This window comes from Phyllostomus discolor, chromosome 2 (genome assembly GCF_004126475.2).
Source record: "Phyllostomus discolor isolate MPI-MPIP mPhyDis1 chromosome 2, mPhyDis1.pri.v3, whole genome shotgun sequence".
Taxonomy (NCBI): domain Eukaryota; kingdom Metazoa; phylum Chordata; class Mammalia; order Chiroptera; family Phyllostomidae; genus Phyllostomus; species Phyllostomus discolor.
Window position 1 is genome coordinate 92,353,700 of NC_040904.2, and position 65,957 is coordinate 92,419,656.

Below are 65,957 nucleotides of genomic sequence, written 5' to 3' on the forward strand. Positions count from 1 at the left end.
AGTTTATTTTTCTTTTCCAATCTGTTTGGAGCAATACCTTTGTAAAGTCCGTGAAAGTGAATTACTGGAAATATGATCAATTGCTTGGATGTTGTGGTAATGTCAAACTGCTGTAAAATTTTCTGCAAACTTACTTTCAATTTCTGTACCTACATTTGTGATAAATGCAAAATAAACGCCAACACCCCTGAGAAGCACTAAGAGGAATAGATACCAAAACAGATACTATGCCTGGTTCTGTCATCAGTGTTCTGTGTGACCACTCACAGCCTTTTACCTTCTCTGGGCTCATATTCTCTTGTCTGTAAAGTAAGGGAATTAAATGGGCCCTATAGCTTTAGATTATGTGATACTTAAATATCAGCTGCCACTGAAAGGGCCTTGGCTAAATTACCATTCTGCCCGTACTCACTGCCTTACCTAAGTGAAAACTGTTTTCTTCTCCTAATAGTTTTTTTCTTTTTGCCATTTCTAATATTTTGAGGTGTGTTGCTATGTTCTAAGGCTAGTAAGGGAAAAAAGCAGGCCTTCAGGAAGCCAGACTTTCTACAAAACTATTCTGAGTTAGTTTCTAATTATCTCTAATCACAGCACATAAAAACCACAGGAAATCTACAACAAAACATTAACTCTGCACCACAGACCCAGCTTACATAACAGGATCCATGACTCACCAGCTCACAATTCCAGACTACCCACACCTTACACAGAGTTGAATGTGTGCCTGGTTTTAGGTGACCAATGGCATTTGTCATATCCTGTTCATTTCATATGCCCTAGTGCCGAACATAATGCTAGCCATACAATAAATGCCCAAGATCCCTTTCTCAAATAAACAAATGAATGAAAAGGACATTTCTTCAAAGCCTTCTGCACCCCAATCTGACACAAAGTTTTTCTTTAGTCAGTGTCCTCCTAGTACTTATTCTGTGAAGAAATTGCCTGTTTCCTGTCATTTGCTACAGGAATTGTGATGTATATCTCTAGAAAATACCTGTTTGAACTGAACTGTGCACAACCCCCCCCAACTCCCCACCCCACCACAAATTCATTTGTTAAAGTCCTACCCCAAATATGATTGTATTTGGAGATAGGACCTATTAGGAGCCAATAAAGGTTAAGTGAAGTCATCAGGATGAAGTTTCAATCCAACAGGGCCTCTCTCCTTATAGGAAAAGGAGGAGGTTTCTCTCTTTTTTGCTCTCCTTGCACACCACAGAGGAAAGGCCATTTGAGGATAATATGAGAGGGCAGCTGTCTGCAAGCCAAGGAGAAAGTTGTCACCAGAAACAGAATTTGCCAGTATCTGGATCATGGACTCTGAGATAATTTCTCTTATTTAAATCACCCAGTCTGTGTTGTTAGGGCAACACAAGCAGATGAATACAATGCTCTCACCTCATTTCTCTCATGCATACCTCAGAAAAAAGTGACTGAGGGTCCCGCAAGTAGAAAGTCTCTAACTGCTAAGTGATCAATGGATTATACTTCAGGTCCCTGTATTTCATACCTCAGCCCCACCATGATCATCTTTAACAGCCATAGCCCACCTCTTAGGGACAAAGCTCTTTTCATACATTGTGAAGCAACCACCCATACTACTTCAACAGTTTTGAACAGTGCTGTAGTCACAGACTCTCAGAAAACTGGTGAGAACTTCCAGCCAAGATGGAGGCGTAGATAGACACACTGCGCCTCCTTGCACAGCCAAAGGACGGACCACAATTTAGAAACAAAATAATAAACAGAACTGATGGAAAATTGAACTATATGGAAGTCAGACAACCAAGGAGTTAAAATAAACACATTCATCCGGACCAGTAGGAAGGGCAGAGTCTGGCAGCTGGGTGGAGAGGGGTTGTGGCACAAAAAGTGGTGGCACCAAGTGCATAAGGCATCCTGGGCACTCAAGATTGCAGCGGACGGACCCTGGGCATGGGGTGGCAATGGGCAGACCCAGTGAGGCGGCGATTGTAAAGCGAGGCACTGCACACAAGGTGGCTGGCTGACCTGGTGGTCCCACATTAACATGCAGATAAACCAGGAAAAATTGGGGAGCGAGACAGACCATGCAACCCAGTGTCTCAGCTCTGGGAAATAGAGCCTTGGGGCACTGATTGAAAACACCTGTGGGAGTTGAGGTGCCAGGAAAGATTCCTAGCCTCACAGGAGAATGCATTGGGGTCCTAGAATGTGCATAAGCCCACCTACCTGGGAATTAGCACCAGAAAGGCCCAGGTTGCTTGGGGGAAGTGGGGAAAGGGACTGAAGTCCAACAGAGAGAGGAACAAATGCCATTGTTCCCTCTCAGACCCCTCCCCCACATACAACATCACAACCCAGTGACTGGGTTGCCCCGCTCTGGTGAACACCTAAGGCTCCACCCCCTCATATGTAACAGGCATAACAAGAAAAAAAAATGGCCCAAACAAAAGAACAGATCAAAGCTCCACAGCAAATACAACTAAGCGACCAACAGATAGCCAACCTATCAGATGCACAGTTCAAAGCACTGGTGATCAGGATGCTCACAGAATTGGTTGAGTTTGGTCACAAATTAGATGAAAAAATGAAGACTCTGATAAGTGAAATGAAGGAAAATGCACAGGGAACCAATAGTGATGGGAAGAAAACCGGGACTCAAATCAATGGAGTGGACCAGAAGGAAGAAAGGAACAACCAAACAGAAAAGAATGGAGAAATAAGAATTCAAAAAAATGAGGAGAGGCTTAGGAACCTCCAGGACATCTTTAAACATTCCAACATCCAAATTATAGGAGTACCAGAAGAAGAGGAAGAGCAACAAGTAGAAAAGTTATTTGAACAAATAATAAAGGACAACTTCCCCAATCTGGCAAAACAAACAGACTTCCAGGAAGTCCAGGAAGCTCAGAGAGTCCCAAAGAAGTTTGACTCAAGGAGGAACACCCCAAGGCACAACATAATTACATTAGCCAAGATAAAAATGGAGAGAATCCTAGAAGCAGCAAGAGATAAGGAGACATTACCTACAAAGGAGTTCCCATCAGACTGTCAGCTGATTTCTCAAGAGACATTTCAGGCAAGAAGGGGCTGGAAAGAAGTCTTCCAAGTCATGAAAGGCAAGGACCTACATCCAAGATTACTCTATCCAGCAAAGCTTTCATTTAGAATGGAAGGGCAGACAAAGTGCTTCTCAGATAAGGTCAAGTTAAAGGAGTTCATCATCACCAAGACCTTATTTTATGAAATGTCAAAGGGACTTATCTAAGAAAAAGAATATAAAAAACATGTATAGTAAAATGACAGCAAATTCATAGTTAGTAACAACCACACCTAAAACAAAAGCAAAAAGGAACTGGGTGGACAACTAGAACAGGAACAGAACCACAGAAATGGTGATCACATGGAGGGTTGGCAACAGGGGAGTAGGAGGAGGAGAGAGGGGGGAAAGGTACAGAAAATAAGTAGCATAGATGGTAGGTAGAAAATACACAGGGGGAGGGCAAGAATAGTATGGGAAATGTAGAAGCTAAAGAACTTACAACACATAGACATGAACTGGAGGTAGGGGGATGTGGGTGGGAGAGGGTGTGCAGGGTAGAGGGGAGTGAAGGGGGGGAATAGGACAATTGTAATAGCATAATCAGTAAAATATATTTTAAAAAATAAAATGAACTTAAGCCGAAACAAAGAAAAAAAGAAAAAAAAAACTGGTGACAGCTCCATAGCAGCACCAGCCAACGGAACTTCCTGAGATGATGGAAATGCCCACAATATGCATTATCCCATATGGTAGCTGCTAGCCTAAGTAGACTATTAACCTTTGAAATTTACTGAGGAACTGAATTTTAATTTGCTTAACTTTAATTAGTTTAAATAGTCATGTGTGGCTAGTGGCTACCATATGGTAACCATAGCTCTATGGTTTCTGGGCTACTAAAAATGCATAATGCCCTTACACTCAAAATTTTGCAAACCAGGGGTGGGAGAGGCAGTCAGGTAACAGCAATTAACAGAAATATGTACTTGGGATCAGGTGACCAACATTAAGAACAAATACCTGTGCAAGAATGGATTTTTTTTTTCAGTGCACAGTTGATGTGTGGTTGGTAATTAAAAGTACACAGTGCAGATAAACAGCCTAATTTTGTGTAATCTCAAAAATAGCCAACACTCACTGGGTTTTTAATATAAATATCCAGCCCAACCACTTTGGCTAACGAAAGATGGCTCTACACTCTTTTCCTATCCATCCCGACTCCTGTGTGGTGGAGGAGACAGAAGTGGGAATACAAAATCCCCAGCTTTCAGTGTTTAACAGATCTGAATTCAAATTTCAGTTCCTCCTGTTTTAATCAGAATTGTTCAGGCTTTCATACAATAATAAATAACTTCCAAATCTCAGTGGTTTAACAAGAGTTTATTCCTTCCTTTTCCAGTGTCTGCTTGAAGTCCGGGGAACTACAGGGCAACAGTCTCTCAGCAGTGACCCAACCTCGGGCCTTTCCTGCAGGCAGTCCCGGCATCTTGGCAGGAGGAGAGAGAGCGCCTGAGGCTGGTGCAGGGTCTGTTCACCGCTTCACCTCATACCTCATTGACTAGAACTATCTCACGGCTTCACTCAACTGTCAGGGAGATGGGAAGTAAGCTTTTCACATCCAGGAAGAAAAATCACCAAACGAAAAGTCGATGAACACAAAGCATCATCCCCGCCATGCTCTCTAATTTTGCACATCTGACAATTACCATTTTTTAGTTTCCTCATTTGGAAAAATGGGAGGGGGTTGCAGGACTGAGTGCTAAGGTGAAGAGATTGAGAAATACAAAATGGCAGTTGTAAATAATTACAGCATGTAAAGTACAGCACAGGGAATGTGGTCGATAATATTGTAATAACCATGACGGTGTTCGGAGGGGTCTAGATTTATCAGGGGGATCATTTCAAAGTGGTATAATTGTCTAACCACTATGTTGAAATCTAAAACTCATGTAATATTAAATGTCAACTGTAATTTAAAAATTAAAACAATTTTAATTTAAAAATGGAGGTAATTTTATCCACCTAATAGGGTTTCTTAAGGAATGAAAATGAACCTTCATGTGTAAAGTTCATTACTCAATGCTTTGCACATAATGAAGCTCAGTGATGGTGGATTTTTTTTCTTCCCTAGAAAAGGGATGCCCAGCAAACCGGCCATAATGCAGCAGACTCACTGAACAGCAGCAGGTCAAACCATGTCTCGAACTCCCATAGATATGATAAAAATTCCTCCTGCTTTGAACTATTTTCCCTCCCACTAATTAGGTCACCAGCAACCCCTTACCTTTATGCCAAATACCCTTACACTCAAAATTGTGTTATTTCTATTAGCAGATATGGATAATTAACTCTAAGTATCCCAACCATTAGGTCTAATAATTAGTGACTATATAAATGTTTATGTAAAATTATAATAAAATCAGAGTTCTAAGTATCAAACTCACTGACAAAAGGTAGTATTTTCCCTCTTTTCCCTCCTTTCCATATATAATACATAGTCTGAAGTGAATGACATATTTAGGTACTTGCAGTTGTTACTAACAACAGATCGGAAGAACACTACCAACCACTTCAACCTCAGTGATTTTATAGAAGAGTATATTGGAAACTGCAGAATATATCTTCCTTCCGTAACAAGTCTCAATCAATTTAAGATGACTGAAATCATACACAGTACTTGGACTACAATTGAATTAGAAGTCAATAAAATATTTAGAATACCCCCTAAGTTGGAAATTAAACAGACTTCTCAATAGCTTATAGGTCAAAAAAGAAAAAAATGAAATTAAAAACTATTTTGAATAGAATGATAATGAAATATAACATCAAAATTTGTGGATGCAGCTACACCAGTACACAGAGGGAAATTTATAGTTTTAAATGTTTGAGAAAAGAAGAGGTAAAAATTAATGGCCCAAGTTTACAGCTCAAAAACTAACAAAAGAAGAAGAGCAAAGTAAACCCAAAGTAGAAGAAAGAAAAAAACAGAACTACATGAAATAAAACAAGCAAACACCAGGGAAACTTAGCAAACACAAAAGTTAGTTCTTTAAAAAGATGAACAAAATTGATTACGTTCTCGCTAGAAAAAACATAAATTTCCATTGTAAGAAATGGAAGTTATCCCCACAGATCTCATATACATTCAAAAGATAATAAAGAAAATATAATGAATAACTTTATACAAACCAATTTGACATCTTAGGTGAACGAATTCCTTATAACACAAAATGCAACAACAAATTTGAATGGGCCTATATGTTAAAGAAGTTATATCTGTTATCAAAATCTTTCTAGAAAAGAGGTTACAGACACCGATGCTTGCACTAGTAGATACTATCTATCATACACTTAAGGAAACAAAAATAAGGCCAATCTTAACATAAAAAAAATTCAGAACATAGCAGAGAAAAGTAGTTTTCCAACTAATTTCATGAGTTTCTCTGTGTGGCAAAAATATCAAAACCGGACAAAAATATTATGAAACAGAAAAAAGAGAGAGAAAAAAGAGAAAAGTCAGACCCACCCCTCTTGGCAATAAGCTGCGCAGACTGGGGGGCAAGGTGACTGACACGGAATGTTTCCTGTGCTTCTCTGCACACCTGTGCCTGGCTGCTGGGTTCCACAAGGCTTCTGCAGCTACACATGGTGCTCTGGAGCTCCCCAGAGCTGTTTTCATCAGTATGCAATTGTTCAGTTTTTGTTGTTTTTTGTGGGGAAGACAAGCATTGGCTCCTCCTTCTCTGCCATCCTACTGACATGCAGTCTTTATGTATTTTGGGAATATACTTAGAGGGTAGGACTCTCCTCACAACAGAAGAATACATTCCTCTCAGTTGCACATGAAACACATTCCCCCAGGTGAGATCTCATGTTAGGTCACAAAACAAGTCAACAAATGTAATTAGATCAAAACCATTCCAAGTATCTTTTACAACCACATGGAAGGAAACTAGATCAGTAACAGCAGGAAAAGTGGAAAAATCACAGATACATGGGAATTGAACAACACACTCTTTAACAGCTTTTGGGTCACAGAAGAAATCAGAATAAAATTTAAAAATTACCTTGAGACAAACAGAAATGAAAACACAACATAACAAAACCGACAAGATGCAGAAAAAGCAGTAATAAAAGTTTAAATAAGAGATCTTAAATTTTCTCACCAAAAAAGGGGGCACTTTAAAAATGCGAGGTGAGGATATGTGAACTTGAGTTTAAGAACCCTTTCACAACGTGTTCGCCTATGAAATCATCATGTGGTACACTATAAATGCATTATAATTTGATTAATAAAGCAATGAAAAAAATTAGTCCATCCTCTCGTTTTAGAAAAGTCAGTATGAAGGACAGATACGATGTTAGAAGGCTGAAACTGCAAATAACTACAAGCAAACACTGACTGGGTAAACGGGATGCATCACTGTCCTTCAGTAAGTGGAAGAATGAGAATCTCAAATATTATACGAAGGAGGTTTCCCAGGATCATCTGTCTTCTTTCTCCATTGAAATAAAAGTAGCAGGAGAAAGGAGATGTAATTTTTGCTAAATGGCATCTCCAGCCTGCTGAAGTACTCAAATCTCATGCCATTCCACTGCCCTCTGCTGGATGTATGTGATAATTGCGACCTCAAAGCTAGTTCAAAGTGGTAGCACAGTATAGCCACTGTCTTCCCCGTTTTAGCAGCAGCATAAAAGTCAGACTCTGTGCTGAGTGCTCTTTGTGCAAGCCTCCTATCAACTCTAGGGCTAGAAAATGCCATCCTCACTTTGTAGGTGAGGAACCTGGAGGTTCAGAGGCAAGTAAACCAACCAAGATCACACAGCCTAAGTAAGGGACCTGGGAATTAAATATTGGCTCTAGAGCCTGCTCTTTAGCTATCCCATTTGATTTCATGCTATAAGCTGTACTGGAGATAAATCTGGAAAGTTATTACGATTTGAGACCCACCAATGCCCTATTAACAATGGTATCACAAAAATGACTTTTATTCTGAAAAGCCCAAAATAAATATCTTCCTCTAATTTTTTCCCCTTGAAAAGTCCCAAAACTTTTCAGAAAGATAAGTTTACTCCTCAACCAAGAGCAGGAGAGTTTCTTAGTGTTTCTCAAAATATGATAGATGAAATCTCCTGTATCAGAATCACCTGAGTCACTGGTTCAGTACACAGAATCCCAGGCATCAGGATGTATCATGGAGGACAGGACTTGTTGCTGAGAAAGAGAATGTATTTGGGGGTTAGGGTGGAGAGAATGAGGAATTAAAGATGGCTCCTAGGGTCTGGGCCTCAACTGGGTGTGCAGTAGTGACGTTAAATGAGATGGGGAAGATCGGAAGAATGCGTTTTTATTGTTAGCAGTTTGGTTATGGTAGTTGCTAGGTGGCTGTAGTCATAAGTTGGGAGTTTTGGTTTAGACATGTTATTTTTCTGATGTCAAACAGATAACCAAATAAAAACAGAAAATGAAGGAAACAAAAAAGGGAATAGCTTCTTTTTAAAGATTTTATTTTTTTATATTTAGAGAGGGGAAGGGAGGAAGAGAGAGAGAAACATCAGTGTGTGGTTGCCTCTCATGCACCCTCTGTGGAGGACCTGGCCACCCAGGCATGTGCCCTGACTGGGAATCAAACCGGTGGTGACCCTCTGGTTCACAGGCCAGCACTCAGTCCACTGAGCCACATCAGCCAGGGCTGAGACTTTTTGGTTCAGAACTATGTTAAAGATCTATCCATGTTTCGTGTGTCTTGTTTCTAACTACTGTATAGTACCTTGTAACCAATGATAAATGCATCCTCCAGCATGTCCCCAGTGAAATTGTGATAAATACATGTACTGGTCCGTGGCCCTGGTTCCTGACACAAGGCTCCTAAAACCCTTTGTAAATTACTAAGTGATAAGAGCAGTACGAGTATCTCTTGTACTCCTGAGGCAACTCAGTGGGCTCTTGGATGGAGGCTGGTGATTAGAAAAATCAAGCTATGACTAGAACTTTAAATTGTGTCCCACCACTCATCCTCAGGAGAGGGAAGAGGGGCTAGAAACAAAGTTAATTGATCATGACTATGTGAGGAAATCTCCATAAAATCCAAACAGTAGGGGCTCAAGCAACTTCTGGGCTGGTGAATGCATCCACATCAGGAAGGTGAACGCACCCCAACTCCAATGCAGACAGACGCTCCTGTGCTCCAGATGCCCCCTGCCCCCGGCCCCTGAACTGTATGTATCTCTTCTTCTGGCTGTTTATCCACATACTTCATTTTATCCTTTAATAAACTGGTGAACACATGTTCCTGAGTTCTGTGACCTCCAATTTGAGGAGGCAGGTCATGGGAACCTCTCATCTCCAGACAAATTGGACAGAAGTTGTGGGTAACGTGGGGACATAACATGGGGACCTGCTCCCTGCTGGTGATTAGCATCTGAACTAGGGTGGGAGTGGTAATGACTGTGCAAATCTGTACCCCACCAGCAGTGCAGAGTTCCTCTGTTTTCACATCTCTTTGAATACTTATCATCCAACTAAAAGTTTGCCACCTAAATGGGTGTAAAGAAGCATCTTGTTGTTTTAAGTAACACGTCCCTGGTAGCCTTTTGCATTTCTTCTAAAAATTGCTCATTCATGTCATCTTCTTTAAAAAATCAGGATTCTGGGCTGTGGTAGTGAGCCTACGAGATGGCCGACACTGATCCTTGCCTCCTGGCATTCACACTTTTCTGTAGTTCCCTCCTGCATGGGGCAGGACTGATCTGTGAAAAAATTAGTGTACAAATTCTGAGATGATGTCATAAGATACCTTGGCTTCTGCCTTACTCTTACATGACCTGCTCTTAGAGAAGGGCATGTCTCGAAGACACTCAAGGAGCCTTATCAGGAGATCCACAAGGAGAAACAGCCACCAGCAGCACCAATTAGCCATCTGGCAAGTGCAGGCTTGGATCCTCCAGCTCCAGTCAAGCCTTCCAATACTCTGCAATCACAGCCAGTATGCCGACTGCGACATCATGATGCCATGACACAGGAGCACACAGCTAAGCCACCCCAAATTCCTCACCTATAGAAACTGAGAGAGATAAGGAGTGTTTATTATTGTTTTAAGCCACTACATTTTGAGGTGATTTGTTATGCAGCAACAGATCAACTAATACCCTGATGTTCTTTGTTGCTGATTTATAGAACCTCTTGTATAGTCAAAAAAGATGAGTTCTGTTGGTTTTAGACTTTACAAGTATCCACTTCTGAACTACTATTTGTCTATTAAATTTGATTATAGGGTATTTTTGAAAATAAATTCATAATTTGGTATAACAAAATTAAATTTTTTCTGCATTATGATCTATGCTGGGTGGAGATTATATTTTAAAAGCCCTTCTATATCCTAGATGACAAAATATTTTCCTACATTTTCTCCTAGAAAGTTTATAATTGTATCATTTGCAAGAATTTTTGGTTTACTTCTATATGCTAATCAAAGCAGATTTACCTCATTGCAGGCATGTATCATTTTTCATTACAAGAATATGCGCGCCTTTAAAGATGTGGAAGTAGAAAAAGTAAAAGGTATACATACAAAGTAGTCTCCATTCTGTAGCTTAACAAGTAATACGCTTTACCTATGAATTAGCTTATGAGAGCTCATGTGCTTTTTACAGAATTCCTTCTACTAGCCTGCTACTCTTACCTAACATTTTTAAGAGAATCTATCGAATAGATTCTCAATGAGATACCACCTCACACTGGTCAGAATGGCCATCATAAACAAATCAACAAACAACAAGTGCTGGTGAGGTTGTGGAGAAAAGGGAACCCTAGTGCTCTGTTGGTAGAAATGCAGACTGATGCAGCCACTGTGGAAAACAGTATGGGATTTCCTCAAGAAACTAAAAATGGATCTGCCTTTTCAGCCAGCAATCCCACTGTTGGGATTGTACCCTAAGAATCCTGAAACACCAATCCAAAAGAACTTATGCACCCCCATGTTCATAGCAGCACAATTCACAATAGCCAAGTGCTGGGAGCAACCTAAGTGCCCACCAGTGAATGAGTGGATCAAAAAACTGTGGTACATTTATACAATGGAATACTACGCAGCAGAAAGAAAGAAGGAGCTCCTACCCTTTGCAACAGCATGGATGGAACTGGAAAGCATTATGCTAAGTGAAACAATCCAGGCGATCAAAGAGAAATACCATATGATCTCACCTCTAAGTGGAACCTCATCAACAAAACAAACAAGCAAGCAAAATACAACCAGAGACATTGCAATAAAGAACAATCTGACAGTAAGCAGAAAGGAGCAGGGAGAGGGATAATAAGGGGTGCCATCAAGGAACATGTATGAAGGACACATGGACAAAGCCAAAGGGAGTGAGTTTGAGGGTGGGAGGTGGGGATGAGTCAGGCGGGGGGGACATGATAGGGTGAAAATGGAGACAGTTGTACTTGAACAACAATAAAAAAAGAAAATAAATAGAACATATCATCAACTGAAAAAATAAATACTAACTACTAGCAGATAGGAGTCTTGGGGAGAGCGTAAGACAGGAGGAACAAAGAGGAAGAAAAAGAAGGGAAGATAAGGCTAGCATGCAGTATTTTCTAGGCCTTGTTCCCGCATTATCACACATTTAAATACCTTCTTCATAAATGTGAACCAAAAATATTTTTATCATCCTTCTGTATGAGATTTCTTCACTTAAAGAGTTGATAGTTAAGAGAAATACTGTATCACTTTTTGATAAGAAGCCAGAAAAATGATCTCTTTATACTCATTTTTATTAAACAAATAAGGCTGGTAGTGGAACTTTTTTTATTTAATGCATAAACATATAAGTCCCTTTATTAGAGAAATTGTACATATTGGTGAATATGGTCAATGGTCACATCTATGGATTAATTCTTTACGAATCAGAACCAGTAATTAGGATAGATTGCTCTCCTCGTTACATCGTGAAGTGTCTTGTGTAGTCATATTCTATTGTTGGAATGACAGCTTGTACAAATTTCAAGAAAATTAGAAGATACCTAAAGGGCTTTGGCTAAGGAAAATAGGTTGGTAAATAGCTCTATGGTTTAAGCTAGCGTTGGAATTATTTATTTTATTAAGCAATAATTTCTCAGAAGAAACACTTAAGGTAAAATCTTAAATCAAGTATGTTTTAAAATTTCACTCATGCAAGTTTGTGTCTATTCCACATGAGGCTCTCTCTGATTTCCCATTCCCATTTAATACTTGAATGTAAAAATTCCTGACAAGAGTTCACACAAGCCCAATTATTTTGATATAAAAATAAAGACAAGGTGTCCATGTTTAAATGACTAGATAATGGCTCTTTTACTGCCTATAAATTTGCTTGAGTATGTAAGAAAATGAGACAGGGTAAAGAATATAAAAGCACTGACGCAGAAAAGAAAAAAAAACAATTAAGTGGAAACTCTCCCTAAGAACTGATTCTAGATTAGTGTATTTGTACTTACATAGAATCTGCTTAATGAGACTATGTTTAATAAAATACTGAAATTTTTCCTATGTTCCATTATTACTTGGAAACATTTAGAGCTTAATTTTTACTGGGGGAACTCATGGCTCAAGTTTAAATTATATGAGAGTCTTCAAAGTTGCTACCTAGCCTCTAACATAGAGATGAATGCTCACATTATGCACACTAATATTTCAGGAATAAATCTGGTTGGGACAAAAAACTCTTGGTTTGTTTCAATATCAAATCAGTTCAATGTACCTCTGAGGGACACACTGTATTTGCAATGTTTAGGTGATCTGTAATTCCAAGACAGGAAGGAACACTTAGTCGACATCTAATGCTGAGGGGCATGAACCAGCACATCTAATATCAATCTAGCACCAAACTAATTCAAGCTATTTTGCATCTAGATCATTGACTTTGGTTAATTTTGATGAATCCAGGCTATGGATACACACATTTCAGGACTCAGCAGTTTAACTGATTCATCTTGATAACTCCAGAGAACTGAGTTAACCCCAAAAGACAAACATAATAAGATACAGGGAGGTTGCTCTTCCTATAGAAAAATGAAAATGGGGGGAAAATGGAAATACTGTATTTTAAGAATATCTAAAATATGTTAAGAATATCTAGTATCAAACAAATATGTGCTTTACTTTTTAACCTATTTAAGTTGAATTCTTTGCTTCAGGAAGACCTCAGATTACCACAACTCTACTTTTACCTGAAGGGAAAGCACATTTTTGGTAACATGTTAAATTGGAAATATACTTAGTGAAAAAGACACTTTGTTATCCTCTAAATTAAGATTACTCATTTTTCATCAATAAATTAAGCCCACTGGGTTTCTTTTTCATCAAGAGCAATGGTTTTACATTCACATATGCTTGGCCATTGTCTCTTTAATGAACAAAAGCATTTGACAAACTTGTTTCAGTTCCTGTAACAAGGCACAGAGCTCACTAATACACACAGGGACTGTGCTAATCAACTGAACAAAGCAGAACGAACACAATGTATTCCAAATAATTAAAGAGTCCTACTAAGACTTCCTGATATGAGAGGCTAAAACAAATTATAGGTACTGTGCCATTAAGGTTACACTAACTGCCCCTCCACCCCCCAAAGTAGCAGCCAATTTGCTGCTAATCACATAACAGGTAAGGATACATATGAACACCAAGTTCTCCTCCTCCTTCTGCAACAGTCTCAATGATTTTCTTCATCACCTCAGCATGCCTAAAAGCGAAAGTACAAATCTTATTAATACAGATTAATCAGAACACCAAGTAAGAGACATTTTTATAAAGAAATCTACCTTATTGTCAGTGAATTAGTTTTAATATATAATAGTTGCGTTGTAAGATATTTTCTCTACCTCCAAACAAGTCAGACTATTGAGTCATGCAGACAGATTTCTTGGAGAAGGGGATAATTTTAAAAGGCTCTGGTGGTTACAAACACACACAATGGCACCAATTAGCTTTACTCTAATGGAAGTGGAAAAGTTGGGGGTGGAAAGTGGGGCCTTGGGGAGGGCAGGGGTAAGAAACCCAGAGAAAGGGAAATCATGCCAGGGAAGAATTGCAAAACAAGGGGCTGTCTGCTGAAAAACAAAAAAGAATCAGACCAGGCAAATTCAAAAAAGCTATATGGTAACAGTTAAGAAAAAAAAAGAAAAGGAAGATATTTATAATGCTGTCATTTTGACTACTTAAATATTTAGGTGAGAATAAGTCAGCCAAACTGAATTAATGAAAAGCTGATTGATCAGTCAAGAAGTTTAATTTTTTATTTGTCTTCATTTGCACTATAAAATTTATCTGACTCTATTACAAATATTTCTGGATTTATATAGAGAATGATATTTATCTAACATTTTTGTCCTATCCACAAATTTTTCATAGTCAACTGGTGTTTCTTCTGTGCTATACAAAAGAATGATATCAAAATAATTGTCTGGGCACATAAACTGAGAAAAGGGCAATGCACAAAAGTAATGAATGATCTTTTATATAAAAGATCATACACCCTGGCATAAAAAAATGCTGCTTCAATTTTTATGATTATAACCTTCATGACAGAGGCACTCAACTTAGAAGACAAGAGTATAAATGTATTTATTAACCCTGGGGCTATGAAGGCATAATCTGAGGTGACCAATGGCAAGGCCTAAACTGTTCATAAAGCCTCATTTTACAGGACCCCAGCTTTTCTTATTTTTGCCACACTTGCATTGTAATCCATAATATAGTCATTTATTAAAATGTTTAACATTAATTTCCAGTTTAATTGCTTACTTCTTTTACCAACTGAGTAAAATTTACACCTCAGAAAAATACACATCTGAGTTTAATAAGCACCATCCTAAAGCCTCAAACCAAAAGAGGAATCAACTAAATAAAACTCAAAAATGAAAACCTTTTAGATAATTCAAAATTAAAACTAATGACTCTTAAATTACTTTTCACAGCCATATTAACACTTCTTGACATCCATTAGAAAAATGAACTAGACTTTCTATGGGATAAAGTTTGAGAATAAAGAGGTTGTAAAAAATAAGAAGAAAATATTAAACAATTTTTGAAAACTAGAATGTTGCATCAAATTAGTCGATGGAATGAATACCAGAGTTTTCATCTGAAAAAATATTGTTACAAGAATTTCTCAATGATTTTGTGAAAGTTACCAATTTGAAACAACTAACAAAGAAAATTAGCATGTAACACTTTTTTTCTTTTTAAAGAAACTTTTGAACCAATCACATGCATAGGTTCAGCTTCACTTATTTGGCCCTGTAAAAACACACTTATACAAATTATAAAATGTACTTAATTTGGTAGGGCTGAAAACTTCTTAACTGAAGAACAGTGTGGTGACTGTGGGTGTGGGTGAGGGGACAGGGGTGGGTGAAGGTGGAAGAGTATGGGGGAGGATAAATGGTAATGGAAAACATACAATAAAAAAAGAAAAAAATTAATTTTAAAAAGGAGTAAAGAAGAATAGAAACTCTACATATACAGTTTCCTTCTACTTATACAGGAGGTAAATGAGATCACCTAAAAAAAGCACCAGTTTAACTGTTTACTCCATATTAACAGAAAGATACACCACAGTTCAGCAAACCATGTCTAAATGAGTATTTTTTAATATAAAAACGATCATCCAACTATTCTTGGCGCTAAAAACAGGAGTAAAATCACAAAGATCTAAACCATAACTAAACATATATGAAGAACAAAGAAAAAAATTTTTTTGATCCTCACCTGAGGACATTTTTTCTTTGCTTTTAGAGAGACGGGAAGGGGGAGAGAAAAACATTGATGTAAAGGAAAGGCATCTATGGGTTGCCTCCCATATGTGCCCCAACTGGGGATGGAACCTGCAACCTAGGTCTGTGCCCTGATTGGGAATTGAACCCAAAACCTTTCTGTGTATGGGATGACACTCCAACCAACTGAGCCACACTGGCCAGGGCCAAAAAAATATTCTTAATGAATTAAACTTAAAATAAACTTAAAATTTGTAAAGTTTTTCCTTTTTTCTTATATAGTAAACTAAGCATAAGAACATTTCTAAGGAAAACTAAGGAAATTTATTTGCTTATTTAGTAAAATTTTTTTGTTAGGGTACTACATTTATAAACTCCCCAAGTAATAAATCCATGAAGTACACACACAAACATACACACACATATATATGTATATATATATGTATATATATATACACAGACCTGCATGGGTGAACTGAACACATAGGAGGTGGTGGGAGATGAGGGTGATTTTCAATGGTCACTGTTTTCTTCACATGATCTTGACTGATATCTTCATACATGTGCTCAACTGTTAAAGGCTGCCGTTGCTGAAACCATAAAAAATGCTTTGAAATTACTGTTTAAAAACTTCTAGGCCTAAACTTCAATGTTTATATTTGTCCCCACCTCACACATCACATGCAATTCAGAATTCTAGACTATTGAGAATTACCAGATTATCTGGGGCAAAGCTTATACCAAGGAAGGAAGGGGGAATATGTCTGTCCATCAGGCTATGTGACATCAACCACCACCTAATGTAGTAAAGATCCTACATAAAGGTAGTTCATAGTCATCCAAATATTTTATGACTATAACTCATCTTTTAGGCCTATTTTGATTTTCTTGTTTCCCACTTATAGTCACTGTAATGACAGATTAAACAAGTTAATTTTATTTATCTTTCGATTCAATTAAGTGGATGGCCTCAAAAAAACTTTTCTGTCTTAAGGAAAAAAAAAAAACACACACACATGTGACATGATCGTTCTGTAAAAGTCTGGCTGTCCAATATGTGTAATCCCAAACAAATTTAATCAACAAACCAGGTTCAATATCCCTGACACTTTGAAGAATAAGCTCAGAGACCAAGCAATAAATATGTAACAGATTATTTAGGTTTAATTCTTAGTAGTGATGTCGTATTTAATAATTCATAGTTTCTTCAAAATAAGAATCAAGTGCAGTATGAACCATAAAATTGTAAAATGAAAGATTTCCAAAATTTAAGAGGCCACAATATATATCTATAGACCTAATATAGAAACTAAACTTCACAATTTAAAATTTGTACATTAAAATTAAGTTTTTCTTTATTTTTTACCTCATCATAGCCAAACAACCATAGCCGTGGAGTCTGGTAGTATTTATCGTAAGTGATGTAAAGGTCGTAAGTTCTGGTTTGCAAAATAACATCTTCACCTCCAGCATCAGTTTTAGTTTTACAGGCTTCCACTATTTTCCTTGTGTCTAAGGTGGCCTTGCAATAAGGGAGAAAAATTTACAATCATTAGAATCAGTATGAATGTGACATTTTAGAAAATTTACTTTTCCTACCCTATGTATTTCTTTCTCAAAAGCAGATATAACTTAAAACTCAAAATGTTATATGCTATAACCAATGTATACATATAGATAAAAACTTATTTGATAGATCAAGATATTAATGAAAACACTAATCCCCAAGTTTATTCACTAAAAATTAACTAAAGAAAACACAATTTACAAACCTCATCTGTTTCCAACAATCCACTCTCTTCATATTCTGTTATAAAAAGCAACAAAAGGTTAATCAAATTCAAAATAATTTCCTAAACTAAATTATATATTACTTCAGAGCAGCAATGAAAAACTGGGTTTTTGTTTTTGTTTCTAACCAAAGATAATGAATAAATATAAGTGAGCTAATTCTATACACATTTCTAAAGCAGCAGATATTTTACCTGACAGAGAGCCAGATCAGAGAAAGTTAGCATATATAGGCTTGGTCAGTGCTACAGTCTATTATTAATACCACTGGCATAATAAAACAATGAAGTCCTCCAAGACTCTATAGCACAGCAAGGTGATTTATATAATTGTATAAAACATGCTCATTAAAGTCATCAGTCACTTCTACTCTGCTGAATCCAGTGCTAAAGTCCCAGTTTTCCTCCTAATTGACCTCCCTCAGCTTTTAAGATCCTAATTGTTTAATTCATGGCTCCAGTTGTTTAATTCATGGCTCCAATGACTGACTAAGGGCATCACAAATATCTTATGTCCAAAACCAAGCTCCCAACTTCCCTCCACAGCTACTCAGGACCTAAAAGTTTCCTTAGTGAATGACATTGTTCCAGATAGGTCAAAACCCTTGAGTCACACTTGATTATTCTCTCTCTCACACCACATCCATTCCAGCAGCAAATTCTTTTGCCCCTACCCTCAAATATGTCCAAAATTCTGTTTCTCGTCATTTCCAATGTTACCACTTGAGTCCAAGCTACCATCATATTTTGCCTAGTTATCAAAACAGCCTCCTAACTAACTGCTACCCTATTCCCCTTCAGTCTATTCTTAACACTGCAGTCACTGTGGTTCTGTTAAAATGTTAAATCTCATGCTAAGTCACTCCTCTGCTTAGAAAAGCCCTCCAATGGCTTCTCATCTCACTTATGACTTAAAGCCATGAGTAGGGCCCTACCTGATCTGCCCCAAGGTTAACTCTCTGACTGTATGGCTTACTACTCTCCCCTCACTCCTCTCTGAACACAGGATTCTCCTCACAGTATTTTATAAGCCACACACGCTCCCACTTCAGAGCCTCTGCACTCCTCAGATATCCAAATAGCTTGTCTACTCACTTCCTACCAGGCTTTACTGAAATGGCATTTCCTCAATGAGGTTTTTCTTGACAAATCTATTTAAAAACTACAACACTCATCCCACCTGGAAGCTCCTTTTATCCTCCCTTTTCTCCCTAAAATTTATGACCATGTAGTACAGTGTTTTGTCTGTATTTTTTGTTTACCACTGCTCCTAAGGATCTGATACAGAGATACAGCACTACTCAATAAATATTTGTTGAATAACAAATGAAATTAACTTATATGAGATACCATCAGCACTTTTAAGCAAAAGTTCCATACATGGAAATTATTTCCATACATGGAAATTATTTCTTTACCTTTACTTCATGGTAAGTGTAACAAACATACTAAAAGGCTATAAGATATTTGAGGCAGTCCCACAGCTTATACTCTAAAAACAGTGCTTTACTCATAGGGTCCTTCCTACACCCCACCACAGCTTGGACAACTGTATGCCATTCAGAGACAGATGGAATCCTGAAGAATATTTGTGCAAGAAGGTGGTTCTGACAATCATGAGTCATCCAGGTGGAAATGGAACTAAACAAGAAGATACAAAGTTCAGGAGATCTGGGCTAGAGGTTCAGATATGAAAGTCATGAGCACAGAGATGGTATCTGAGGTTGCTGCGAGCAATTCTGGTTACAAGTAATTCATTTATATTTCTTCAAAGAATGGGAGTTAACCATGGAAACAAGAACAAGACTGACTAGAATTTAGGAAAAGATATATGGCTAGGTTTCATGTGACCCAAAGTAATTTAGAAAATAACACTGAAAGGCTGCTCTGTGGCTTAGGCTATGCTGTCACCTCATCATCAAACACCACTTGCCATGCCTGTGCTTCAACTCTACTTGGCACCATCTTCGACTTGTGCATGCTCCAAAACATCTCTTCCTCACAATAAATTCTATGTATTTTTGGATCCAGCCACCTTACAGTATCCAAGATGCCTGCCCTCTGTATTTTTTCACATTCTCTTCCTTTTTCTAACTGCTAACTCTCTCTCTATATATATACATAGATTAACATTTAAACTCTCACAGAAAATCTAATGTCATTTATATACCACTTTCCCTGTTGCACAAATTTCCATGCCAGACCTTGTTATGCTATTACAAAAGCCTAAAAAGTAGATAAAAATTGATCTGTGAGTGTAGGAAAAAGAAAAAAAAAGAACCCCCCCCCCAATAACATTTAATAGCTAGGTAGAAGTCAAAGAACCCCAGAACACCTAGAAGAAATAAATAGTCAACAGTCAAGGAAGGAGGAAAACCTAGTATCATAAAAAACAAGGGGGACTTCCAGACAAGATGGAGATGTAGGTAGAGATATACACTGTGTTTCCTCCCACAATCAAAAGGAGGACAATAAATTTTAAAACAAAAAACAACCATAACTGACAGAAAATCAAACTATACATAACTCCAAAGAGTTAAACAATAAACATTCATTCATATGAGTAGGAGAGGCAGAGATGGGCAGCAGGGGTGGAGAGGACTCGAGGCAAGGTGGCAGCTGGAGGTTCAGGGTGGGTGGCAGCTGGCAGAGCAGGTGTCCCACATTTCCGAGCAGAAAAACAGGGAGGAACACCTGGGGAGCGAGACAGACCATGCAACCAAGGGCTCCCATGCAGGGAAACAAAGCCTTAAAGACTCTGACTGAAAAAAAACCTGTAGGGGTTGAGGTGGCAGTGGTAGAAACTCCCACAAACCCACTTACCTGGGAATCAGCACCAGAAGGGCCCAATTTGCTTGTGGGTAGTGGGGGAAGTAACTGAAAGCTGGCTGAGAGCTAAGCAAGCAGCACTGTTCCCTCTCTGACCCCTCCCCTACACACAAGGCCACATGTTGCCCCACCCTGGCAATACCTAAGGCTCTGCCCGTTACTACATGTAAAAGGCACACTGAGACAAAAAATGGCCCAAATGAAAGAACAGATCAAAGCTCCAGAAAAAAATACAACTAAGCGATAAAGAGATAGCCAATCTATCAGATGCAGAGTTCACAGCACTGGTAATCAGGATGCTCACAGAGATGGTTCACTACAGTTGCAAAATAGAGGAAAAAGTGAAATAAAGGAAAATGCACAGGGAACCAAAAGTGACAAGAAGGAAACTGGATACAAATCAACAGTTTCGACCAGAAGGAAGAAAGAAACATTCAACCAGAGCACAATGAAGAAACAAAAATTCAAAACAATGAGAGGCTTAGGAACCTCTGAGACAACTTTAAATGTTCCAACATCCAAATCATAGGGGTGATGGAAGGAGAAGTGGAAGACCAAGAAACTGAAGACTTATTTGAACAAATAATGAAGAACTTCCCCAATCTGCCAAAGGAAATAGACTTCCAAGAAGCTCTGAGAATCTCAAATAAATTGGACCCAAAGAAACACACACCAAGGCATATCATAATTAAATTAGTGAAAATTAAAGAGAAGGAGAGAATCTTAAAAGCAGCAAGAAAAAAGGAAACTGTTACCTACAAAGGAGTTCCCATAAGACTATCAGCTGATTTCTCAAAAGAAACCTTGCAGACAAGAAGGGGCTGGAAAGAAGTATTTGAAGTCATGAAAGGCAAGGACCTGCATCCGAGATTACTCTATCCAGCAAAGCTTTCATTTAGAATGGAAGGGCAGATAAAGTGCTTCCCAGATAAGGTCAAGTTAAAGGAGTTCATCATCACCAAACCCTTATATGAAATGTTAAAGGGAGTTAGAAAAAGATGATCAAAATATGAACAGTGAAATGACAACAAACTCACAACTATCCAAACCTAAAAAAAAAGAAAAAAAAAAAAAAAAAACTAAGCAAACTAGAACAGGAACAGAATCACAGAAATGGAGATCATGTGGAGGATTATCAGTGGAGAGGCGGAAGGGAAAGAATGGGGGAAAAGGTACAGGAAATAAGAAGTATAAATGGTGGGTACAAAATAGACGGGGGGGGGGGGGTTAAGAATAGTATAGGAAATGTTGAAGTCAAAGAACTTATGTACGACCCATGGACATGAACTAAGGTGGGGGAATGCTGGTGGGGGTGGTGCAGGGTGGAGGGGAAAAGTGCCAAAAAATAGGACAACTGTAATAGTATAATCAATAAAATATATTTACAAGAAAAAAATAAAAACCATTTTCCTATAAAAAAAAACAAGGGAGAAAATGGCTAAATAAAATAAAATAATACAGGGGAAAATGTATAACAAAGACAGATTGAATTTAACAGAGAGGTTGCTCTGGTGACAGCAATTTTTCATCTATTTTTAAATATCTAAGGTTTCACATGTATTAAAGATTATCATGCTAACGGAATATGAAACTTAGAATAGCTATGTATTTTTAGACCTCTATTACTCTATTCTATTAGTACAGAGGGTTTCGATCTCTTGTAACGATGATTCATGAATGCAGTGATTCTTAGTTGGAAACCCTTGGAAGGCATTTCAGAATATCAGGGAATATTGAGGGAATTCGGTGTAGTTCAAAAGGCCCCCTTAAAAGTCACTATTGTAAGGTTTTCACAGTACAATGTTATCAAACAAGAAGAAGAAAATACAAAGGCATAACCAAATGTTGTTTGGCTCTGAAAGAGTTTTAAAAGTTAGCTTTAAGAATCTGTACCTTACAGCAATACCCAGTAATTAAAGACTTATGACTAATATTTATCCCAGTAGAAATAATGCTGTCAAGGCTATGCTCCACGTAAAGTAGAAGAGTCCAAGATCAAAGTAAGTTCTGCACTGATTAAAGTTAAACTAAACAAAATCTTCTCTGGGCTATTAAATGTTAAAATTTAACATGAATTATAAATATTCCCAAATCAATATTCTAGTGTGATTAAAGCAAATCTGGAACACAGATACCTTCCATATCTGCAGCTTCTCCTTCCTCTTCCTCTTCCTCCTCCTCACATAATGCTGAACGATCTTGGAGTTTTATACTGTCCTTTGAAATCAATATTTAAAGTAACTTAAATATGTTCGTTATTTCAAATACTGAACATCCACATGCCAGCAAAGTTCTAACCAGTTAAAAAAAGAGTGCTAAGACAACCCTTATGCTCAAGAAACCCCTACTCCAGTGAAATGACAAACCCCAGAAACAATCATTAAAAATGCTGTGACTGAAAAATATAAAAAGTTGCCCTGGTGAGGTAGTTCAGTTGGTTAGAGCATGGCCCGAAAATGTCAAGGTTGCAGGTTCAATCCCATCGGGCACATATAAGAAGCAATCAATGAATGCATAAATAAGTGGGACAACAAATCAAATCCATGTTGTTCTTTTTCTTTCTCTCTCTCTCCTCCCCCTTCCCTTCCCTCCCTCCTTCTCTACCTCCTTCCCTCCCTAACCCTTCCTGCCGCTCTAAAATTAATCAATAAAAAAAGAGAAATATAAAAAGCAGTATAGAAACACCAATAGTCATCTAAGCTAACCATTTAAAAATAGTAACCAATAAAACAATATTTTTAGTTAACCAATTCATTGGTATTAAAAAATTAGTTAAAAGTTATATTAACTTGAACACATAATTTAGGACAAAAAGGCATATATTTATAAATCACAATATACTTACATGTTAAATGTATCATTATAAACCAAACAACATATACAAATTTATGAAAATACTGGCTGAATTAAGGAATTACAATTCTTACAACACATGAGATTTCAGTTCAATTTCTTAACTATATTAGCACTAGAATGAAAGAATAATGCTAACCAAAGATAAGCCTAATATATTAATATATTTATCATTTTCACAGAGGTCAATATAATAAGTCAAAAATTGGATACCTAGTTTCATCTAATTTACAATTGACAATTTTAATTAGGGATAATATTACTTATCACTAGAAACTTAAATCATATGTGCCACTATTACACCCAAAATATAAAGCAATAGAAGAAAGTATCTGGGTAATTGTTCAATAAGCCAATATCTGACAAACTGATCATTAAGGGAAATTCTAATCACACTGGATATTCATACTTGATATAATAAGATACAGTGGAAATCAACTACAAAGATTAATACTTGAGGTCTGGATGACAAGTATTCTAAGTACTAAGTGATAAAAAATAATGTAAATTTTATATTAAATAGGAAATGACAGGAAAGATACATTCCAGTTGCAAATTATTCTAAGTATTCATCCTTTAGCAGAACATAACGATGTTAAGTGGAAGACCAAGCACCATATTAATCACTATCGCATTTATTAAAAATTCTTGAAAGAATTCCCCTAAACCTATCAAAACAATGTTATCTAAACTACTCTACCATTTATCATCCCCAAAACCTGAAGCATATATACTAAAGGCTAAACAAATCTTTTGAAGCAGCAAGGCCATTTAATTTCTCCTTAGTCATTCAAATTCTCCAAAAAGTATAATTTCAAAAGGATAAATACTCAGACTGATGAACTGCATTTAGGCAAACATAAATTTCTAACAAGCATAAAATTGTACACTGGAAAAATACACTTGTTTTAGTTTCTAACATTGTCTGTTAAGCCCAGTTACAAATCCCAAAAGATTCAAAAAACAAAAACAAAGAATATCTTAAACTAGTAATTGTTGTGGCTGAATGTTTCATAAGGAAAAAAGAAACACAATTATTCTGTCTAAATACTCTGTTCTCTAAGAGACTTGACTGTTAACAAAATAAGAAAAGATGTGTAAAGACATTTTATATTATTTTTTCACATAATTTCAAAAAATATGTAAAAATATAAAGACAAGTACAATCATTCTCTTTAGAAATGAAAAGCTGATATAGTCTGAATTAACTGAAAACTTTCAAGTAGGAAAATTCCACCCAATTATATATTTTACCTTCCCCCCAAATCATACAATACAACCTAACTTATTTAGCTTTCACTCATGATTCAAAGTGTCATGATTCTGAATGATGCTGAAATTTACCTTTAAGTTTTCAAAAAAAAAAACACAACTTCATAATAGCAGTAAATTAAGAAATAAGACATAATGAGTAAATTGCTTAAGAAAATGTTTAAACTACAAAATTTTAACTATATCATTACCATCTACTACTCAGCAAGTAGGCAGAGCTACTTCAAAAGTCTCCACTTACAGAACATTTGGTACTTAAAAATAAAAAGCTATTTCTGTTACGTCAGACTAGAAGCCCTCTCGATTAATAAAAATTAGAAGATTTTATCAGTTACAATCTCAAAAAATGTTTTTCTTAACCTATGACAGATGAAGGAAAAGAAGAGAAGCAGTGGAAAACAGAAGTGTTTTGATATGTTGATATACAAAAATGAGAGGAGAAAAAGCTAGAATATAAAAATGCTTGATAACAGATAATCAGTTTGAGTAAAAATAATATGAGTAATCTTAAAATATATATATGGAAATAACTTTGGAAACATATCCAATAAACCAGTACCTTGCTTTCCAGTGTGATCTCCTTAGCTGCTTCGGTTATTCCTGTAACACCTGTTTAAAATTGTGCAAAACAGATTAACCTGAAGTTGTAAACATTCTTCTGATTCAAGCAATATAAAAACACTTAAATTTATCTAAATTCTCACAACTGCTCAGAAATGAGGAGGCAATACTAGCAGCATTTTTACAAATGAACTCTAATAGGATAAATAATCCCAAAGGTATTGCTCAAATTAAAAAAATACCAATTCAATATTTTACCATGAATTATACTATTCTATCATTCATCATTTACTTTCCTTGTGAGCCTCTATCAAAATACATATTTATTTTCATAAATAAACAGATTAAGAGACTATAGGAGTCATATTTACATTATATTTAAATTTTCATCAAAATATTCTCAACAAGGTATTAGTTATATTAATATGCCATTTGCTTCAGAAATCTAGGACACCCAGAGGTACTAATATCGTATCAATTTATGTGGAGCTACTTTACTGTTTCCACATCTTATTTAATCCTTACAAACAGTATCTATGAAGCAGTTAAGTAATAATTTCTCCCTATAGAAAAATAAAATCCCCTGAGAAGTAAAATATCTTGAGAGTCATAGCCAGTCTAGTGAGATACTGGGATTCAAATCCACGTGTTCTGACTATTGTTGGTTCAATGTTCTAACCACTACCTAAGCAACTACCTGAGGACTTACTTTTCTCGATGAAGGTGGCATTATGCATACAGCAGCACAACAAATCAGCTAGACAGTATTTCTAATCCAAAATATATGTCAGTGATGGGATGAAAATACTACAGAAAACAACCCTACACACAAAATATGCTTTGCTCCCTTGTTAATCTTCTAAAATCTTGATAGATTTTAAAATGAAAATGCCACAATTCACAACTCTAGCACAAAGCTTTTACTTCACAGTAATTTTTCTAAAAATTACTCTGTGATAGGTATGATTACTTCATAACACTAAAGGCCAAATCTTAACATACTGTATTGGTATTATAAAACAATTCTCTGAATCCACTATATAGAAACAAAGAAAATAAACCTCTTCGATTTGTTTAAATATGCATTAAACCAGACTCTTCTAAAAGCAGTACACACTGGCAAAAAAGGAAGGAAGGAAGGAAGGGAGGGAGGGAGGGAGGGAGGGAGGGAGGGGAAAAGTTTAAATGACTCTAATGAGGATAATACTTTCAAGGGCTATGATGGTTCATTTTACATCAACTTGGGTAGGTTACTGTTTCCAGATATTTGGTCAAACACTAGTCTAGATGGAGCTGTGCAGGTATTTTTTAGATGTTATTAACATTTACATCAGTATACTTTGAATAAAACAGACTACTGTCCATCATGTGGGTGGGTCTCACCCAATGAAGTGTTGGGGACCGCTCTGCCTGGTCTCAGGAAGCTGTAACCCCCCCGTGATTTAGGCTGAGTGAGAGACCTCTGGACCAGGAGCCACTAAGGAGACAAAACTTATTTCCCTGGCACGAACGCTGCCTGTTCTGTGCCTGGCCTCCTAGGCTTGATCAATTAGCCAATGACGGGTAAGATTTCCTACAGAAGGAATCGCCTAAGACACGCATGATCATGTGGAGGCCTCAGGAAAGAGACTCGGGGCTGTGGAAATGAAGGGGAGATGGACATCAACCCCTGCCCCCTCAGCTTTGTCAAAGCCTGAGTCCTTGTTCTTAGATGTGAGAAATCCAAGTCTCCTGGCTGCCTTTGTCTCCTCTGTTGACTCAGGCCTGCGGAAATAACAGGGGCAGTGCAGCCCAGACCAGAGACAGCAGATCCCCGGGGTAATCAGGCCTGGGACATAGAATATGCAAGATCCTGTGAGATCTGTTTGCTAGATGTTATTAATTTAGAATTTGAAGGCACAGACAGGAAACCAAAACTATCCCTTTGAGCCCTGTTAGTCCTTTCAAATGTTAAAACTCCAATCACTGCCCAGAATCACAGCGGGGATTCTGTCTGCATCTTTGAAAGTCACCTACTTCTTTTGATCTTTTCTGCCAGACTGTGAATCCACAAACTAAGTCTGTATTCTTAATAAAAACCTGCTTGGGAATGGAAACAGGGCACTCCCCACTAGAGAGAGTGGCCGTTCCATCCCTACTTCCCCACAGGACCTGGTTGTCTCTGTGTGTTTTTCTCATGTTTCAATGAGCCATCATCGAATGAGCACGTTCCACTCTCACTGCAGGTGGGTGAGCACGTGTCAATGAAGGCCTTAAGAGAAAAAGACTTGAGGTCCTCAGAAGGAAGGAATTCTGCCTTTAGAAGACAGCTGCAGCAATCAACCCTTACCTGGGTCTTCAGCCTGCTGGCAAGCCTGCCCTATAAACCAGACTTCCCAAGATTCCGCAATCACACAAGCCAATTCCTCAAAATCAATCTATACCTGTATCTATATCTGCAATCTATTATCACTATATCCTCATTCTGTTAATTATATATCTCTGGAGAACCATGACTAATATAAGGGCTAAAAGAAATCAAAGGAATCTGAAAGGAGTAAAGCAGAGATGAAGCAAAAAAACCCCAAAAACCTGAGGTGACAAGGAACCAGGCATGTGACCTTGTGAGTCAGCAGAAGCATTGTTTTAATCAAATCATGATATAATTTAAACCTGAAATTCTAAGGTTGTCTCTCATAAACATTCGTTACAACTTATTATGTATATCAAATTAACTGCAGTAGAATACTAAGTTGTTTTCCACATATGAAAATGTTACTTGTCCCCATTAGCAGGGCAACCATTTGTTTCAGTTGTCAATGTTCTGTAATAGACCTCTGTCAATACTATCATACTGACACCTACTTATCTGTGTAATGAATGCTTTTATAAATATGCACCTGAATTCTGGGATAGTACGTAATTATAGAATAAAATACAACTAGACAACAGAGTAACTCATTAACTTTACATCAGAAACCTAGCATAATCAATGGCTCTAGTCATTCAATAACTTCCTACAGATGTGGTGGCCAAACTTCTAGTCATGGGAAAACTAAAGCAGAATAGTTAAAATACTTTTAGAAATGATGGAAAATAAAAAAAGTCAGAGAAAAGAGGATGATTTTTTAAATTAGTTTAAAAAGTTATTCAATCTGCTATATTCTTTAGGCCTTGACATAACATTGACCTCATTAAGAATAACAAGTGAGTTTCCCATCAAGGAAACCAAGCCCTGAACTTGTACCTCTTATCACTATAAACAAACAGATGGCAGCCAGTGTCCCTTACCCAGAGAAGGGAAACTGACATAACAAGGTACTTCTTCCTGAGCCAATTACTTAACCTGTATGTATTGTAGTAGGTCTCAATTAAGGGCAGAGATTTTTGCCCCTCTTGGAATATCTGGCAATGCCTGAAGGTATTTTTGGTTGTCACAACTGGCAGAATGTACTAACATCCAATGGGTAGAGTTCAGAGACACTGCTAAATATTCTGTATTGTACAGAAAATACTGTATCAAAGAACTAACCAGCCCAAAATGTTAATAGTGCTAAAGTTGAGAAACCTGTTTCTACCACTACTTTTGATATACCTCCTACTTTCTAGGGCTTAGAGGGAGAAAACTTATTTTCAGTATCTTACATTTAAACTCAAACATACTTATTCATTAAAATTAAGTAATAAATTATGGTTAATTATAGCAGCACATAATAATATGCATTTACATAGTTAATATAAAAGACAGTAGGAAAATAGGTTTTTAGAGCTTGGAATTTTAAAAAATCATATTCAGAGATCCAACTAACTTATGCAAATATACCCTTATGAATGGCTTAAGTTTAGGTAAATCCTTTAACAAAAATTTGTTTAACAACTTCTGTATTAGATACTATGTAGATACTGAGGATTCAACAATGAACCTATACTTTTATAATCCTTACAAACCTCTTAGTAGTCATTCAAGAAATAGTTATTACATAATTTTAAATGCCAGGTCTTTGAGTAAAGTGAATGAAAGTAGAGTATGGTTTCTGTCCTAAAGCTCATCATCCAACAATTGAATGTCATAAGAATAAGGGATTCAAAGCAAAGTAGTATACACATTCAGTTATTTCTAATTGACTTTCTTCCTTTCCTTAGACATAAAGAAAATGACATGCATATTTTCAAACTGCTACTGAAGTAGCAGTACTGTAGAAATAGGGTATACTCCAAGAGCATTTCTTTCCAATTTGTCCTCCTGCTTCTTTTCCGGTAAGTCCTCTGTGCCTTATGTACGCTCTTTTTGTTTTGTTTTAAATCAAAGCTATTATAAAAGATTATAAAATAGTTTAAAACAATTTAAACCAAATATATGCCATTCTATTCTCCTCTTACCGGTGTTATGATAAGTATCTACCCATCCTCCATCGCCATCATCTTCTTCAATGATAGCTTCCAACTCATCAGAATATTCCATCTGCTTGCACCGCTTGTAGCACGGAACTATAAAAAATAGCAAATACAGTTAGCAACAAATAATCTGCTTCCTATAAATCCATTTTTAAGAACAGAAAGTTTATATCATAAAATATATTTTTATCACCAAAATATTAGTGATTATTACAGTTCACTTCTAATAAAAGTGATTAAAGAGCTACATGCAGCCCACAGACACAATTATTTGACATTTATCTTTCCCTAAATAGCTTATTTGTATTTATTTATTTAAATTGTATTTTTAAAAAGATTTTATTTATTTATTTTAGACAAAGGAGAAGGGAGAAAGAGAGGGAGAGAAATATCAGTGTGTGGTCACTTTAAGTGCACCCCCTACTGGGGACCTGACCTGGCCCGCTACCCAGGCATGTGCCCTGACTGGGAATAGAACTAGCGACCCTTTGGTTTGCAGGCCAGAGCTCAATCCACTAAGCCACATCAGCCAGGGCTAAATAGTTTATTTTTAGAAGATAAGCAGAAAAGCTCTATTGGGAGTGTTCTATAAATTCTTTACCCTGATGGTCTGCGAAAACTGCAAGCTGAAGCAAGAGATGACATTGTTCAACTTCAGGCTAATGAATAATACTTTATTCTACTAGCATTACTCTCAGAACATGGAGGCACCACCTGTTATTCTCAGAGGTGGTAGAGGTGACCTCGAGCTATTCATAATGGACAAACCAGTGTAAATTCCACTGCTAAATTTTATTCTATTACATGATATTGGTATTAGGTTTTTCATATAGCAGATGTGTCAATTAACAGGTATTATTATTCACATGAGCCTAAAATTGAACAATTATAGTGAAAAAACATGATATATGGTCAACAAATTGCTAATAATACCCTAATTTTTAAAAAACAAACAAGATATTAATGATTTATATTAACAAAAAAACACACATATTATTTTGTATATATGTTCCTTTCCCTATAATAGGTAAATTAGAACAGAAATCAGCATATTGTTACATGATTTGATAGGGACTATAACTTTTTTGTGTTTTCAAATTAACTTCATAAATAAATGTTCTGTTTCAGAAACATTTTTTAAACCTATAGACAATTTTTCAATGACATATAGATAATAAAATCTTTAGCTTTGAGCTTTTAGATGTCAAAGGTAGTGTCAATTTCATTTGCCATGAAAAATTTAAATCTCAAGATGAAAATCAAATAGCTAAAAAGATTATTAAGTCAACTTAAAAATAATCCTACTAGAAGTCCAACTCTGCTTAGGGGCCCTTTCCCAAAATATCTTAAAACTAGACATTTCTGGCAAAAAGAAATAACAAAAAGGAGATGAATGTCAAGTAAGAAAATAAAACACCTTAGCAATAGAAAACCCAGAGCTTTATTAAATTTTCAAATTTGTCTGAAAGCAGCTATAAGTACAGCTTTAAGCACTAATTAAGATCAGTAAGTGCAGCCCTGGCTGGCATAGCTCAGTGGATTGAGCGCAGGCTGTGAACCAAAGTGTCACAGGTTTGATTCCCAGTCAGGGTACATGCCTGGGTTGCAGGCCATGACCCCCAGCAACCGCACACTGATGTTTCTCTCTCTCTCTCCATCTCCCTCCCTTCCCTCTCTAAAAATAAATAAATAAAATCTTTAAAAAAAAAAAAAGATCAGCAAGTGCTAAGGATTTTTTTTTAAGAAAATATGTAATTCTTCGTGCAAAACTGAATAATATATGCAACATAATTCTTACCATTTTTGGTGACCAAAAATTGTTTGCCTGTTGGAAGGTATGCCTTCACTTTCAATTCTTCCCCTGTAGCCCTTTAAAAGAGTGAAAAGCACCAAAATACAAAAAAAAAATTTTTTGTTTAAGGCAAAGACAAAACACATTTAAATCTCCAAACTGCACAATCTACAACCCTAAGTAAACTGTTTTAGGACTGGTTTGGGAAGGATGCCATTAAGTGATAATTTCAGGGAATCAAAGAACAAAGCAAAGCAATATTGTAAGTGAGATGTACTAAGAGATGCAGACAGACCTAAGAGGATTTGGGTTAATATTAGACAAAAAATATAGAATAATAAAGAGTGATTATTATATTTGGCTCTAAACAAAAAGGAAATGCTGTTCTCTAGTGAGTATAATCTCATTTAGATTTTTAATCCTACCTCTTCATCTTGAGACCAAGAGGAGGCTGAAAAATAGCCACATGACATTACATAACAAAGTAGGTGTTAGCAAGATCTCTGTTCCTACCACTCTTAAATTGGAACTAAAATATAAAAAAAGATGCTTTGAAACACAAGATGGTAATGTTGAGAATAAATGAAAACAAACAAAAAATAGTGAGTGCTTTTTAAGTATAGGATTTAGATCTCTAACATGCATTATTTTTATTTAATCTTTAGAACCCTAAGAGGTGGATTACTTTATTATCCCCCTTTTTATAGGTAAATAAATGAGATTAAAGAAGATTGCCCACAGTCAGAAAGCCAGAAGGTAGAAGACCCAGAATTATGCCAAGTGAGTCCAGGGCTCCTGCTTTTAAACACAACTCCCTCTGGTTTTTCAGTACTACTCTGGAACAACTTATTAATAATTTGTTTGAAGACTCTTCTGTGGGTCACCTACTGGCACTGGCCAGAGCTGGTGTAGAATATGATGTCTGTCTCAAACACATGAACATTTGGAATCCTACGGCCTTTTCAAGGTTCAGTATAAAGTTCAAATCCTCTATTTGAGCACAAAATAAAGCCAGGTAGCCTTCTAGATGTCCTTGGACCTTTCCCAAATGTCAAATTCAACAATGTCATGGCAATGCCTGAAGTTCTGAGGGGAGAAGATACAATAAGGTCCTGGTGGCATATACAGATATGAAAGTATAGCATGGAAATATTCTGTGTCAAGCATTGATTTAAAATGAATTGTTCTTTTGGTCTCAGGGATTCAGCCAGAAGTGTGGACACTGGAGTGAGGTATAATTGAGTTCTGAGTTACAATGAAATTATTTCAACCATCACAATTCATAAAGTAGAACCATTAACTACCGCCTGCTAAAAGATCCAGTCCATATGTATAATCCCTATAACAATACTATATATTGTATACATAAATTAGACAATTAAAGATTATGAAAAATAAATCTGAAAGAGAATATGTATCATATTGAAGAAAAACCTAAATTAGTTGTTTACAAAATATTATGTTAAATTTTATATACATATTTGACTTAAAATATGTGTGAAATATAGAGCAGACCTACCTAAATATAGTTTTAACTTAATGCAGGATGGAAAAAAAAAGTCAACCATTCTTACTAAATCAGATAGTTTCTATAACATTAACTAAGTTTTAAAATATGGAACAAAAATACATGTAGGAAAGACAAGGACATAAAAATAAATCTGACATTTTGGCCTTGATACATAAGAAATAACGCTCTGAAAGATAAAGAGCAATTGATAATTAGCAGTAACAACTATTTTGGATATTTGTTAAATGTAAAAATTAAGGAGAAAAGGCCACAGATGAAAGAGAGTTCCAACTCTGGTTTAAAATATTTTGATTCTTTAAGCTCTTTAGATATTAAGGAAAACATCAATTAGAGCCTGGGTTAATTCTAGAAACCCTCATCCCAAATCAAAATCGTGCCTTTCAACTATAATTAAAAAACTGTTCTTGAGGGAAACAAGGGACATAATAAGTTGAACAACTTATATCCAAACAAGATGATAATTCCAAAAAATTCTAGAACAATTAAAATAGTTCTGCCAGTATTGAGATCACTTTTTCAGCAAATGTCTGGTGGTTTTACCATAAGTACTTAGAAGTAATGAAACTGCACTTTTTCATAACATTCTATTATTATTCAGAATATTTAAAACATATAATGAGATCAGCTAAGTTGCTTAAATTACTTTTATAATTAAAAGAAAAATAAAGAAAATAAAACATTCTTTTAAATCTATTACTGGCAGATTTCCCACGAAGACCTTAAGACAAAAAAGTTATCATGAAACTTTTCAACTTTAAACTTTTGAGCATATTCCTAAAAAGGGAGCACACTTTTGAATTTTAATAAAAGGTTTTACAAAGAACATAAGACTCTATAAAATCTCCGCATTAATTAACATTATAAAAATATTCACTAAATACTTGTTAATTTGAAAGAATGAACTGATCAAATTTATAATCTCTTGAATGCTATTTTTAAAAGACAATATAAAGAAAAAGAATACTAGTAAAGAAAGTGAAGGCATTTATCTCAAAATATGCCCATCTTTTGTATCAACAGGGCAAAAAACAAAACAGGTATAACACCCAATTTTTCTTCCTTTATTTTTATACTTTGAATATCACTGGGTAACTGCTTAATAGAAATATCACTGGGGAACTCAAGAGGATTAGATTGATCATTCTCATTTGTATGCCCTAACCTATTTTTCAAACTGCCATAATTATGAAGTCATACCTTTTATTAATTTTCTATTCTTCACCCAAGATTACTTACCATTGCCATGTTGGACAGTGGTGAACTAAGTGATCTCCAGCTGCCACAAACTATTAAGGATTTAGAAGGAATACGAAAAGGTAGAAAGAAAAATTGAACATTACTGAATGTAAGGTGGCAAAATACCAAAAGTGATCATCTTTTGTTTACCGATATTCGATAACCAGTTTAAATGCAAATGGCACTAAATCTTCTCTACCAGCCTGAAGATTGTTGATTACTATTAAAACTGCAAAGTTTTTAACATCCATAGAAGTTTAAATTAATTTTAGAAGAAAAAACATTAAGTGCTATTTTTAATTCAATTTTTATCATTGGATTAAATGTCAAAAGTGTACATACACATCATGAAATGTATAAAGTTGACATTACAGGATTTAAGATGTCAAAAATCATTTTATAGATAAAATGTAGAGCAATTCTTGCTAGTGGCTGAAAACTCAAGAACTTCGGAAAAAATTACTAAATAGATACATGGCTGATGTAAGAATAGTTCATCACATTACATTTCTTCCTTTTTAAAAAAAATTTAAAAATTGGTAACAGCCAATTTGAAAGTTTTTTCACACTCTTAAAGAAATATTAACAAGAGTGAGAAATGTAGGGCCAAACAATGGAAAAAAGGTTAGAAGTTTTTGGATTGACTTGGATGACAGCAAGACAAAAAAGAAACTGAATGCTCCAACCCCCTGGCCGGGTGGCTGCGGAGGTTGGAGCATCTTCATGCACTCCAAAAGGCTGTGGGTTTGATTCCCAGTCAGGGCATCTATAAGAGGCAACCAATCAATGTTTCTCTCTCTCCCTCCCCCCTACCCTCCTCTCCCTTCCTCTCTCTCTAGTATCAATTAACATATCCTCCAATAAGGATTTTTTTTAAAAACTGCACCTTCTAACAAACCTTGAACTTTGTAAACAGATTGAACATTATACAAATTTTTGTTTATTGGGTTTTTCCCCCCAAAATAAATAACAGACTCAGGAAGAAATAGTTCAACTTTTTGAGAATTTCCATTATACATGAACATGAACTGATCTTACTGCAAGACAGAAATCCTGCTTATTCTTGAGAGCAGAAAAATGAAAGTCTGTTAGGCATAACTGCACTGTCCCGACTCAAGCAATATGCACACATACTTTCCCAATTACTATTCCACAACAGCTCTAACTTAAAATCATGTGTTGTTCATGGGTTTATTACACAGCAAAAAGTTACAATATGTTTAATTATCTAATGTCTTTCTGTGAAAAGCCCACCTACATGTAAAATCCTATTTTACATTGAGAGAGTAATGCTATAAGATTCTGAGAGTAACTTTCCAAAAAAACATTAAACAAGATTTAGCATTGTATTCCCAACAGCAAGTGTTTCTGTTCTCTTATTTCAAGAATCTTTTTTTACCATTCAAAGTGGGCACGTAAAGACAAAAACCCAAATTAAAACAATATTCTCACCCCCAGGTCTTAAGCATTTTGGCTCATTGTGACCAGATGCTGCCATTAACTGTGGTTACCAGGAGCTAATTTACCACCAAAGAGTATTCATTTAACAAAATGAAAGAAAAACAATTAAAAATTTAAGAAACTATTTTAACGTTAGTGCCTTGATGTCACAAGACACTAATATTTTAGTCCATGGTACCTCTTGTGGCATCTATTAAAAAAATAAAAACACTAGAAGGTAAAGAAAACTATAAAAGAACATAAAATTGTACTGATAGTTAATACATATGTACATTTGCTCTCACTAGCAATGGCCATTATAACATGCTTCATAATGTCCAAGTAAAATAAAATGTAAAACAAAAACTTAAAATTCTAAATTTTTAGTTTTTGCAGTAGCTTTCTCTTAGCAATTAACTATTATATAATAATGAATAACTTCAACAAGACAGATTCAATATTAACATTTTGGTAAGCAATTTCTGAAGCTACCCTCTATTTCTAGTATTCAATCAAGCCATACACATATTGTACATTTAGTCAGCAATCTCAGTCAGGTAATACCATATTGGATAATGCCTGACACCCTTTTTAAACACAAGACTTTCACACCACTCAATGAACACAAAAAAGATATCTGAAGGCTGATAGCCAGAAGCCTAGAAACAGTAAAACAAAAAAAATTCAGTACAGCATTTATCTAAAGCAAATTATGTCTTCTCATTTTCCTCCTCTAGACTGATTCTAATCTAACGTAATCCTGCCATTGCACTCTATTACCAGCTGTACCCAAACTGTTTGGTGCCAGGGACTGATTTTGTGGAAGACAAGCTTTCCATGGATGAGGGGTGGAGGAGTGAGTGAGTCTTTATAGCCTGCTAACAGATGCAGTTTAATTATCACTTGTCACTCATTGATAGGGTTTTGATAAAAATCTGCAAGCAATTGACTTATTATGGTTTCTGTGCAGTCACACCTCTCTGCTAATGATAATCTGTAGTTGCAGCCACTCCCCAGCACTAGCATCACTGCCTCAGCTCCACCTCAGATCATCAGACACTAGATTCTCGTAAGGCACAGGTGGCAAACACAATGCCCTTGGGCTGAATCCAGCCCTACACCTCGTTTTATCTGGCCTGACACCTTGTTTCTACCCAGGAGCGGTGCCGAGCTCTTGATTAACTGTTAAGGGTAGTTATATTTACAAAGTCCTAAAATTACATTCGGCCCTTGACAGGCAACCACGAGGCTGATGTGGCCCCCAGTGAAAATGAGTTTGACACTCATCATAAGGAGTGTGCAACCTCGATCCCTCGCGTGCACAGTTCTTGGTAGAGCTCGTGCTCCTATGAGAGTCTAATGCCACCATTGATGACAGGAGGCAGGGCTCAGGTGGTAATGGGAGTGATGGGAAGCACCTGAAAATACAGATGAAACTTTCCCTGCTCTCTGATTGCTCACCTCCTGCTGTCCTGCCTGGTTCCTAACCCCTCTCTCTACCAGTCCAGCATTATGTGGTTGGTATCCAGCTAAGCTAGTTATTATGCCTTGCATTTTTTTAAGGGGGGAAAATTTATTACCTATTTCATGATGCAATTAACAATATTCAATTTAGAATCAGTTACTTTTAACACAGCTTAGTTCTATCCAATGACTACAGATATGGATCTTTAACTCCATCTATTTACTAGTCATCTTCAAGCAGAGGAGATAAAAACCAAAGAGCCCAAGGAGAACAGCCTACTTTCATCTCTGCTCTCGACTTCAGATACTTAAGTTTCAAGAGCCATGTCTACATTATACCTTGTTCAACAAGATCATTAAGATTCTCAAGATCAAAACTTAGTTTTATTTGGCATTCAAGGTATTAAACTACGATGCCTAAGGTAGAATGGGTCCTTCAGAGAATGTCTAGTCAACACTCCTCATTTTACAAATGAGGAAGCATGACGCCTGTGCCTAGTTAGCTTAATTAATTTGCCTGAGTCAGAATAGGAGAAATTAGAGAAATGGGTCTAGCAGGGAGATTTCCTACATTCTTTCCATACAACAATGTGTCTTTGCTAAAAATCAAGACAATTTTATTTTTTTAAAGATTTATTTATGTATTTTTAGAAAAGGGGGAAGGGAGGTAGAAAAAGAGGAAGAGAAACATTAATGTATAAAATAAACATCGATTGGCTGCCTCTCACATGCACCCCGACCAGGGACCGAACCCGCAACCCAGGCATGTGCCCTGCCTGGGAATAGAAATGGTGACTTTTCACTTTGCAGGATGATGCCCAACCAACAGAACCACACTAGTCAGGGCATAAAAACAATTTTACATAAAAGATCAGTTCAGCACATCATTGTTAGAATTCACAAGGATTTAGCATTGAAGTGATTCCATCACAATTGAAAACTGAAAGGTCAGTTAATTCTCTGGCATGAGGTCTTGGAATTTACAGCAATAGCCGGATTATACAAGGTTCATTTCAAAAAGTTTCTGTCAAAACCATGAGTAAAGTTCTATTGCCAATGGGTGGTACTTCTAAAAAAGACTTAAAGGTAAGGCTTAAATTCTTTGCCATTAATACTAAAAAGTAAGCCTGATGCAACCATAACTGTTCATAAAACTGGAGTCTAAAGTAACTTTTAGACCAGTATTCATGACAAAATAACTACCTAAAGGAAGGAGAATGCTTTTATTATATAGATTTAGTGGGCAAGTAAAATGACTCCTTAAAACATTATTCTACATGAAAAGTTCAATAAAACTCAACAGGCCTATAAACAGCCATTAGTTTCAGCATTAAGCACATGCAACACTGCTTTGTTGGGAGGAAAAAGTGAAAAACTCATGAGAAAAAAATCCATGTTAAATATGTAGAAATAAAATATTTAAGCTAAATACTTAGAAAAACTTAATATCCAAGCAGTGAACCAAAGTTTCCAAATGGAAAGCCAAGAAAACTTATGTTTGGTTAAGACAACAAAGACTGCAGAGTCCACTGCTCAATATAACACAAATATGATTGAAGGATAAGTGACCATAGGAATCTTTTCCGTTCCTTCTCCCACCCTCTCTTCTACATAAAGAGGAACTACAGAAAAATACGAGAAGTGGCAAATCAAGAGGGAAGTTACATGCTCTATTCTATGGGAAGTAGAAATCCCTATAAAGTTGTTAATATGGTTAACAGAATCTACTTTTACCCAACTCTACAGTTAAAATTTTTTTTACACAGCAAAAAAGCCACCCAGTTTAATACAATTGTAAAATATAATAGCTTCAGAATATCTTCAACACTCACCTCTTCTGGGGTGATAACACCTGTTTCCTTAAATTTTGATTCCTAAAGAGATAAAAAAATAACATTATTATACTACTTTCACTTTCAATTTTTCTAGGCAACTATTTGCTTGACACCCTCCTAGGCAATGGAGACCATACCAAAAAAAAGAGTATATCACTGGTATCTAACCAAGACACATACATATCTAATGGAGAAAATTGACATGAAAATAATTACAATACAATGATTTTGTAAAATGACAAATATCTTTATTTTACAGAACAGTAAAAACATCTTAAAGATGTTTAGACATCTCACAATTCAGATAACCCCTTTAAATGGAATAATATTTGAAACCAAATCTAGAAGTCCTAAGTCATTTATTACTTTCCCATTATTCTCATCTTGACCAAGATACTAACGCAATATTCTCTTCTCTAAAGCAATAATGTTATTTACCAAATTTTTCTCAGTTTTTCAGTTACATGTAAGATTTTGTGGTACAGTCTGAAGAAATGCAAAGATTCATTTATGAACATTATTCATTCAACAAATATTGACCACATAACTATGTGCCAGGCACTATTTGAGTTAATGGGGATAAAGGAGTAAACAAAATAGAGTAAACTCATCTTTGTCCTCATAAGAACTTTAAACTCTAGTGAAGGGAGAAAAGCCAAATGGTAATGAATACCATGAAGAAAAATGAGACAAAGAGGAAACTGGTCTGGTCAGGGGAAGAGGGAGAGAGATGGCTACATAAAATAGGATCATGAGCAAACAAAGACTTCACTGACAGATGACTACTGAGCAGAGCTTAGGAAAGGAACCAGCCCCAAGTCTGTCTGGGCAAAGAGCATTTCAGGCAGGGGAATGGGCAAATACAAGAACCAGAGGCAAGAGAGTGGTTGATGCAGTAACAGATAGGTCAGGCTGGCTTAAGCAAAAGTGAGCAAGGGATAGAGTAGTGTATGATAGTAGATGGGGGGCCTCCACCAATAGACTAGAGACTCTAAGATCACTGTAAAGACATTGGCTTTTACTGTACCTACGTCTCCCAAACCATGATTTTTCTTAATTTGTGCTTGCTGGGAGAAGTCATTCTTTCTTTCCCAGGTATTTAGTTTTTTCTTCCTTGCCTTTCCATGTCTGGAAAGAAACTATAAGTGTTCTCTCTGTAAACCAACAGTTTGCACAGGGAGGGGCAAGGAGACAACCATTAATTCTGCTTTCCTTATTACTAAAAATACATACTGACAAGTACATACTGACAAGCTAACACTTCGTCAGTTGGTGAACAAGTAAAATGATTTCCTAAAACACAATTTTTTTTATGTTATAAGTTCAATAAAGTACAACTGGCCAAAATAGCAGTTTTATATTTGGGAGGTCTTTTATTCTAGCTCCTCTTCCCTGAAACTAAAAAGTTGTAACAATCACGTATTATTTTTATGCCATATACCTATGTAGACAGTTTTCTGAAAAGATAACATAATATGCAAAAGAATCATTTGATTCAACTGTCAAAATGATTTTCAATTTCAAGTTGAATGAATAATCTTAATTTAGGTTTCACAGTAAACAAATAGAAGCATAGCAAGAATTTAAATTCTCATTTATAAACTTTCCTGACTTTTTTTAAAAACTTGGTCTAAAAAGGTATCATTTTAAAATCAGTCTCATATAAAATCAGTACAGAATGAACACTTCCCTTTGTCATGGAAAAGTAAAATTGTCCACTATTCTTCTTAACATACCAGAATAGCTTCTTGAACGAAGAGAACCAATCATTTCCAAGGATATTCATCCCCACACTAAGATTTCTAAAATTTTAGTTGAAAGCTTAAAGCAAACACTAAAAAAGAACTAGTTATTCATTTACCATCATTGCTTGCTCTTCAGAAAGGAAAAATAAAGTTGCAACAACAAAAAAACCTTACTCTAAAAGAATTACTTAAAAACTTAAATATGCTTCTAGAAATTTATCTTTGAAAGTAAGAATACCATCAGTCACTCCTGTAATAGCTAATGTACCACAATTTTTACTTTAAAAATGCTGTATTGCCAAATGTGTAAAAAGTTACATATCTAAGAGGGTTAAGGCACATTAACAACTAATTTCAGCTATTTTAAAAAGGGGAAGGGGAGGTTTTGCCTGTTAGCTGGGTTCATTGGTACTGATAATGTAAATTTCAACTGAAATCTAACAAGTTGGGAACTCAATTAAACTTACTGTTTCAAACTCCTAACTATAAAAGGCTTACGAAATTTTAAAGAAAAAAATGGCATGTCATTTTAGTATCAAACATTGATTTCATTTTTTTAAAGATAAGCAAAATCTTTGTTAAAAAAGTTCAAAAGACTACTGATGTTAGGATTTAACGTTCTCATATCTACTTAGCTGGGGACCACCTTCCAACCCGAGGTACCCAGACGCGCTGAGTTCTGACGGATGAAGGGGGGGATGAAGGGCGACACGAGAACGCAAAGAGCATCGCTCCAAGTTTACCCAAAGAACCCGGAAAGACCCAGAAAACAGCTGGGCAAGATCACGTCTGGGGGCTGCACCTTTTACTGTTTCCCACCTTCCTACACCTTTCCAGGCGGGAGAACACGGTGACTTCCCCAGAGCCCGGTCGGTCCCTGCAGAGTTGAGCGTGCGTCTGACAGCCCTTGGCAAGCCCAGGCCGGCTTACCTTGAGGATCGGGGTCAGGTACTCAGCCACTTCCAGTGCCTTTCCCTTCACTGTGTTTATCACATTCTGCATCCTGGGGCCGGAACAGCGGCCGGCCCCGCGACGGGGTGGGAAGGACGGCTGGGACACGCGACCAGGAGTCAGAAAATGTCTCCGCTACCGCCGACGTGCACCGGCACCCAGGCGACGGCACCCGACGGGACGGACGGGACGAGGGGGAGGGGCGGCTGGCGCCGTGCGCGAGGATAGGGCACGCGCTCCTCGAGCCCCTGGCAGCGAGCGGAGGACCGGGCCCAGCTGTCAACTGGCCGCGAGAGAGAGTGGCAGGCTCAAGGGATAGGTTTGGGGTGGGGGACAGCGGGCGCACGCGCACCCCTGGCCTTCGGGAACTGTATTCACCCCTTGGCTTCACTCGCGCCCCTTCCGGCTTCCCCTTCCTTCTCTCACTCTCTCGCCGTAGCACCACCGCCACTCGGGCCTCACGTGACTTAAGACTCTGGACACGTGACTCAAGAAAGGCCGCGTTGGGGCGGGGATCAGGCCGCTTCTCCCCGCCCTCCGGAAGCGCAACACCGAGCACGCCTGCGCAATGGGTGCCAGGTCCACTCTTTGCGACTGGGACCTTAGTGTGCTATTTGTTTCGGAATAGGAGGCTCGGTAGCAGAGGATTTCTCGCCTTTCCTTCCCTCCCATAGCTTCCCTACGTATGGATGCTAAAAGCTGCTGCTGCTGCTACTGAGCTAGTCAGATACTGATTCACCTTTAAGATGTGAGTTCTTCCACTAGACGCTCTTCATAGGAACGGAGGTAACCGCGCCCCTCGGCCCAAAGAGTGCGCTTGCGTGTGAGGGGTGGGCGCGCCGGAGGAGATCCGGATTGCGCAGGTGTGGCCAGACGGCTTTCCCAGGCGTTGGAGGGAAATCTCTCTTACAGGAGAAGTGCCTCTTAGGCCTCTACGTTGCGCCCAGTAGAGTTGTCGCTGTTGGCATTTCAAACCCATCTGTTCACCAATCCCCCAGGCCCTGTGCACATCCTCACACTGGGAGGCTTTGTGCAAATACCTTACACTGCCTAGAAATTAGTGTTCTCAGCATATCAGAAGAGGGCCTTAAGAGTCACTGATTTCAAAGTTCTTTTCTACTCAACATTAGTTGAGTATTAGTTAACAGCAGTGCAACGAAATTTTTCCAAACAAGCTTTTCCCTCCTAGGGAAGAGGAGCAACGGAGGAGAGAAATAACACATGTGAAATTCTCGTCTGTTAGAGCAAAGTTGTTAATAAGAGTGAAATTAAAGAATTGCTTTTGTGAAGAATTCTGCAGTCCCAAAATGTTAGTTACCCACTTGGCTACCTCTGGCAGCACTTCTAATCTGGTTCTCGCCTATTCTGTCTCTAGAGTTCCTCCACCTATCAAATGTTGACACTGCTCATTTACTTCTCCACAGTTTTCTCTTATGCTCCTCAATTTTCTTCTCAGTTTTAATAATAGCCATAGCACAAATCAATGGCATTTGCATTACCCTTAATCTGCCAACAGGGTTGCTCATGAACTTATTCTTCTCTTTAAGGCAATTAGAAAACAGTGGAATGGAAAGCAAGTGCTGTGGTCATCCCATGTTATGCTCCTTGTCAACAATGTATACATTCTTGCTAGGGGCCATATTCATTGCTTTAAGCTCAAGTCGCATCCTATTGGTAAAATATTCAGCCAACGAAGGTAAGTTAGGACTTGGAATATGTATGGAGCACTTCTTTCTAATCACACATTCTTTCTCCTGACTTGGGTTTTCTTGTGTATAATATGGAGATAATACCTTTTCAAGTACTCTGCATCATGTGAATGATGAAGAATGTGTAAATTTTATTTTTTAACCTTTCATTCCTCAGCAAGAGAAATTTTTGATGTTTTGTGAAATTTGGATCAGTCAAGAACAGGTTCCAACCCTTATAGGACAGATCATAACATCTGACTATTGCTTGAATCAGCCGGTCTTTCTGAGCCTGTAGCAATATGTATAATTATAACTAATTTTAAGATAGACAAGAGGATATATTTTTGGTCACTTGGCATTTTTGATGTACTGTCTTAATTACTGTATCACTGGGACAATGCAGATCATTAGCTTTGGTAAATACATCTCAAGCGATCTTTTATGTAAGAATTTGTATTTAAACAGTTTAATTCCATAAAACTGTATTGAGAACTTTTTATGAGCTATTGAGGACACATAAAATTATGACACTGTAACATTTAATGGTCTGCTTGGAAAGTCAGATGTCTATATTTCTCTACTTCGATTTATCTGCCAGGCCCTAGAATAAGTATAAGCAGGTTCAAAGTGCATATGACATAGACCTAGTTCTCAAGAACTCTGTTTATTAGGAAAGACATCATGTAAATATATTGTGAATATGTAACATAATAAATGCAGTTCTATATCAAAGATGAAATAGTTTAGAGTAGAAAGTGATATATTCTGTCTGGGAGAGGATGATGTGGAGTGCAGAGGGATAAGGGAACACTTCCTTGATAAGGTGACAGTTGATCTATAAGAATACAAAGTGATCAGGGGCATTCAAAACAGGCAACAGACTATAAAAATGAACAGATGCATAAAAGCAGGATGGATGTGAGAACATGTAGTTCAGAATTACGGAGCAAAAAGTTTTAAGAACTCAGATGAGAGGGGAAAGGCAGGCTCGGCCAGAGAGAGAAGTGATGATTAGATAGTTAAGGACTTCATTTACTATGCTAAGATCCTGGGACTTTGTTCTCTAGACTTTACAGCCTGGGAAGTAAGGAGTACCTGAAGGATTGTAAACAGAAGGGAAAAATGAAAAAGACTATTATGGTAGGTGGATTCAGGATGGACAAAAGGGGAAGGGACTAGAAGTGAGTAGCCAGTTAGGGGATTATTGCAAATTCAAGCCTCAAATGATGGAGACTAACCAAGGCTTTGGAAGTAGGAACAGAAAAGAGAAGATAGGGTAAAGAAATATTCTAAACATAGAAAAGACAGAACCTGGAGAATATATTGAACATGGAGGTTAAAGGAGATAGAATACTGGATAGTTCAGAGTTTTGTTGGGAGTGGTAAGTGGGTCGGTCATTGATGTTCTCAGCTGAGATGAAGACTATTAAGAGAAAGAAGAGATTGGAAAGAGTTCAGAGAGAATACAGAGTTTTAGCTCTACCTTTCATGAGGCCAGTAGCTGTGTACTTGTTTGTTGCAATAATGAATAAATACAAGGTAGTTATTCATATGCATGTGTTAGTAAGCATTAAAAGTTCCAGAATACAGATTTGGAGACATTAATGTTAAATTGACATTTGAAATTCTAGAGGCAGAGGGCTCATTCAGAGTAAGCATGCAAAACGGGAAAACAGCCAAAGACAGAACTCCGAAGAATGCCAACATTTAACAGGCATGCCGACACTCAGAAGGATGTTAAGAAGGAATTTTTAGCGAGAACTAAATGCACATGACTCAGAAGGAAAAGAAAAAGTTTGAAGACAGAGGGAATTGCAACATCATAAGATAAGGATTAAAACATGCCCTTTGGAATTAGTGATTAGAAGATACTCAGTAATCTCAGGAGAAGGTAGGTTGAATATAGTGGTAGGATGAGAAACAAGATTGCTGGGGACAAGACCTAAATGGAAAGTGGGCAAAATGGAGATAATGAATGTTGACAGTGTTTTAGGGAGAGAAGGAGAAAGTATAGTAGTTGGAGGGGTAGGATATTATATAGTGTTTTCATTTTGGATGAGTGGGTTTTAAGCATATTTATAGGCCAAGGGGAGTAAATCAATTAATAGAAAGGTAAAAGGGATACTGAAGCCAGAGGAATTACTTATTGGAGCAAAGTCCCTGATTGGGAAGATTTTAAAGGGGAGAATGGATGCATAGTGGGACCGTGGCCCCTTTTGGAAGGACTAAAGGGAAACCAGTAAGGATGGATGTAATGTAGATAAGGTGTGTGAGTGTGGCAGAAGGTAAGTGGAGGGAATTGCCAGCATGATGCTGAGACATAGTTTGGAATCAACCATGAAAGAAATACAGGGGGGGGGGGGGGAGAATAAAAACGAGTAAGTTAAAGAGCAGTGACCAGATTTTGAGTTGTATTCTGAAGCCTCCACTCCCACCCTATTCTTGTGTGTGCATGTTTGCTCATGTGTATCATAATAGAGATCCATGAAAAGTATTACTGGAGGAAAATAGAGTGTGATTTCAGTCTAGCTTTGAGCTCAGAAGAGGAAGGGGGAGGACTTTTAACAAAGCTTTGAATGATGTGAAAAAAATTTGAATAGGCAAATAACTAAATTCAGGTTAACATTTATCAAGTGCCTACTAAGTGCAAGGCAACATTAACTCCCAGGTATGTGAAGATGGCTAACATAGTCCCTTTCTGATAAGGGGCTTGCATTCTAAAGGTAAGACACACACATAAAAAAAATAATAACTATAATACAATGTGATGACAGAAGCTTGTAGGAGGAGCTGCGGGATCAGAGATGAATAAAGAATTATGCTTAGGTTGTGAAGGTCAAGGGAAACCGCAGAAAAGAGGAAGAAAGCATGTTCTGGGAAGAAAGAATGTTGAATTGGTGTTTTTCCTCTATACTTGGCCAGTTTAGGTTTTTAATATGATGACCAAGGGAAACAAGCAAATGTTTTCAAAAAGGGGAAAAGTGCATTTTTAAAAATAGTACCTAATAATGCTTGTGTTTGTTTTTGGCAAAATTATATAGCAAGTTGTTTGTAAGCATTTGGAAATGACAGAGTTAACAGCGAAGACCAAAGCATATTAACCAAACCTCATTTCCTAATTAGATTGACTTGTACATTAGGATGGCTTCCCATCATGGGCTTTTGGGGGTGTCAGAGTATTTTCTCTCAGCCCTAGAGTAGCCAGAGTTCTGGACCAGTTGCCTCTTGCCAGATAGCTTCCTTTTCTCCCAATGTATCATTTGTCCCAGAATGCCAAACAAATGTTATCTGTGTGTGCCGTGATACTGAAACAGAGAGGAAAGCTCTTAGTTAAGGGAATATCACGGAGTGTACCTTGAGCTGGTACAAGGCTCACAGAGTCACGCAACAGCTACCATGAGTTGAGCAGTAATTCAGCCAGGTCAGTTCCTAGCTGCTAGAAGAGTCAGGCCCTGAGTTTGTATTAATGGTGAATTTAGAAGGTAGTCTCTAAGGCCATGCCACAAAGCTGTTATTGCCTGTAGCCCCGTCCTCCTCAACATATTTAGCCACAACTTAGGTGAAAACATGAGAGGCGTATTTATCAAATTTCAAGGATAATAAAATGCTGAATGGGGTAGAGATAGATCAAATATTAGGTGAATTAATTTAAAAATCCAAAAGAGCAAAGCCAACTGGATGAATGTTAATATAACTAGTATTAAAATCCAGCTTTTAAGTTTAAAAACGACTCTATTAACTGTATATAAACGTTGTATGGAACAAAATTTATAGTTAAACATTTTTGTTACATTTCAGAGAACAAATATGATTATCTTCCAACTACTGTGAATGTGTGCTCAGAATTAGTGAAGCTGGTTTTCTGTGTGCTTGTGTCAATCTGGGTTATAAAGAAAGGTGAGTCTTTAAACAATACTTACGTACGTGTTAAAAATCAAAATACAGAATCGAAAAGTATTAGAAGTTACAGGAACATTTTATGTTATTTAGCCTATTAATTTTACACATGAGGACATTAAAACACAAACATAAGTATGATTATCCATATTTTGCAAGTGGAGAAACGGGCTCAAAGAGAAAGCCTTCTGCAGTTCTGGGTATCAGGGGGCAAAGCCAGAACACCAAGCCAGATTTTCTAGTGTCCTGTCCATTGCTCTAGTTTGTAGCTTGTTTCTGTAATGGTTCACACCGTGAGTGAGTTCATGTTCAAATTCAGGATTTTTTAAGTTACTGCTGTCTGGCTTACTATGAAGCACATCACAAAGCAGCCCCATTTCCTGCAAGGGAGGCAGCATAGTGCATTGGGGTCAGGGAGGCTGTATTATTTTAACTTTTCTGAGCTCTAGTTTCATCAACTATCAAGGATATTAATCTTTTCTCATATGTAAAGTATCTAGTGTTTTGTGGCACTGAAAACATATTAATTCTTCATGCATGTTTCCCAATTATTATTGAGCCTTTGCTCTCTCTACTATGATCTGTCTTCCATAGGAGGTAAACAGAATTTATTAAAGGGCTTATCCAAGGAAGATGTCTTGTCATACTCGAGAGTTTCAATCTGTGCAAGGTTTCCAGTTAGTGAAATACATTTCTTGATCTCATGAAATTCATGCACTATTTTCAGGGCTTAAATTTAAATTTTCCGTCTTTTCATTTTATTTTACATTCTCTCTTACAGTACCTTCCTGAGTTTTTGAAGATCTGGAAATGGTACAATAACTCAATACTAGGATTAGTAAAATTTAATTTTCTCTACTTCTCCAGATAGAAATTTTCACTTAGCATCTCCCTTTCCTGATCCCCACCCCTTTCCCCACCCACACGCACCACAGAGAGGGGGATGTGGAATACCAGCAGGAACTCTTTGAGTTTTTTTCTACTTATTTTAATTTGTTGATTTTTTTCTTGATCTTATACCCTCGGAACACTAAGAGAAACCATAGTGTATCCGGAGTTGCCTTAAGTGATACTTCTATCTCAGGTTAACAGGAATAATGAGAATCAGTAATCCTCAAGTGCTACCGATTGTCAGTGATGATGCACAGTGGTAGGGTGCAGAAGGATAATAATGTAATAAGGAAATTCTCTATTGTCTGATTTCTTAAGGCTAATAGTCACTTATGGAAGCAAGTTCATAAAGTCTCTTTTAAGGAATTATGCCAAAAATCAAATACAATTTATTGCCTATAAAAATATGGGCATTCTCATCAAGATCATTTATTTATTTCTGTGTTTCTTTCTTTAGATCATAAAAGTAGAAACTTGAGATGTGCTTCCTGGAGGGAATTCTTCAATTTCATGAAGTGGTCCATTCCAGCCTTTCTTTATTTCCTGGATAATTTGATTGTCTTCTATGTCCTTTCCTATCTTCAACCTGTAAGTAAATATGACAAAATAGCTGGGAAAACACAGATAAATGAATTTCAGGGCTAATCCTTTTTTTTTTTTAATAATTTTTCTGGGCATTGTTAGTTTCCTTCCCTGGCCTTTCTGAGGTTTGACCAGAATCATCTGAGTACTGATTTACCAATATGCTTGCCAGATTCTCTCACTGGTAAAGTTTGCCGTATAAAACTTTCTGTTTTGTGGGAGTTGCTACCTGGCCAGGGAATCCGGACCCATGTCTCTTTGTGTAACCTTAATCAATCTGCCTATTTTCTGAGCCATCCTATCTATGATTACCAGCCTCTAATACTAATCTCAATATTTAGGTGCTCCAAGGAGACTTAACTCAGAAAATTATACACTCAGTGCACTGCTCTTTCTTACACCTGCTTGATATAGTTTATATGTATTCTTTCTGTATAATTTTCTTTTTGTTAGTCCTGTCATTTAACTAACAAGTACTTCAAGGGTAGAGATTGTATCCTTCCAACTGTAAATGCTTTTTATATAACTGATACTACTGGAATATTTTGATCTCTTTTTGTATTATTCATGCTGATTTAGAGAACCATTGGTAATCAGAATTAAAATCGGTCTTCTGTTCTTACCTCTTACTCAGTTTGGGTCATGTGTTTATTTTTTCTTAATGTTTTAAAAAATGAGCATTCTTGTTCCCATTGTTGCCAAAATGTGTTACAAGTTCCTTTTAAGCATAAATTCAGGCATCTATTACAAATAAGATTTTTATTCATTCTAGTCCTCTATGTGAAACCTCTTAAATATAGCCAAATTATTTTGTGAGTGGGATGAAAAGGAGGGATTCATAGAGAACTGTAGTTGAAAACAGGAGTTTGATTCTTTTGCACAATTTAGAAGCCATGTAACTAGGCAAGCCCCAAGTGCTCTAAGAGTCAGTTGGTTTGTAAAAGGAAATAATGTTACCATACCCACTCAAAGGCAGGGACGTGGGCCAGGTGATCACCTGACATTCCTTTCAGCTCTGTGATCCATGTTATTGTTAATAAGTGTCCATTCACCTAAAATATGTCCTCTCCTAAATTCTTGCTTCTGCTGTATTTTTCAGATCTGAGAATTCCTGTACCTGGTGACACAATTATTCATATTCACTAAGTATATATTTGTTATATTTTATTTATATCCAGCAGATTACCGATAGCTCTGCATTTATGTCTTTCCTACATTGCCCAATACCAAAGCAAGATTACAGTTTCCTGTTTTTCTTTCAACCTGTTGCTTTGCGCTTCCTTCCTGATAATATACAACCACAAATATTACAAAATAAATCACATGGCTATGTACTGCTGGAAGGAATTAAATAGACATACATGGAAGTTTTAGGGCAAAGAGCTCTAGTGTGTTGTTTATTCTGTACTATTGCATGGAAAGAGTTTTCAGAAGTCACCAGGCCAGCCAGGATGCTTCGTGAGTACACTTGCACTGCCATGGTTGTGATGATCAGGGCCACCACTTCCCCACTTTCTTATATCCTCTTCACTCTTCTAACTAGCAACTCACAGACATTCATGTACAGGGACAGACACTGAGGAAATCTTAAAATAGCGGTACCCATAAAAATTCAGTAGAAAAACAACAATGTTTTTAGTCTTGGAATTTTTGTTAATTATTATTGGATTTACTGTTGCTTCTTTAGTTCAGCTGCATATTGGCCATATGTGCTGGTTATATAAGATCGTTGATACTCTTTGGAGTTTGGTCATCTTAAAGTGACAGCAAGGAGGAAGGCAGGGTGAACTAAATCCAGTTTATTTAAAAGTATTTATATTGTTAGATCCAATTATGAGGAACAATGATAAAATTTCATACTTTCTAGGCCAAAATGTATGTGTGTGTTTTCAGATTAATAGTCTCATATGTAAAATATGACTGAATTTAGAAAAAGACCTTTATAAAATTTGACTAATGCATTTCTGAGTTTTTAGAACAATGTGAATAAATCCTAAGGACTGTCAAATATGAGTTTGGTAGTGAATCACTGATAGTTCAGCCAGGAAAATTGATTCAGTTCCTACAATAGTAAGGATGCTTAAAAACCTGTATCTCTATTACCTTAATGTATAAATGGGCCTAACAGAACCTACCTTCTCTCTAGCCATAGAAACAGTATTAAAAGACTATTAAAGCACTTTGAGAGCTCAGAGCAGTATTCTTTGGAAGCATGGTAACTGTTACTTCAGACATAAACCTTTAACGTTTGTATTTCCAGATCTGCACATACAGATTATTTACCCAGGCATTTGCTGAATTTCAGCACATTTTGAAAGCCTGTACAATAATTTGATCATATCTGCATAAATTTAACAAGCAATGAAAATGGAATTTAATCTTCTAGTGAAATAGCTGCCCTAATAACCCCTCTGGTTTTTGACCAAAAAAGCTTTTCTTGTCAGGTGAACCACGAAGCTGGGAGATTTCTGAGGTCAGTACTTTATTTGGATTGTAACTCTATCTTCTCTTTCTTTCTAGGCCATGGCTGTTATCTTCTCAAATTTTAGCATTATAACAACAGCTCTTCTATTCAGGATAGTGCTGAAGTAAGTAACTTGTTGGGAAAGCACATGTGGTACTTTGAAATGGTGCAGCCTTGTTTCAGATGATATACCCAGAGCACTGAACCCTCCGAATCCCAAGGCCAGGATTTTATTCCTAATTGGCTTTGTGTCTTGGCAAGGTGCTTAACGAATCTGGAAAGCAGCTCCACGGCTAGCCTGCCTAAATCCTCTGGGATTCCATGTTCCAAATGTTTTTTCTTAGCATCTCCCCCTGCCCCCCAAAAAAGATAGTTGACTGTGTTATGAGTTTAATTTTCAGTGTCAGATTTTTAACAAAGAATTCACGAAGTGGGTTGCTTTTTTTTCCAGAATCTCTATTACAGTAGTAGGGAACCAAGAAGTTCCTATGATTAATACATATTTGTTATTTGGAGTTTAGAGATGATAAAGAGTGGCAAATTCTTTGTAAAACTACTTGAGATGAGTACGTGATTTAAGTTCTAACTGGCTGAGGATTTGCATGAGCAATCAAGTCACATTAATATTAATAAAAATGGTAGATTTTTAAATGTCAAAATTCTATCACCAGTCGTTCCTATCTCCAGGAAGACCTTTGAATAAAATACACTATTTTCAACTAAACAGACTTTGCTGCAAAAGCAAAGGCCAGAATGTTCTAAGGTAGAGCGGGATCTGGACACTCAACTCCAGTTTGATCTGTTATTTAGTGATGATGATGATAAAAAATAAAGTTAACTTCTTGTTATATTTGTTGTGATTGTTTTTCTTTAATTTCGCATTCACTTTCTGTTTTTAATTTCTTGTTTCTCAATGTGCTGTGTCACAACATGCTTTCATTTATGTGTACAGAACAATGCATGGCTCAGTACATAGACACTCAGAAAATAAGTGTTGAAGCCATAATACCTTCAATACATAAATTTTATGGAATTCTTAAAAGATTTTTTTTATCCTGAGGAAACATCCAATTTAATAATTAATGTAAGAGATAGAAAAAGAACATTTTACGTCATCCAGTTTAAATGTTGCAGTACACTGAAGTTTCTTTTGCATCTTATTTTTTATGAAATTTTTTCATTATTAATTGTGACAAGAGTTCAACTAGCATATTAAGGAATGCTATTCCCGAAATGTTTTGAAGTCTTTAAAATCAACATGAAAATCACTGTGTAGCATTAAAAGTTGGCTTCTGAGAAAATATATGTAAGCAATAATATTTTTATTTTGGTTCCTATGATAAAATTAGAGATGCACTTCCATAAAGGAAGTAAAGTTGACTCTGACACTTAATAAAAGGTTCACTATTTAGTGAGGAAGTGAAGGTCTCAAAAACATGTTTTTTTTTAAGTGAAAATTTTTTTCCTCTGAATGATAGTTAATTAGCGCATATGGTATTATATTTATTGTATAATAAATATATAATGTCTTATTTCACTGTCTTACATCAAAATTACATCAATTTAAAACTAAACTTACCAATGAAAAGAAACAAAGTATGTATTGCCTGAGTTAAAATTGGCCAGTAGTTTGACTCCAGGGCATGAGCCTTAGTTCTGAGGCCAAGGTGAGGGGCCACTTAGAAAGACCCTGCCTACCCAGAGCAGATTCAACTGCTCTATAGGCAGTGTGGCCAGGGAGCTTCTTGGCTAGGCAGTGATGAGAAAACATTAAGGACTCAGGGCCAAGCACTGTGCTGAAGGTCTTTCTACCCTATTTTGCATCTTACCTTGATCCCATGGGGCAGGTACTGTTACCGTCCCCAGTCATCAGTAGATTTCATCTCAAGCTGAGTCTGTTCTTAGAGCTCAGAGTCACTGAGCATTTTGCTGTGTTGGGTGGCTTTCTTTGACTTAGAGGAGAGTGTCTGGGTGGACAAAGCTGGGAAAAGAGGGACCAACTTGAAATAAGCTGCTTGCCTTCTGGCAGAGAATGTCACCACCATGGGCAAAGATGGGCATGTTAAATTTTGAAGCATTTAACAATTTATATTAACAAGGTTAATTCTTACTGTAACCAAATCCAAATCTATTTATACTATAAACTTTAAATGTTTGCTCTTAATACTATTAATTATAATATTATATTGCTAGCTCTAATAAATTAACTTTGTTATAACTCAAATTTAAAATTTTTTTTCACATATTTTACCTCTTGATATCCAGAGCAGTAATTCTCATTCTTAGACATGCATTTGCTTTGTGGTTAATATCTCTCTTGACTTCTTGGAAGTTATTTATATTAAAGAAACAATAAAATTACTCCATTTTTGTTATTTCCGCAAGCACTGAGTTCCCAGAGTGGTTCTTAGTTTCTGATTTGTGAGTCATCACTGAAGCTACTCTGAATAGTACAACTAATATATAATAGTAATCTAATACTCTTTTATGAGAATGCTTTTTAAATATTTTCTATTACATTTTAATATCAACTCCTTTTTGTTGTATTTTGGTTATTTTGTTGGTGGTGGTTTATGTTGTTTGTCTATTTTTCCCTATTTATTCTGTGAATCATTTGATGGTCTTCTGCCCTTGGCAATAAAATTTTGACCTAAGAGTAACATCTTGAGTTCTATTACATATTCTAAAATTGTTTGCCATAAATAACTCATTTCACTTAGAATACTATAGTCCTCTCATACTTCACTGTAGTAGAGCCATCAAATACCCCCACACATAAATAAAGAATATAAGGCCACATTGGCAGGAAAAAATAAGTCCAGTGACTAATGCAAGAGTTAATTGGAAGAATTCAAACTGGGAAAAGAGAAAATATTACTGTTGAAATGTTTTACTGTCTTTTCTAGAAAACCCCATGGGAATATATACTCATTTCTTTGAAGTGTAGACATTGCTTCGAAGTGAAAACTGGTGATAGGCCTCAAAGTCTCAGTGGTTCGCTCCCCAGGCTTAGCAAAGTTGTATAATCTTGTTTGCTTAGGCTTTAGTAAATAATTTCAACATGAGCTTTGAGATTTGGGGGCAAAAGATAAAGACCAGCACTTATTTTCACCTAAAAAGTACATATGTTTCTCTGATTTCTTCAAAGAGAAGCTATGGGAAAAATTATTAAGCACATTTTGAAACATGATGCGTATCTTAGAAGTTATGATCAAGTTTGGTTACTCTCTGAACCAGCAGAAAAATAAAAGTGGAGCTCAGTAGTCAGCACATCTCCAAAATCTTCATTCACTTAGTAAATCTTTTTATAATTTCTCATAAATCTGTTCTTGGTCACTCTCTTTGTGCTACTAAAAATATGTTCAGTTTCTTATAAAAACAGTTATAAGTGAATGAATGATTGCCACTTAATTATTTTCATGCTCTGCCTTGGTTCACTGCCACCAAATAGGGTAGAGATGCCCCATCTGACATAATTTGGACCTAATTGTTGAGTTTTGGACCTCAGTTGATTAAGGGGCACTGCAAAGTGAGGAATTATTTTTTTTTAAATACATACTTTAAACAGTTTAACTTAAGATAGGTAAAATGCATCCAGTGTATTACCCATTCTTTTAATGAAAAGCTAAGGTCTTTGAGTAGGGTTTGGTCATTGGAGTTCTTTGGCTTTTTTCTTGAACCTACATTTATTACACATCATTCATGATTTCCGGTTTTAGTTTCTTTAAAGTAGAGCAAGTCCTTAAAAGTACTTTTAAAGTAGTTTCTTCTACATTTTTATTTTCCATTTATTCATTTCATTAATCATAAGATCAACTATACCTAAATCAAGGCAGTTTTTTTTATTCTTGTGAGTGATTTCCCTTTAATTTTCCTAAAGCATTCTTAGTTTTCATTAAAACAGCAATTCTCTTCTATCATTTGTAATTTATCATTTATGTAACCATCAAAATATATCATTTTAATAATGAGGCCACATGGCAAAAGCACATTTAGTAACAGACTGTGAGCAGATTCCCTCAGGTAGAGGAGCCTTCTGGCCGCAAGTGTTCCCCTCCGAGCCCCAGTCTGGATGTTGTCCCGGGGCAGTGGGGAGGTCAGTTGGGTCTCTGCTGTTGCCTCCACTAACCTGAGGAACAAACTTCCCTGCACAGTCATCATTTATAAGAGTGCAGATGGCTACTTACTAAGCTTTATTTCCTTTGCTGAAAATCTATTTTTAGCCTAATTGTTCATCATTTTTATCTTCCCAAGAACAACTTTGAATGAGTAATTACTTGCAGTTAAGTACTATTTAGCCTGTTTAAGGGTCTGTTTCCTTAGATTCAATGTCAGTAGTAGTGGAAAATCTATGGCTGTCAGAATTGAAAACTTCTAAAGGAACTGTAGATCATTGCCTCATTTGTCTTGATATACAGTAATTGGTTATAATGATTTTTATAAACTGGGCCCTCATTTTCCAACCTGTATTTTCTGTTTCCATTTGATTTGCTTTCTACCACTTAACGCATACCAGCTACACCTTCAGAAATGTATGTGGCTAGTTCACAGTTTCTGCACTAGCCCATCACTAAGTACTAGATCTGGTTATTTGAGAATATATGCACGAAAAGACATGTTTGTGCACACAGCTGTGCTGCTGTTTAGGCTGGTCTGTGCATTTAGCAATTGTATGGCATGAAGCTCTGTGGAAGCATCAGTGAAACCAGACATTTGTTCCTATTTATGTATGCATCTTGAGAACTCAGAATTACTGTACTTAAGAGGCGCGTTGGTCCAGAAGGAAGACATGCGAAACCAAGGCTTAGACCCTTCCTTTTCATAAATACATTACTTTAAGGAAGTCAGTTACCCTCAGAACGTTGTTTCCTCTAGAGCAGGAATTGCTCAAACCCCAGTTGGTGCTCAAGTGCTCCATAATTCTTGTAACTTCTAGTTCTGATCTGTTATTTTACACTTCAGCCTTTGCTATGTTATTCCCTTTTTCCCCACTCTGGTGTCATCTACTAATCCATCTTTAAACTTGAAGATACTGTTCCCCTAGAGGCCTCCCTGTCTACCCCAACCTGAGGCAGCTACTCCTCTTAGTCAACACTGTATGTTCTTGTTGGCTTTGCTTAGACTCTTCCCTCTGCCTCGATACATCACCAGTTCCCTTTTCACACAGCAGACTCCAGTGTATTGTTCACTTTTCTGCTCAAGTGCCCTTTCTTTGAAGCAAGCAATACCTGGCTCCATTACAGACTCGCGTGTTCCTTCCTCAGTGTACTCCAGTTGTTCCATGTATCATTTGTCACACATCATAGTGCCGTCACTTAGTGTCACGGCTCTTTCCCTATTAAAGTGTAAACTCCTCGAGGATGGACATCAAGCCCTTGTCTTCCCAGGGTGCCTGGCACACTGAATGAATCCACAAAACAGGAGCATAATCATGCATGTCTTCTATATCTCACAAGTTTGTTGCTAAGCAAAATAAAGCACTGTCAGGACTTTGTATAACTCAATACTAAAAACGTTTTTCTTTGCCTTATCAAATAGTAGTTTGCTATAAAAATGCTTTATGATTAGGTCACAGATCTGGGAGACAGCTTTCTTAAACCTTTTTTGGGTTGCAAATACCTTTGAAATTTGACAGGGCTTTGAAGGGTCTCCTGGAGTTGGGGAGCGGGCTGAGAATTCACCTACATAGATGATTTGGCACACACTGCAAGGATTCATAAATTCATCACATTCTGGTTTGTGAAAACCAGGTTGAATGCCTCTGCTCTAATTTACTTTATAGTAGGATAAAAAACTTTCGTTCCAAAGGTTCAAGATCAGCTCTGAAGATAGGAGGCTTCGTTAAACTTGCAAGCTCAAAGGAAACTTACAATGAGGTGAAATGACTAAATGGTCTTAAGGGACATTTATTATAAAAATGAATAAAAACATCGAGTTTAAGAAGCAGAGACACTTAAATTGTGGAGAATCTTAGCAAAAACTGGCTACAGTTTGTTCAACCAAGTCCTCAACTGAGTTTTTGGGATAAACAGTTGATATGGAGGGGAGGAAAACCCGTAGTGAAATCCTGTTTTTCACTTTTGAACAGGAGGCACCTAAACTGGATACAGTGGGCTTCCCTCCTGATTCTGTTTCTGTCTATTGTGGCCCTCACTGCTGGGACTGACACTTCACAGCATAACCTAGCAGGACATGGATTTCATCACGATGCCTTCTTCAGCCCATCCAATTCCTGCCGCCTTTTCACAAGTGAGTGTCCCAGAAAAGACAATTGCACAGCAGAGGAGTGGACTTTTTCTGACTCTAAGTGGAACACCACATTCCGATTTTTCAGTCACATCCGTCTTGGCTTGGGCCACGTTCTGATCATAGTCCAGTGTTTTACTTCTTCAATGGCCAATATCTATAATGAAAAGATATTGAAGGAGGGGAACCAGCTCACTGAAAATATCTTCGTACAGAACAGCAAACTCTATTTCTTTGGCATTCTTTTCAATGGGCTGACCCTGGGCCTTCAGAGCAGTAACCGTGATCAGATTAAGAGCTGCGGGTTTTTTTATGGCCACAATGCATTTTCAGTAGCCCTCATTTTTGTAACTGCATTCCAGGGCCTCTCGGTGGCTTTTATTCTGAAGTTTTTGGATAACATGTTCCATGTCTTAATGGCCCAGGTGACCACTGTCATCATCACAACAGTGTCTGTCCTGGTCTTTGACTTCAGGCCCTCCCTGGAGTTTTTCTTAGAAGCCCCATCAGTTCTTCTCGCCATATTTATTTATAATGCCAGCAAGTCCCAAGCTCTGGAATATGGACCTAGGCAAGAAAGGATCCGAGATCTAAGTGGCCGTCTTTGGGAGCGCTCCAGTGGGGTAAGTTTGTGAGGATACTGCTTTTTGCCTGTTCTTCCCCAGTTCAAAGCATGGTTACACAAGAAAAGAAATAGGTTAGTATTGATTATCAAAGGGTGTATTAGATCTCTGTGATTTTAAAAATTATTCAGCAGACATTTGTTGGGCTCATGTTACTGCTTTCAAGGTTCTAGAAAAAATACAAATCACAGTCTGAAGAACCTTAAGCACTGGTTGTAAACGAACATTATAGAGTAGGAACTGGAAGGTGCCTCACAGCTTTATCTTGTTCAGTAACCACAGTTTACAAGAGAAGAAACAGACTCAGAGAGGCTACATGTGACAGAAAGTGAAAGAACTGGCACTAAACCCGTGAAGTCTGACTCCTACTTCATTACTCTTCCCACTCCACCATTGTTGGAGAAACAAGCCTCGTTAATAAAAAAGTTGACCTGGCTCCTAAACTTTCCCTGTAGTTGTTCATAAACCACATGCCGGGTAGGCAGGCGTTGCTTATCTCACCCACTGAGGTGGTGGTTCTCAAAAGGATCTTACAAGAGAAAAATGTTTTCTAAAAAAAATACTTATGCAGTTATTCTGAGTAACATTATTCTTCCAGTTGCTTATTGTTTTAGGAGGGTCTGCAGTCATATTATTAGTAAATTAATAATGATCTTTTGGAGATTCAAGTAAGGAGTTAAAATATTTGTTATAAATAAAAGATTTAAATTTACAATTTTCAAGAACACTAAATATGAAATATTTTATGCAGTGAACATTTCATTTTTGGGGAAAAAGTAATCTATTTTTACTCGAGTTCATGGCAGAGCTTCACTGAACAATGATTCTGAAATGGTTACACAACAGATTCTTCAGATGGAAAAATTAGAGTCTTGAGTACCACATGCCATGACCTCAGCCAGAGTATAGATTCAGAAGTCCTGTGTTCTTTCCCAGTGGTCTGATTACACTGCTTGCTCTACTTTTTGTATAAGAATATCAATTTAGGTATAAGAATATCAATTTAGGTAACAAGACCTACTTTGTATCTTTCTCCAATCTTTAGTCATTTCCCCTTAAGACCAGCAGAGGGTGCTCCTTACTTTGCTCATGTTAACTTCAAAATTCAAGTACTAGACTCATGTATTTCAGTTTTTCATAATCTCATACATATGAAATTAACTTCCAGGAACTTCAGTATATGTTCAGTTTCATTTGACCAGATTACATCTATAGTATAATGGAATACCATTAATTGTGAGTTTCCACCTTGGTAATCATTAAAAACACTACATTTCTAGTTTGGTTTTAATTAATTACTGATTTCATGTTTCCTTTTAGGATGGAGAGGAACTGGAAAGACTCACCCAACCCAAGAATGCCACTGAGTCAGATGAAGATACTTTCTAATTGGTAGCCAAATAATTGGCTGATCTTACAACCTTGTTTTCATAATTTTCAGCCTGTGTTAATATTCATCTTTTCACTTTGATAAACCAAGAACATGTCCAAAGAAAAATGCTCTTTGCATACGTAACTACTTCTAAACAGTTCTATCCAAGACTTAGATTACATAGAGGCTAAAAAGGGCTAAGGAGCTGACATAAAAGTAATAGTACAGAGACTGCATTAGTGACCAGTGCTAGAGAAAATAAGATATATTCACAGATTATTTTTCTTGTCATCCAAGGTTCCAAAAACCTTATAATAACCAGGTTAGCTGTGCCCCATAAATACACAAATACAGATCTGTTTGCCAGATATTGATAATTATGTAGTTCTACTCTGTGCCAAAGTCTTTACTTTTTTATCATTATAAACACCACCTGGGTTGTCTCTTGAATTTTGAGGTCCTGGAGATACACATTTGGCAATTAAAATGCTACGTGACTCTAGAGAACTTGAAGGCCACTTGGCTGCAACATTGATTTGAGGTTAACGTAGTCCATGCTAAATGTTTTGCTGAGCAAGCAGTTTTTCAGAATCAAAATCTCAGAATTTTAATCTGTAGGATTTCAAAGGGAACTTAATTTTTACTGATTATCTTTGGGTGGTTTTCTGTGCACATAGGCTTCAAGTTAGGTGGAAATTGCTTCCCAGTCACCAGTTATCACTTGTATTTTAAATCACTTAAGCCATGGTGAGTCTTTTCCTCCTCAGGTTGACCTTACTATTCTTGGGTTATTATATTTTGGAGAATTAAGAAGGAGCCATTTCATTGTCTCAGATATTAATTAGAACTTATGATTACATATCATATCTGGTTCCTAAGATTTGAGACACTGGCTTCAGAATCATACCAGATTGTCACTAAGACTAATGTCTATGAGTTCCTTTTAAAACGGTCACTTTGCAAACAATGACTTTCAGTGAAGTATGAATATTATTCTAAAAAACAGGAAGGCCAATAATAAAGCACTTTATAGTAACAATATTTTACACTCCAAGTGCATGGTATTTTTCAACATGTGTTTTGCATGCAGCCAACTGACTCCGAGGTAGAGAAGTCAAGTGATGGATAATTTTGAAGTGGGAACACAAGTGACTTGCCACAGTCATGCCACTGGGTGGTGGCAGGACGAGAGTTGTTAGCTGGAGCTAATAGGCCTGTATGATTGCAAACAGCAGTACACTGTGAATGTGAGCCTTAAAGTGTTGTTTTCATGCAGTCCTTTCCCCTAATTTTCATTTCCCTAATTTTCATACAGATTGAACATTAAAAATATTATTAAATAATCATCTATGACATGCAGAATAATATAACTGGCAAGAGTTGGTGGAAATTTATAAATAAAATAATTACTAAACCTATGTCTTGTGTTGCCACTCTGTCATGTGAGGTGGGATGTGAAGTACTTTTAATTTCAAAAATTTGAGTGAGGCGGAAACCCAAATAGCTTTTAAAACTCTTTCAGTAGATCTTGACTTCAGGGAATAGCAAAACTGTTCACCTTTTCATAGGCATTCCCATGTGAATGAGAAGATTACATCATTATAACAACTTAAAATGCAAGGGAAATCATATATAAGAAGACCTCACTTTTAGGAAATTAAGCATCCAAAACATTTATCTGGCACTACAGATAAAATTAGAATACTATTTTTGCAAAGGTACTACCTACAGAATATAGTAAATGACAGATTCCACTAGTTCGTGGAGCTTGATTTTCTTATTTACTTTTTTTCACTCTCCTTTTCAGAAAGCATTTGTTGCCCAAAGTAATGTTTACTTGTATTAACTTACCAATTAATCAGAGACAGAGAAAGAACTGGAGCTAAAATATGAAGTCCTGATGTGGGTGCACTGGAGTACTTGTGGTCACTATTGTTTTAAAAAGAGAATAACTGAAAGGTGATTGGTTTAGAAACCCTATCCTTCCCTCTCAGGTGCTTGTGGGGTCAAGGGTGTAATATAGAGAGGAGAAAAATTGTCACGTGGAAAAAGTAGGTTTCTTCCCTATTCTAAAGACTGAAACTACAGTGGAAGTTACAAGGTGATGGCTATTCTTTCTTAGATTGAATCTCAGCCCAGGCCATAAGGCCATAGTAATCAAAACAGCATGGTACTGGCATTAAAATGGACACATTGATCAATGGAGCACAATAGAGAGCCCAGAAATAAACCCACCCCTTTGTAGTCAATTAATATTCAACAGAGAAAGCAAGCACATACAGTGGGCTAAAGATAGTCTATTCAATAAATGGTGTTTGGGAAATTGGACAGACACATGCAGAAAAAATGAAACTAGACCACCTTCTTATACCACACACAAGAATAAGTTCAAAATGGATTAAAGACTTAAATACTACACCCCAAACCATAAAAATCCTAGAAGAAAACACACAGCAAAATCTTGGGCATTGCTTATAGCAATATTGTATTGGATATATCTCCCCTTGCAAGGGAAACAAGAAAAACAAATGGGGCTACATCAAACTAAACAGTGTTTGCACAGCAAAGGAAATCATCTGCAAAATAAAAAGACAACCCGCAGAATGAGAGAACATTCACCGATACATCTGGTAAGTAGTTAATACCCAAAATGTATAAAGAACTTACAAAACTCAACACCAAAAAAAAAAAAGGAAGACACAATTAAAAATGGGCAAAGGACTTGAATAGACACTTCTCCAAAGAAGACATACAGATGGCCAGTAGACATATGGAAAGATGTTCAACATCAGTAATCATCAGAGAAATGCAAATTAAAACCACAATGAGATATGACCTCACACCTGTCAGAATGGCCATCATCAATAAATCAACAAACAACAAGTGCTGGCAAGGATGTGGAGAAAGGGGAACACTTGGTAGGAATGCAGATTGGTGCAGCCACTGTGGAAAGCAATATGGGGATCTCAAAAAATTAAAAACTGATCTGACTTTTTGCCCAGTGATCCTGCTCCTGGGAATATATCCAAAGAAACCCAAAACATTAATTTAAAAGAACATAAGCACCCCTATGTTCACTGCAGTGTTATTTACAATCATCAAGATATGGAAGCAGCCCAAGTGTCCATCAGTAGATGAGTGGATAAAACAACTGTTGGAACATTTACATAATGTAATACCACTCATCTGTAAAAAAGAAGAAAATTTTACCCTTTGCAACAACATAGATGGCTCTGGAAAACATTATGCTAAGTGAAGTAAGCCAGTCAGAAAAAGACAAATAACGTATGATTTCACTAATATGTGGAATCAAATGAACAAACTAAACAGGCAAAATAGAGACAGACTCCTAGAGAGCAGGATGACAGCTAGCGCAAGGAGTGGAGCTTAAGGGATTGAAGGGATTGAGCAAAAAGGGTAAAGTACTCATGGACAACAGTTTGGTGACTGCAGGGGGAGATGGGTATAAGGGGACTAATAGAAATGGAAAAAATACAATAAAAAAAAATAATAATTTAAAAAGACCTACAACTAATGTACTAAATCGGCTCCCTTCATAATTTCTGAATAGCCTTTGACTGGACCACAAATATGGCCTGCAGTAACCTGGTTCCAGTTCTGTCATTGGTCCCGGCACCACACCTTTATCCAGCATGGTGCCTATTCCTGAGGAAAAAGAGGATGTGGCCACTGCTTACAGAGGGAAAGATGACTCAGACCCAGAATCCCAAATCCTTGGTCAGCTGCCTCTTGCCAAGGACTTTGTTTGTTTGTTTTTAAAGCTTCACCCAAGGACATGCTTATTGATTTTAGAGGGAGGAGGAGGGAGGGAGAAAGAAAGGGAGATTAACACTGATTCAAGAGAGAAACATCTATTGGTCGCCTCCCATAGGCACCCAGACCTGGGAATTGAATCTGCAACCTGGGTATGTGCCCGCACCAGGAAGTGAACCTGCTACCTTTCAGTTACAGGACAACGCTCCCGCTGACTGAGCCCCACCAGCCAGGGCTACTGCCATAGGTTTTCAAGTTCCATGTGCAGAGGAGACACATGGCAGAATTACTTTGTTTACAACTCAGTTTTTTTGCCTCTGAATCCCCATGTGGAAGCCTTGTTACTGTGAGCTGGACTAGACTATGTGGAGCTTCAGGGACTCCTTTGGCTCTTGCACAAGCCCAACGGGCTTGACAAAGCCGCCCAGGTCCCCCTTAGCAGCTCTGCCATTTACTTATGCCCTGGTTTCCCCCCTTAAATTACCATTCTAAGTATGGAGAGGAAGAGGCAGAGAAAGTCAAACTCTAAAGAAAGAGTTGTTTTTTCTCAGAAACCTAAGCAGACTTTCTGAAATTGAATTATATATTCCCTTCTTTGAAAGGAAAAGAAATATTCTCACAGATCTGTGTTGACCTTTATCTACTCTACAGAGATTGAAATACATACAAACATAATATGAAATATAAACTTTTTGCTTATCACTTTTATATGAGAACCAACACTAATTTACAAGTAAAATACAAGCAAAGCCATAAAACTAAAAACTTTTCAATTCATATGTGAATTTAGTGAAGTGATATTTTCCTCAGACAGAATCACAGTAAACCCCCAAACAGACCTGCAGAACTTCTGTCCTATTTCACGGGCTTCAAGCACTATCCTCTCTGTGCCAAGATAATGGAAACCTGCTGCCCTTGTTAATCGTTCACTTAATCCTGCTGGGATTTATCAACCCACCTCCCTGACAATCCCTCGCGGATGTGGTACAGGTCAAGCTGCCAACTCCCATTGGCCTCGGTTCCCTGAAAGATTTTTAAAATGTCAGCTTTATGTGTTCCCTAAAGTTTTGAAAGAACTCACCAATAAAATTACCTTGGCTTGGCACTTTCTTAACGAGTACTCCCCCTCCACCCCATCCTCTTCTTGGTTCCCTTTGGGTTATTTATATTTTGCTAACAAATTAACCATCCAAATTTTCAAGTTTATTTGCATAGAAACTTATGAATCATATTCATAATTCTTTTCATTTACTCTTTTAACATAGTACTTTTTTTTCTCATTTTGAATTGTATGTATGAATAGTTTCTCTACTTGGTTTTTAAAAATAGGTTAATGAGCAGTTTCTAATTATTAAAGTTTGTTTTGTTCTTTTTCATCTTACCTATTTCATTTGGTAATGAACACACTTATAACTAGTAAAATAATTCCTTGCAGTAGGTACATCTTAGGCCAATCCCCAAAGGCTTTAAAATATAGAATTATTATTTTCCAACTATTCTGTTTTGAGTAAAGGGTAGTATGATTGAGATTTTTATTTATACTTTTGTTAATTTCTAGTTTTTAAACACTTGGTTGGAAAAGAGATCTGTACTTTTTCTATTGTTATTTGCATATGTTCACCAAATTATTAGGTATAATTTGGATTATTGTTTAGTATACAGTAACTTTTATGAAAAATTTATATTGTTTTGATATTTTGATGCTGTCTGAAAGTTCCTTGTTATATTTAGGATTTATTTCTCTTGTATTTCCAATTCGTTTCATACTAGTTGTTACTTTTACATTTTTAAAAGTAAATTTAAGACCTTACTTACAAAAGTATCAACCTCAAAAATTAAAATTTAGTCATTGACTCCTTTCACTGAAAGATGAGGAACTTAGGATATTATGTGTCCTTCCAACCCTCAGTTTTTCTTAATAAGCTCTGAGAATTTTATCCAGGTCTGCTCTCACACTCACATGTTTTTACATTACCATCTGTGAAATTGGTATGTTTTAAGCAATGGTGTGATAAGATAGCTGCTCCCTCATGGCAATAATGATGACCTTGGCTTTCTTTGCACACGCCAGCATCAGTTTGAGTGGATAAGAACGACTTCTTAATATTTCACTCAACAAAGCACTTCAGGACCATTTGAGGAGGGGATAAGAGTCTTGGTTGTTGTCTGAAAATCTTTCACTGATACCTCCTGGTAAAGATGGAGAACATGCCAGCATCAAATTTTACAGAGTGTCAATTGCTTGGGAAAAAAAGCCCTGTAGAACACAGAGAAATTCGCTTAAGAAATGCCACATCATCATCAGTTCTCTCAATGGCGCACAGAACTATTCTTTGCAAAAAACCTCAGACATCTACCACTCTGGATCAAAAAGTGACTCAAGAAGGCCTGGCTGGATACTCAGTTATTAGAGCATCATCCCGATATGCTAAGATTGTGGGTTCAGTCCTTAGTCTAGGCACATGTAAGAGTCAACCAATGAATGGAACAACAGATGGATGTTTCTCTCTCTGTCTTTCTCTTCCTTTCTCTTTTTCTAAAATCCATAATAATAAAAGAAGTGATTCAAAAAGATTCTGAAAGTGGAGGGCGTTTTTGAAATAACTTAATTAATCTATTTAACTTATAGTTAACCCTTTTATGTAATCAGAGAATGCTATGATACATAAAAGTCTTTAAAAGAATATGAAAATAAAATTCTAAGTGATAAAAACCAATGAGATTGTTTTCTTTTAGTGGGACATAAAATAGTGACACCTCTTCAATTCAATCCCGTCATCGACGTAGATATAGTAAAATTTGGGAGTTCATTTTTAAAAATTTGTATATTATGCACTGTTTCTTTTAAAAATTTATAGCTTGCCCTTTTAGTTTGTGATCCCAGTGATCACAGCTACTTAAACTTAATTTGTTCATGGCATAAATTCTTCATTCATAGTTTTTAATGCTAATTTACCTCTCAGCT

At 36.8% G+C, this 65,957-nt stretch overlaps 2 protein-coding genes across 3 annotated transcripts; one reads left to right on the plus strand and one right to left on the minus strand.

The window, feature by feature from the left end:
* Nucleotides 1-11,780: 11,780 nt before the first annotated feature.
* Nucleotides 11,781-41,915, minus strand: ATG3 (autophagy related 3). Its single transcript, XM_028504901.2, has 12 exons — nt 41,432-41,915; nt 38,754-38,795; nt 34,018-34,067; nt 31,257-31,327; nt 29,444-29,551; nt 25,083-25,132; nt 22,534-22,615; nt 17,552-17,586; nt 17,146-17,301; nt 16,242-16,369; nt 13,679-13,747; nt 11,781-12,047 (listed from the first exon to the last, which is right to left on the minus strand). The coding sequence occupies exons 1-12, from the start codon at nt 41,501-41,503 to the stop codon at nt 11,966-11,968; spliced, it is 945 nt and encodes a 314-aa protein (XP_028360702.1). The 5' UTR covers nt 41,504-41,915; the 3' UTR covers nt 11,781-11,965.
* Nucleotides 41,916-41,993: 78 nt separating this feature from the next.
* On the plus strand, nt 41,994-60,636 carry SLC35A5 (solute carrier family 35 member A5). 2 transcript variants are annotated; one of them, XM_028504460.2, is made up of 7 exons: nt 41,994-42,238; nt 43,000-43,148; nt 46,942-47,040; nt 48,389-48,519; nt 51,034-51,101; nt 57,066-57,846; nt 59,167-60,636. In XM_028504460.2, exons 2-7 carry the CDS (start codon nt 43,019-43,021, stop codon nt 59,233-59,235), a joined length of 1,278 nt encoding a protein of 425 aa, XP_028360261.1. In that variant the 5' UTR covers nt 41,994-42,238; nt 43,000-43,018; the 3' UTR covers nt 59,236-60,636. The 2 variants fall into 2 exon arrangements, with proteins under 2 accessions (XP_028360261.1, XP_035873982.1); XM_036018089.1 differs by lacking the exon at nt 43,000-43,148 and having other exon boundaries at nt 41,995-42,238.
* Nucleotides 60,637-65,957: the final 5,321 nt, after the last annotated feature.

Bases quoted from the DNA above. Each gene is read 5' to 3' on its own strand.
- ATG3 (XM_028504901.2), bottom strand. From the start codon at position 41,503: ATGCAGAATGTGATAAACACAGTGAAGGGAAAGGCACTGGAAGTGGCT. The intron at 17,587-22,533 runs GTATCTGTGTTC...TTTTTATAACAG, and splicing joins AGAAGCTGCAGATATGGAAG to AATATGAAGAGAGTGGATTG. The intron at 16,370-17,145 runs GTAAAAAATAAA...TTATGGTTTCAG, and splicing joins GGTTGTTTGGCTATGATGAG to CAACGGCAGCCTTTAACAGT.
- SLC35A5 (XM_028504460.2), top strand. From the start codon at position 43,019: ATGGAAAGCAAGTGCTGTGGTCATCCCATGTTATGCTCCTTGTCAACA. The intron at 43,149-46,941 runs GTAAGTTAGGAC...GTTACATTTCAG, and splicing joins AAAATATTCAGCCAACGAAG to AGAACAAATATGATTATCTT. The intron at 48,520-51,033 runs GTAAGTAAATAT...CTTTCTTTCTAG, and splicing joins TCCTTTCCTATCTTCAACCT to GCCATGGCTGTTATCTTCTC.